Source organism: Ictidomys tridecemlineatus, unplaced genomic scaffold (genome assembly GCF_052094955.1).
Source record: "Ictidomys tridecemlineatus isolate mIctTri1 unplaced genomic scaffold, mIctTri1.hap1 Scaffold_4833, whole genome shotgun sequence".
NCBI classification, from domain to species: domain Eukaryota; kingdom Metazoa; phylum Chordata; class Mammalia; order Rodentia; family Sciuridae; genus Ictidomys; species Ictidomys tridecemlineatus.
In genome coordinates, this window is record NW_027523146.1 from 1 (window position 1) to 58,208 (window position 58,208).

The 58,208-nt window shown below is 36.7% G+C and overlaps 1 protein-coding gene across 5 annotated transcripts; it reads left to right on the forward strand.

The window, feature by feature from the left end:
- The first annotated feature begins 7,629 nt into the window (after positions 1 to 7,629).
- Positions 7,630 to 41,652, forward strand: LOC144364715 (receptor-type tyrosine-protein phosphatase delta-like). Of its 5 annotated transcripts, none has more exons than XM_078036775.1 (7): positions 7,630 to 7,742; positions 12,984 to 13,193; positions 18,398 to 18,558; positions 24,433 to 24,444; positions 28,942 to 29,054; positions 40,964 to 41,005; positions 41,513 to 41,652. In XM_078036775.1, the coding sequence occupies exons 1-7, from the start codon at positions 7,728 to 7,730 to the stop codon at positions 41,635 to 41,637; spliced, it is 678 nt and encodes a 225-aa protein (XP_077892901.1). In that variant the 5' UTR covers positions 7,630 to 7,727; the 3' UTR covers positions 41,638 to 41,652. The 5 variants fall into 5 exon arrangements, with proteins under 5 accessions (XP_077892901.1, XP_077892902.1, XP_077892905.1 ...); XM_078036776.1 differs by having other exon boundaries at positions 18,401 to 18,558; positions 24,430 to 24,444; XM_078036779.1 differs by lacking the exon at positions 40,964 to 41,005 and having other exon boundaries at positions 24,430 to 24,444.
- Positions 41,653 to 58,208: the final 16,556 nt, after the last annotated feature.

Sequence of the window (58,208 nt, forward strand, 5' to 3'; positions counted from 1 at the left end):
TTCTTATAAATGTAATGAACACATAGCTCCTTGCTTCTGTGTTCCTTCACACGGGGTTCTGTTTGCTTGCGTGGAGTAAGGAACAGGGGAAGGCTCTTCCAGAGATAAGCTAAAGTCCTTCTCAAACAATCGGAAGCATGCTACAGGTTCTGGAAGCAAAGATTCTGAGGTGCACCACTCCTTTTAATAGATTAAGGGACAGTAGGACAATCAGAAACTGTAGCAATGACACCACTCCTCAGAAGTTAATGCTAATTACAGAGGGATCCTCTGTGATTTTATAGAGCAGAGTTTTCTTCTGGGTGGTTAGCAGGAAAAAAGTGTGTACACATTTTGTTTACACAAGATACATGCATACACTGATGGTACTAAGAGAAAAAGCTATACCAGAAATTGCCCAATGTAAATTAATTTCATTACAACCATTTTATGCTTATAGAAGATGAAACTTAAGAGTATTTTATGACATTTTAAATTTCTTTGGTTTTACTAATTTGGCTTTCATTTTATCTACTTTTTTATTTTTAAAAAGTATTTATGGAAGTATGGCTTGCAGTGTGACTCTCTAAAATTTATGTATCACTGTTAGCAATTTAATGAGGAATAATTCATCACATTTGTCCAAGTCGTGAAGTCTTAAGTTTATACATTACTTTCCAGTTGATTGAAATTATTAGAAGGCTTCATTTAAGCCTCAGGATAACCCCATAAGGTATGTATACTTTCCATTTACACGTTAATAAAGTGAGGCTGAGTGATGCTAAGTGTCCCGGCCAAGGTCATATAATTGATTTTAATGATTAATACCAATGGTGGTAGAGGTCTACTAACTGCTATTTGAAGGACATTACATTAACAAATGACAATGTCTCAAGAAGAGGTTTTCTCATTTTATAGCTGAGGAGGTTGGTAGATAGATTGATCTGCTTCAGTCCACATATCAGAGCCAAAGAGGAAAGACTTGAATCCAGGTAGTCTCATTCTAGAGCTCACATTCTGAACCATAGATTTATTGGTTGGTTCTCTTCTAGACATTTCTCTGCTAGAATACTTGCTAACAAGGTAAGAAATTCCTAAGTAGTAGGCATAAACAGGCCTTCCCCAGTAAACCTCAGAACCAAAAGTATGCAGATCACAGGAATATGTTAGTAGTTATGAAGCAGTAATTCAGTAGAAGTTAGAGGAGAAGAGGAAGGCTTCCCTTGGTCAGCGTGTCACCCATCAAATGAACAAATGAGGAAAATGAGGCTTCAGACAATTAAGTAACTTGCCCAACAACCCCCAAAGGAAAAGATTCAAAGCCTTAATTTAAACATAGAAACTGAGAGATCATTCAACCAGCTGTGGTTTTTCTATTGTAAATTAATTTGATTTAAACAATATATATTACCCAAATGACCATAGCAAAAATTTAAAAATCAAAGTTATGCAAGGATTGATATTTATCATTAAACTCTTAAGACAGATTTTGACCTCTCAGTTAAATAGCAAGTTCGAGAATGCTAAGACCGATTGCTAATATGAAAAGCCTGGCTGAATTTGAAGTGGGACTCTGCAAAGACCAGAGCTTGCTTCTCATATAATTATATGGAGCTGGGCCCCTTGATGATAACATATTAAATGAAATTAGTAAAACTTTACTTAATATAATTAAAATTCTGAAGGTTAGATTTAACGTTATCTAATTAAATCTAATATACTGGGAAAACACAGCTTACTTTGTAAGTAGTCATGGGCTTTCCAGATATATTGATTTTGAGTTATTTATTTTTTTCTGTTAGTTTAATAGTTAAGGTCTGTGTTTAGAAAGGTATTTTGAGCCTAAACTCCAGACTTGAGAGAGACAAAGTAGAATGTAGAGTTTAACTTTACCCATACGTAAAGCTGATCTAGCTCCAAAAGCTATTTATTTATTTATTTATTTATTTATTTATTTATTTATTTATTATATTTCCAACCAGTTTTTTCAGCTCATGTGATTAGGTTGATATGGATCTGTAGAGCATTTTAACTCCTCATTTCTCCTCTATCTGAATCACTTTATTTTCCTTAATGTCTAGTAAAGCTAGAAAAAAAAAAATGTCATTAGCAGGCTGCTAAATAAAGAAATGTTTGCAGTATGGAGTTATAGTTTATATAAACCATATCTGAGCATGTTGTTGCTGCCTTGGAGAAAAGAGAAAAAGCTAGATGAGATTGAGGGTTGGAAATTCTGTTGGACAAGAAGGGCCCCCACACAATTTTAACTACTAGATTTAAGAGAGACCGAGGTCCCTGAGAATCAACCCACCCCATCCACTTCCATTTTTCAGTGGGAAAAAAAAAATTCAGGAGTAAAATTGTAATAAAACAAAGTTTGAAAAGATTATGTGTTTATCTGTTTTAGTAATGTTTTCCTAAGTATGTAAACATATCTTAAAGTAAAAGAAAATTATAGAAATATAATGGGGTAATTGATTTTATCAGAGTCAGGGAAGGTCGCACTTAGGAAACTATAAGTGAATTGATATTCAAAGGAAGAGGGGAGTTAACTTGGTGGAAGTGAAAGAAGGTTCTAGGCTGATAGGACAGAATGATGAGAGGTTTGATTTCAGAATTGACCAAGATCAATTCAAAATACTGAAAGCCAATCAATATATAGCTGTGTAGAGAGATGCATTCAGGTAAGAGCCTGCAGGGACTTATAATTCCTTATGGTCTTTATCCTTAGAGAAATGAGACTCCATTGAAATGCCTTAAAAAGTAGAAATGGCACAATCAATATGGTATTGTGAAATGAAAATTTTGAGACTAGACTAGAAAAACTAAAGTGAATGGAGAAAGTTAGACTATTGTATAGCCATGAGAAAATGAAATGAGACAAAAAAGATAGCAGTAGACATGGAAACAGGTGAATGCTCTAGAGTTTTGAAGTAAGAGTACTTGATGATAGATTGAGTATGAGAGAGGAAGAGAATAAAAGCATATTTTCAATGGAAACACCTAGGTTATTGACATGTGTGCTATAATAGATATGGTTTAATATTAGAGAAGGATTTATTTTGAAAGGTGTATTGTTCATTTCATTTTAATCACAGTGAAGTTGAGGTACTTTGCACATAGAAATGAAAACATAAATTTGAATTTTGATAAATCTTTGGAATTCACAGGAGAACTCTGAGCTGAAGATATGAATCTGTTAAACATTTGCATATAGCTGATAACCTATGCCATGAATTGGATTGAGTTCTCCTAGGACAAAAACAGCATGAAGAGAAGTCTTTGGCCAGAGCCTGGAGGCACTCCATCATTTAATTGCTGGATAGCACATAATAGATTCTGTTAAGGAAGTAGAATTAATATAGGAAAAGATAATGTGGAAAATAGTTACATAACAAAGAAAGAGGTGAGCATGTTTCATGGAAGATCTTACCAAAATGGTAAGATTCTGCTAAGAGATGATTTAAGAAGAGGATCAAAACTCTCCTTCCCTTTTGTCACACATTGAGGTCCTTGAGTTCCCTGTTGATGGCAGTGCTGAGGCAGGAAGATAGCAAAGTCCACCAAGATGTGAGTGGAAGAGAAGGAAATGGAGAGCCTGGAGAACAAGCAGCTACTTGCAGAATTGTGGCTGTAAGTACTAGGAGGGACAGGTAGATGACTAGAGTAGGGTGTAATTTGGTTTGCTTTTTAAATGGCGGATATCTGTGCATGACTGAAGTCTGATTGATGGCTAGGGTCCAGTGGGGAGGAAGTTGAGACAGATGACAGAGAAAGTGTTATGGGGCCTAGTTAACTGTCTAAGAAAGTCAGAGAATGGGAATCAATTTAAATAGTTGTTGGCTATAATACACTGTACCTAAAGGAAAGATTATAGTAGAATTAGGCTTGTAGTTTGATAGACTGATGAGAGAATTATTGTCAGACTATTTATATTTTCTTAAGTAAAAGCCAAGAACATCATTTTGTGGGGAGATATGAACATCCATGTTTGAGTAGTGGAGAGCACTTGAAAAAGTCATTGTGGAGAATTGAAGGACTTGGTAAAGGGAGAAGCTGACTTTGTGCATTTGCCAGGCACTGTTGAGGGCCTGTTGGGATTTGCTGATCATGGATTTGTGGCTTTATCCTGCCCTGTGCCCTGTTTCTCTAGCTGTATTCAGCTCCCTAAGCTCAAGCACAGAGAGTCAAGAGTCTACCATAAATTGCATGGGAGAGGTACACTTTGGAAAGGAAGAATTGAAAGATGTAAGAGATAGGGTGGTATGTGAGCCAACCCTATGAAGATTGAAATCACTCAGGACAATGGCAGAATTTTGGAGGAAGGTAGACTTTGAACCTCACCTAAACAAACAAACAAACAAAAAACTTCTGTGAAAAGAGATGCTAGAGAAGTTGATATATGGCAAAAACCAGCCTGAGAAGAGAGTCATATAGATGAATTGCATGAACTTCAAAACAGAAGCTGGCTGTTTAATTTTTTAGCAAGAGGGTAGAGGAAAAATACCTTAAGAAGCCACAAGGAGCCAAGAAAACAAACAAACCCCAAATCTTGATTCTTAGATTCCTGGAGAGGGAAGAGGGATAAATTAACAGCTACCACAGGAGAAGGCTTCAAGAGAAGCAGCACCCTTCGGGGAAAGCTAGGGTGCAGGTTAGGCAAAGACATGGATGTTTGCAAAGTCTGAGTTGCAGAGAACACGGTTCAGATTGCGTATTTAGACTGAGGTGATACTTTCTATAATCTGAAATTCCAAATTGCCAACACCCCATTTTTCTCAGTGTGCAAGAGTGGCTTGGAAGCAAGCTCTATTTTGACTGCCCTAGACCTAGACGCATGGTTTAGAGAGCAGTAGACATAGAGGAGGTTATGGATATCTGACCACACTGATAATTAATTGCTATGGGAGAGGCTGTTAAATTCTTATCTCAGCCCCGAGTGAAATGAATAGTTGGGGAGTGTTGCTGAAGAAAGAATGCATCCTTTTTTCCCCCCGTGAACAAGAATGACAACTCAGTGTATGAAAGCAGAAGAAAAATTAATAGAATTCATCAGCTTAACTTTGATTTATACGATTCTGAAAGCAGACAGTGGGCGCTCTCTGATAATGTGCAGCATCATTACTTTAGGAGAAGAGAAGCTCTCCTGACTTTGTGCAGTTGGTAGAAAAAGCAAGAGGTTCCTTGACAAGTGTGTTTATCAAGTACATCTGCAGTGTTATTCTGTACGCTCAGTTGCAGCCTCTGTCATTCTTCTCCATGCTCATTTAACATGATGGACTTGTTTGGCAAATCCTTCAGGTAGTGGGAGGACAGGATGAAGAGGAGGCTTGATCTGGATCATAAAATAAAAGATATTGGCCTCTCTCACACTCTCCAACTCTTCTTCCTCCTCACCCTCCTTGATCATCATGATTATCTGTAGTAAAGAAAACGAACAGTTAGGTGATGTACTTGTGTGCATCTGTTCATGAGTTGCTCACAGCACCATGGAGAAAGGTTTCTGGTATAATTGACTGGTTTGACTTGAATTCTTGATTAGGGGGGAAAAGTTAAAACAAGTTATTTTACCTCCATCTCACGGAATTTCATCCGTCCTAGTGAATGAGACAGCTCAGATGTGTCTCTTCCACTGTGATGTCAGCCTCGCCCATAACAGCTGGCGTCTGTTTGGTGCTGTTGGCTACCCACACTGTGCTCAATGCTTCAGGTTTGTTTATTTTGTTTCCCTGCACTCAACAGCCTAGTATGGTATACTTCCATTTTTCAGAATATACGGTTGAGATTCAGGGATGTTAAACAAGAAACCTAAGACTATCCAGCATATCAGTAGTGGAGCCTAAATTCTGGGCCAGCTATATCTCCAAGTGCCATATTCTTCACAAGAACACTCTAGAGTAGCACTTATCAGCAAGCATTGTGTGAGATCCCTGTGAAATTTTAAATTTTCTAATAGTTGCAAAGAGAGTAAGCAAAAAGAAGTTGGTAAAATTAATTTTAATAACATTTTATGTAACCCCAATTCAGAGTATTATTACTGTTTCAACCTATGATCGCCATTATAAAAATGTCACTGATATTTTTTAAAAAGTATTTTGTAGTTGTCAATGTACCTGTATTTTATTCATTTATATGTGGTGGTGAGAATCAAATCCAGTGCCTCAAACATGCCAGGCAAATGTTCTACCACTGAGCCACGACCACTGCCCCTGTCAATGATATTTTACATTCTCTTTTTTTCTTACTAACACTTCAAAATCCAGTGTGTCTTTTATAACTAGGGTGCATCTCAGTTCTGGGGAGCCACATTTGAATAGCTTGGTGGCCACAGGGGCCTGAGATTACTATACTGGTCAGCCTAGCTCTAGACAGTATTCATGGGAACAGCTCAATAGTGCTAAAGTTTTGCTGAGTTTGTTGAGAATTTGGGATGAGTTAAAAGAGGCTTTCCTGTGGCTGCTACTGTTCTCTTCGATTCCATGCAGCTCAGGGTTGATAGTGCCCTTTCCCTCTTTGCTTTGTCCCCTGTGACAACCTTCTCTTCTCAAAGGTATATGACTGTCTTCTGTTGTATGTGTGTGTTTTCACTTTCCCAATAAATCTACATCAACTTTGTGGAGCTCTCCAGAAATGTGTTATGATGCATGGAGTGAGTGTAAAAAAGAGATCATTGAAAAAGTTTAAATCCCCTTACTCTCTCTTTTTCTGGATCTTTTTGTTTGTGACCTGCTCTTACAGCCTAGAGTTTATGTCTAGACTGTACTTAAGGGACTGTGCTATAGGAAGGCAAAACAAGTGTATGCATTTAATATAATACCTGAAAAGAAGGAAGTGATCAATGTGTTAGTAGGTTTTATCTACTATGTTCCAAATCCATATGTAGTCATGCAAGTCCCTAAACATGAATGCAAGGGAAGGATATATTCTCTAGTAACTTGACTAGTGACCTATATCTATTTTTTAACAGGTGGCTTTTGACAACACTTAAATTTTAGTTGACCATTTTCAGTGTGAGGTCTCAGTTACATTTGTCTTTTCTTATAGATATCATTGTGTTGAGACCTAATTTGAAGCCCTTTACATAGAAATCTTAGAAATTCTGCAGTATTTAGTTTTATAGTTTGATAGGCAAGATTAGAGATTTTGCATTTTACTTTCTTTTCAGATGAGTAAGTTTTATTTTTAATTTTTGTATCCAAACAAAAAGTATTTTTGGTTTGTATAAACAAAATAATAGATATCTGTGGAAACCAAGAGTAATTTTCTTTATATACCACCCCCTTTTAAAAATATCCTGTTACAAGTTGATGTCATAAAAAATATTTGTTTAGCAGCTTGTGGTGGTAGATTTCAATATACTATCCTTGTATGTGTCCAGCACCAGGGTCTTAACAACAAGTGCCTGTTCTGTTTATGATGCCTAATAAAGAGTAGTCAGCCATGGTGATATTGCCATACAAGATCATTGAAGTCACACATAAATGTCTATCCATGTTGTTTTTAAAATTGAACAACAGGTGGTTATTTGTCATTGATGTAAGAAATGGACAAGTCACTCCATATCCATAATTTGCCTTCATTCTCAATCACTGGTCTGTGGAAGATTGAAGGGCACATCTATTTTCTCTTCCCTCTGAACTAATCTTATTTTTGCCCGTCCATTTCTTTGCAGAGGTTACTACATAATAATTGTGCCTTTGAAGAAATCTCGTGGGAAATTTATCAAGCCATGGGAGAGTCCAGATGAAATGGAATTAGATGAGGTAACTATATCTTCGTTGGCTGTGTTTTTCATTACTTATTTAAATATCCTCTCTTCCCTATGGAGGCTTTCAGCATCTAATGAAGGTGCTGGCTTCTGCACATCTGGCTGGTCGGGTGGCTCAATGCTCTGATCATATTATACTCTAGGGATCCCAACAAAGATCCTTGGGCTTTAATTAAAAGACATTAAACTGCAATAAAGCTTACAACCTGTCTAATCATTGTTGGCCTTAATATTTTGCCCCTTGTAAAACATAATGTAGAAGTGGGGAAGGTGAAATAAATTGTCAGCAAAGACTTAATGACCATTGATATGAATTTCAAGGGCCATCATTCGTTTGACAGTTGCGAAGGCCCTTACAAATGCTAAATTGTACTTTAGCAGCAGAGTTCATTTGACCTAATATGTGGTCTTGACCAGTTTCTTACAGAATTCTATTGATTAGTTAATGTTTGCCTTATTCTGTATTCTATAGGTTTTTCAGAATCAAAAGTACATGTAACTGCAGAGGAAAATGAAACAAGTCACAAAATTTTGAGCAAAGAAGGAAATGTAAAACAAAATATGGCAATAATTAAGTAATATGACTTTAATTTCTAAAATCTAAAAATAGGTGCATTTTAATTGAAAATTCTTTTTTAAAAAGAGCATTAAAAAAGTTAATACATAATGTGAAATAGAAGACTTATTTATGACATATTTTATTTGCATGATAAAACTACAGACCTGGGTATTGGGCCACATCCCCAGAGGGCCACTGAAAGTTAATGACTAGGATTCATATTTGAAATATAGGAGAGACTTTGTTATTTTAATGAAATGCTGTTTTGAATAAGTTCATAAGGCAAATACCCAGATGCCCTTTTGGGAAATAGAAGATTTTAATTTATTGGGTTTATTTACAACATAGGCCACATCTTAGAGCACAGCCTGTTATTTCTAGGTATTCTCTCTATGTCAAATTAGTACAAATGCAGCAACGAAAATATTAAATTCCTTACCTGTATTACTGGAAGGTGATTTTTATTTCAAACATGTCTACAGAAAGGAGACTTTGATTTGACAAAAAGGGACTGTTAGCATTCTCTGGCAGATGTGTGTCATCTCTAGAAGTGGGGACTCATCAACATCCACTTTGAGTTAAATTTGATCAAGTTCAGAAGGTGAGATTAGTTCAAGGTTAGACTGATGTTTTTGTGTCATGTAGTGATTAGATGTCATGGGGGTATAAAACAAGGCATCATTTCAATAATACTACGAAGTAATTTAGATAAGTTATCAAGTTAATTTTTTCTATTAATGCTAAATAAATAAAATTATTATCATATGGTAGTGGAGGAAGAGTAATCCTACATCTGAAGATGCAAAATGATCAGTTAGCTTTTTGTAAGGATTTCAAAGCCAGACAGGATATTACTTGCAAATGACTAATAAGATAATCCTGGGAAATAATTTATGATCTTATTAGGGTTTTTTCTGAATTCCAGGATTGTCACCATCACATTTTAGTTGGAATTGCAAAGGCAACTTGTAGATCCTGTGAATCTCTATACATATATATATTAAGTTTTTAAGGTATTGAGATCCAAGGCAAATGATATCAAATACTTTTAAATAATAAGCTTGCCTTAGAAGTGAAGCCATTTGATAATAAGTAATAGAAAGTGAATCTCTTTTACAGCCAGTTTTTAACCTCTAAAATGCACAGCAACATTAATGGATTAAAGTATAGAGCTATGTGACATTGAACTTTCTTGCAATTAAATTCTACAGGTCTGCGCTGCTGGTTCCCTTAACAAAGGGTCATTTTAATCATCCTGTAGGTTGTGGTGCATTAATCTGTATAATAGCTTGATAGAGAACATTTTATTAATTCAAAATTTTTGGGTCAGGATGGGTTGTTTCCCACTTTTCTTACTGATATAATTGAGACCACATTGTAGAATTAATGGTGGAAGAAATAAGATATGCATTGACTGGAAAATGAAAATTATTTCTGATAAAAGAACTAAAGCCCTTGATATATCTCTGGAATTACCTCCAATACATCTTGTAACTATTGTGGAGGGGAACAAATGAAAGTAGGCTATGGCCTCACTTTCTGCTTACTCATCCAGTTTCTGATCCCTGCAGACAGGATTTTCCCACCCTATCATGGATAATAAAAGCATTGTAGTAATTTTATCTATAGCTTGGTACTGCCAAGTTGGACAAAGCAGTATTCCTCTCTTAAATGTATTTGACCAAGTAATTTTTCAGAAAGGCCTATAATTCAAATTGTTGGAACCATATCATCGAATAGAATGGTGGCCTAAGGGGATTTCCACATGTATGCCTCACATTGAGGCCCATAAAAAATTGAAAGAGGCTTTCTAAACAGAGTTACTCTAAAAATTATCTTTTGAGCTCTTTTTATTCTTTGTCTGGAGATGCTCTTCACATGATAAATTCATAGACTGGAACTCCTGTTCTCAAGGTCAGACTGGGCAGAGCAGACATTGATAGTTGAAATGAATTTTGGGCAGAATGACTCCCAAAATGTTAGTTATATTTAATTGAGAGCAGGTCACCTAATATATCATAAGCTTTTCGTTGCACTGTACTTCAAAGGCTTGTCGTAAAATATCACGGACTTTTGTGATTGTAACCAGCATACTGTCTAACTTTGGTGTCATCTGAGCTCACTTGAGCCATTTAGAGTATAACACAGGAAGCTTTCTACAGAGCTTAGAGCAACCTACAGGGCCAGGGTGATGTTCTATTAGGTCCAATGCATTAATGAATGACTGCATTGGACCTAAGGAATACCAAAATACTCAAAAATTTTATTCTGAGGCACTTTCTCTACATCTTCTAAATAAACCCTAGCAAAAGGTTCTTATGGGAATGACAATGATATGGATGAATTATGACAGCTGCCTTCATCTGAAATATGAATAAAATCAAGGTAGGGTTTGATCAGTGAAGTAGAAGAAAGGATGCAGTCACATAAACAACTGATGGTAAATGTTTTTGATTTACCAACTTGAAGATGCTGTTCAGCTCATCTGCAGTGCATTTGTCCTCAAAGCAATGGCTGTCATCATTTGCTGCACAGCGACAATAACCTTTCTAATGACTTTTCAAGTATAATATTATGTTGAATATTTGACAACAGATTTTTTTTAAATTAGCATGTTAAAAGAATCCAGAGAAAGGAAATAACACGTCCATCTGTGTTAATGAAAGCAAGTGCACAAAAACGATGTGTCTAAGTACAGACCAAGTGAAAACAAATAGGTGATCAGAGCTTAAACATAGCATTTGATTTCTTGATTTGGGGCAACCACAAGTAAAAATAAGGCTGGAAAAAAATCTCTTGGGAGTAATTTTATTTCATTCATTGCAATTTTTTTATTATGTCCCAGTTTCCTCATCTATAGGTGGGGATGATTGTAACCTACCTCATAGGGTTATTATACAGAGTAAATGAACTTAATGCATCTTTGGGCTTATAGAACAGTGCCTGGTGTCCAGAAAATTCTTAGTGATAGTTATTATCATGATTAAAAACAAACCTAAATTTCACAACAGAACTTAAAAGATAGTATTAAATTTTTGCCATTGCTTTTTTACTAACCAATTGGTGCATAATTGGTCAATTTCTCTGAATTTATCATCAGATGGTTCACATTTGCTAAACAGATATTGTCCAGTTTACTATGCTTTTCATACAGCTCACATTTCACATAATCTTAATTGCATCAATAAATTCAAATTTAACAGAAAATTTTAGAACATTATAAATTAGATATTATTGACAAATAACATGGGCAAAAATTATCTATATAATGAAAAGACTGTTTTCTCCATTTTGAGGGTATAATTTTGAATCAGCTGAGCCCATTTGCAAGTCTGAGTGTAGAAGAAACTATAGAACATCAGATTCCTACTGGACAAATTCAGTGTTTTTCATAGATAGAGTCTGAGGCCTTTATCAGCACCAAATCCTGACCTTGATTATGACAACATCTCTTTATACTAAATAGTTGTCACTATTTTGGTTTTTACTATATCCTATTCATTTATAAAATGAAGAGATATAAATACTTTTCTTGCAAATTTTCCATAAATACTTTAATTTTGTCTATCAAGATAAGGACAGGGTTTACCCTCAGGTGCATAATCTTTTTCCAGTTTGTCCTCAGATATATTGTGTTTTCTGCACAGATAATGAAAAAAAAATTCTCTCTAATATACCTTTAAAAAATTGTTGCTTGTCTCAAAAAGCATTCCAGACTGAAACAGACCTATTTCCTGTTAAACCTGGTGAAATACTATGTAGTGGAAGAAGCTAATGATAGCTTTGATATCATTTTAAAATCAGTTGTCATATCATTAATGTGATTTTTCTCCTAATAAAGGGGGCAATGTGAAACAACACGTTATCTAAAAATAAATTCTTTCTTTTAGAAACTCATGAGGGATCTTAATGTATATATATGTGTTTGCTTTCTTCAACATAATATTGAAATTGATTTCTATTCACCCTGTCTATGTTACCCAACAAACTCCCAGAAAACTGGATTCTATAAAAAAATGAGTTCCATGACAAAATGTGATGAATTGCACCCAAATTAATCAGGGAGACAAATTAAGTCATGAACAGTTAAGTGAATAACAATGCCCCTTTTAATATACATAAATTCAGAATTTATTTATATTACAAACATATATATTATAAATTTAAAAGTTAATAAATATTTCTTCTGTTGCTTTGAGGGAATTTACATCATATAAATGATCTCATAATTGAAAATTAAACTCTCCAAAAATGTGGTAATAGTTAGACTTTTAGATGACTTTATCTGAGGTTACTCCTTGTTTAATAAATCTCCTACAAAACAAGGCTTTTATGAATCAAGCTGCCATTTCTCCTTAGACAAGTTATGATGCAGTATTGCCCTTTGAGAGAATTTCATTAGTGTAGGAAATGATATGAGCTACCAGTAAAGATCTAATTGCCCTGTGTTTATAGCCTGGCCCTTGCAAGAGGAGTCCAATATCTTATTTAACAGGAAGACAAGCATTTGAAGTATGGAGAGAACTGAGATTTAGTGATGCTGGCATCGCTACATGAAATGTGGATAAATTGAATTTGGGTTGTTCCCAGTACTGAATTAATTTCTCCCATTTAACTATCAGTATGTGGGTTATTGTTGTTTACAGTTCTTTTTCTGTTTCTCATTTCTTCTTTAAGCTGCTTAAGGAGATATCTAGGAAACGCAGAAGCATCCGTTACGGGAGAGAAGTTGAATTAAAGCCATATATTGCCGCTCACTTTGATGTCCTTCCCACTGAGTTCACCCTGGGGGATGACAAACATTATGGCGGATTTACAAACAAGCAGCTCCAAAGTGGTCAAGAATATGTCTTCTTCGTGTTAGCAGTGATGGAGCATGCAGAGTCTGTAAGTTCATTATCATGACATCTATTTGCTGGGGTACTTTTACACAGTTGGGCCAATATATACTAGGTGGTTATTTGGGGCCATGTAGGGACATCCATCCTAATTATTTCTCTTGAGCTGTCATTAACCCAAGTGTAAGAACAGCCTGCCTGCCCTTCTAGTACACTGCATGGGATTGCAGTTGAAATAAGTTGTCTCTGATGACAGGGAGTTTAGGTGAGCTTCATTTATGTGAAGTACGAGAATGCCAGGACATGGATTTCCAGACCTGTCAACGTAACACCTATGTCCTAGTGTTGCGTCCATCGCTTACAATCTTCCTCCCTCAACTACGTAGAGTGGTATTTAAAAAAAAAAAAAATTACTTTTCTCATCTGACATAATACCTGGCAGATATTAGCCTCTGTGATTTCAGTAAGAACTAATAAATTCTAAGTCCACATAATATATTTCCAAATATTTGAAAACATTGACTTTGGAAATGGTTGCATTTATTCTCCTATAAAACTGCCAGTGAGGCCACGGTTCCTCTGGCCAGCTTCCCCGGAAGATCTGTCTAGGAAGAGGCAAGCACAACCAGTTTCTTTAATTATAGCACTTTACAAGTGGCTTTGTCAGTGAAAAGCCAAGGAAGTTTGAAAATAATTCAATAAAAGGGAGAATTCCTAAGGTACTCTAAATAATGAGTTGTCTTCTTTTATGTAATTCATCTTGCTCTTATGTCATTTTATGCTTCAGTGGCTTTGAACATTAAAAAAAAAAATGGAGAGAAACTGTAGATGGGAAGGGGGCTGGGTTTTGAAGTGGCAGTTCACATTAACATTTAACATACATATTGCAGACTGGATCTTTCTAATCAGGGCCCGAGTCTGACAGGCGTGGCAACTGCATTGAGCCAGTCAATTTCTGCATGTAAGAAGCCCTCAGTGTATCAAAGGTTTCTCCACATCAGGTGTTAGCGCGTACAGTGGGGCCTCTCTTCAAACCACTGAAGGAATTCCCCCGTGGAAAGTCAAAACACAAAGGCAGCCTGGTTTACCTTTGTACGCAAAATGTCATTTCAAAAACGATGTGACGGCCTTCCTGGAATTTTAATGTACAGATACGCTTTCTCTTTCCAGTTGAAGTTTTTAAGGCAGAACATCAAGGGAAATGGGAGGTTGGAAATCATCTTTCTCTTTAAAAAGAGAAAAAATAAGACTTAGGTACTTGAGAGGAATTTTCTTTAAATAGCTCTATGAACGTTTCAGAAAGCACTTTCAGAACATGTAGGTAGATCAGAGAACCCAACAAAGAAGGGAAAGCTCATCTGATCATACAAACAAAACGGACTGCACGCTCTCTCACTCTGGCTCTTGATGTCTCCCCAACCCTTTCCCCCTGTTTAAGTGGGTCACCAAATGCTGATGTGTCCACTCCTTTCCTTACTGTGTCATCTCAGTTTTATTAATTGTAGGATGAAGATCTTTTCCCCAAAATTTATCTTATTCCTTTTCTCCACCATATTTCTTTTTTATTTGTTCAAATGAGTTATACATGACAGAATGCATTTTGACACATTGTACTCAAATGGAGCATAACTTCTCATTCCTCTAGCTATATGTACGTGGTGCTGATTCACACCAGTAGTATAATTATACATGTAATAGGGTAATAATGTCTGTCTCGTTCTATTGTCCTTTCCATCTCTATCACCCTGGCACCCCCAACTTACTTCCCCCTATACATTCCAAAGTTCCTTTATTCTTCCCTACCACCCCCCACTATGGATCACCATCCACTTATCAGAGAAAACATTCATCATTTGGTTTTGGGGGATTGGCTAATTTCATTTAGTATGATATTCTCTGGTTGCATCCATTTACCTGCAAATGCCATAGTTTCATTCTTTTTTATGGATGAGTAATATTCCACTGCGAATATACACCACGTTTTCTTTATCCATTCATCAGCTGAAGGGCATCTAAGTTGGTTCTTGATATTGCTCTCCACGAAAACAGTGTTTTCCCTATGGTTCCTACGTGCTCAGGCCAGCATTTACTTTATAGATGAGAATTGTATCCAAGTAGTATCATGTGTGCAGTGAAGTCATCATTTTTTAAGCTTCAGATTTCTGAGACTGTTGGTAAGTAATGTGCATAACCACTCCAAGAGTGGGTTGGCAATTTGCAGAGACAAAATGTCTCTTCCTAGTAAGGACAGGTGCTTTTCCCCAATCCTTTGCCTCATATTCAAAAAAATACCAGAGAACTATTTTTGAGTAGTATAAAGTTAAAACTATTATTGCCACCCACTGAACACATCTTATTTTTCATGAGACTAGTATCATTTTATGCCTTTACTTTCTTTTTGTTATAACATGACTGTGTTTCCTGACTGGGGTTGGAAATCTATGTGCTTTGGGAAGACCTTTGCTTAGAATTCCATCTTGATTGACCTAGATTATCATCTCAAAGGCTCTGGGAAAGAATTTTAAGTCAACATGTTTTGCTTCTACAGACACTTTGAGTGTGACCTACAAATGGAGTAGGCAACTGCATAAGCAAACACACTTATATAAAGAATCATGTTTCTTGAATATTATAGTCTCTCTGCCAAGTCCTTTGTGTAAATCCTTATACCACATATCTTTATTCCACCTACCCTCCTTCCCTCACATTTATTTGAGCTCTTTCTGAGCAGGTTGTAAATATATACTGACTTTTCATCATCTTTTGATGCATTAAAAAAAATCTGGAAATTGAGGCAATCTCTTTCCTGAGTAAGTGAAGAAAATGGAGTAAAATCAAGATTTCAATGTGGCATGTGTTGTCTGAACATGTCTGATGACCTCATTATACTAAATTGCAGAATATATACCTGAAATGGGGTTTTTAAAAGATGAAGGTTAAAAATTAAATATATTTACTGATCATAAAGGAGCATATACACTCATATCTTTGATAATCACAGCCATTTGAATTGGAGCTTTTTATTTAGCAAAGATTTGTTGAGATCCCACCAACTGCAGAGCTCTGTGCTAGCCATTTTAAGCATCATACATGTATAGGGTAATAATGATTTATATACACAAATAGTATATAAATATAGTATATAAATCTCTCTTTCAGGAATTTTTGTTTTCATTAAAAGAAGTGAAGGGTGTATCCAAATTTTAAAAAGAGTCTGGTGATCAACTTGTTATTTTTACATGTAATTTTTGGAATGACAGATTTCTTCCAATTAAGGGGGCAGTATTCAAGTGGCACCTTAGTTGGATTTTAGGAGTTAAATGTTGTGGAACTTGTGGAGAGTTAAAGAACAAGAATAGAGCATTTGGGGAGTAGTAGCTCAATCTGATGGAATATGTTAGATGTGCTGCGACAATTTAAAACAAAGGCCTTTGAGGGCCATGCTAAGGTATGTAGGTTTTATCTAGTAGTAACCAGTTGCTTTATCTATTTGTCTTGAAGGTTTTATGTAGTTTAGGGCAGTAATGAGTATTAGAAAAAAAGGGAGACATTTTTGGTGTGGTTAGGAGAACATGAATGAGGTCCTAAAGAAAGATGGTGTGAATGAGGCTGCAAAAAGGACAGATGGACCTGAGGGTCACTGATAGGTAATGTCAGTAGTCTCTATTCATAGATACTGACAGTATAAGAGAAATTGGGGAATTGGGAGAAAGTTCTGTCTGGGAGGAAGTGAAATCAGGCAGGCAATTCCTCATTTGAGCATGCATGTGGAGACAACTGGAAATGAGGGTCTGAGACTTACTATGAGTTCCTGAGTTTAGTAACTCTAGTAAAGAAGTAATCTGAACAGAGGAGGCTGGTAGTGAACACTGAGGGATGATCTGAACATCCTAGGGTGGTGGAGAACAGAGCCCAAGAATGCATGCCCATAGAACAGGGGCAGTTAACTCAATCGGACTTGAGCAGTTGGAAAGATTAGGGAATTAAAACAGTCAGAGCAGGAGTTTTTAAAAAGTCCTGGTCAATTGTAGCAAATCTGAAAAGGCGTAAGAATGGAATGAAGAGAATTAGATTTGGAAATAAGTAATAGCACCAATAGTCATGTTTAGGTGAGAAGAGATAAGAAGCAGGGCAGCCAGTGGGGTTGGGTTGGAAAGACTGGGAAGGAAAAGGAAAGGGACAATATGAAGAGACAGACTCAAGAGAATGCTTGTCTAAAATCAGGCGAAAATGAGACAGAACATAATGGAATGTTGTAGAAAGTTCACAAACTTTCAGTTCATTCCTTCACCAAGTAAATATTTTTTAAATTATATTTATTATCAATTGTGTGCTAAAAACAAGCATACCAGGAAGTAGTCACTTAAAATCAATTAGGAACTAATAAACCCTTTTCAAGTTATAAAAATTCCCTATTTAAGAAAGCTGTCATCAGCTCTGTACATCTTGCACCAATGATTTGGGTACTGGATTTCTTTCCTGAAATTGTGGACTTGATTTGTCCATCATTTGGCCTAACAACATATAGCACTAGAAGCACTGATATAATTAAATACTTGACAAAGTACTGACTTATTTTTCTGTATATGTACCTTTTAACTGTGGCCTTTTTGGTTGATAGAGAATGAGTATTTCATATTGAATATACTTGAGACTGGCAGAGTTGACAATTTCAGATGTTTTTGGATTTGGGGATATTTATACTAACTTCACTGTATTATCCAAATATCTAAAGTACCTGATCCAAAAATGTGAAATTGCTCAGAAACTTTTGCATTTGAGAATTTTGAATTAGGGATACTTACCCTGTCACTCCTTGAGGCTAGAACTCACTCTCTCGGTTTTCACATAGCTTCTCACACATTGGCACAATGTAAAAGTTCACTGGACTTGTTGGGACTGGTTAATCATTGGTATTTATGGTTCATTAAATTATTTAATATTCTGTATGTAGATCCCACTGAGAAGTACCAATGAAGTAATTTATACCACAAAGTGATTTTGTTGTAAGATTTCACTCTGCAAGGAAACTGATCACACAAGACTGTCAGTTTCTCCGTCATCTTTCTTCTCCCTTCTCTTTCCTCCTTCATTTGATTGATTTCATCCTGTATTTGACTTCAATTGCTTTATCCATTTGTCATAAAATTCACTATGTCCTAAATTTGGAGTTGGGGGGGAAATCCTTCTAATGCAAAATACAGTCCAGAAAGACCCTATTTGATAACTAAAACAGACTCTGTTTTTCCTCAGAAGATGTATGCAACCAGCCCCTACTCTGACCCTGTTGTGTCGATGGATCTGGATCCACAGCCCATCACAGATGAAGAAGAAGGCTTGATCTGGGTCGTAGGTCCTGTCCTTGCAGTAGTCTTTATCATCTGCATTGTCATTGCTATTCTTCTTTATAAAAGGTAGGTTTGCTCAATATTTCTGTTGCAACTTTGAGGGCTGCCTAATTTTGAGGACTTGATCATTGTTCTGTGGTCACCATGTGGTTGATTTTAGTAGGAACATTTTAATGTAACCCTATGATTGCTGGGGAAACGTTTCCATCAGAGGTAGAACAAAACATAAAGACTGAACTGTTTTGAATGGTGTTCAATTTGTGGTCCGTACCTTTGCTGTCCTCCAGGAATGTATCCCAGCCTGAATTTTCTGCACTGCCTTATTTAGAATGAGCAACTTTTCTGATATTTTAGATATTAGTACATTCACTGCAGACCATTCCATGCAAGTTTTCATTTGTTTGTTTTAGGTGGTTAATTATTCAATGTTGACATATTTTTCAAACACTATTACAATTTTGCACATTTGTATCCATTTCATAAGTGTAATTTGCTAGGTGCTGAAAGATTTTTTCTGTAGCTGTTTTTTCAAGATTTGGCAAAAGTAGCTAACAATGAAGGATTAAAAAAAAGAGAGAGGATACATTCTCTCTTACTTTTATTCTATTATTCCACTTATTTTTTAAGTTATCATTTGTGACTGAGAACTGGGCGTGAGAAGGTATCATTTTCCTACTTTAACAAGTACAACCTCAGTCCTTACTCTCCCGAATATCAACCTGACTACAGTAAGGGTACAGATAATTCATATATTCCCAATCTTTTCTTATCTTCCACTCTTTTTCAATTTTATTTTTGCCTATATTTTAGATAAGCCAGATCCCTGCCCTCCCCTCCCAGTTTACTTCCCAGACTCTTGTATAAAGCACATTGTAATTCCTTCCCTAAACCTTCTCTTACTCAAAATTACAATATTATGAATACATAATCCTAATTACAGTAAGATATAGTCAATGTTTAAATATATCAAAGTAGATTCTACCATCATGCATAACTAAAAAGAACAAACAACAATTTTAAAAAATAAGCAATTCAATGTAATATGTTTTCTAAAACATTTAGAATGACTGAATTCTGAATTATCTCCCTTTATGTCAATTTTTTCTTTCAATCCAAATTTTATTTCCATATGATTTTAACCTTTCTTCCCATTTTCCTTTGTGGCATACCATGTCTTGGAATGCCTCGGCGAAGGTGATCCCCTCCTTATACTCTGAACGACTTCTCTCTCCCTAATATTCTCAAAATGAGAGTGTTCTCATTTTGATACTTGCTCTGATTATTGCCTCTAATTCTTTTTCCTACCCACATAGCTACCATTTTGGTGTTTATGTGACTTATGTCTATCTTTATACTCTTGTTCTTATGTTCCTATAATGGGCTGATTTTTTTTTTTTAATAACCTCTCATTTTGACTCCTTAGAAACTTGTCAGGATACTTCTCTTTTGGAAAAAATTCTCTATGAGGCTGTGTTTCAGTTTTTTTTTTATTTGTTTTGTTTTTTGTTCTAACACAGAGGTTTGGAAAAATGACAAATGAGAAAGTTTATCACCATAACCCATAAAATTGCCCATCTTACTTTAGAGCTAGAAAGAAGGGCAGGGGTGGGGGGAATCCATCACTATTTTTTTTCTCCCTGATCACTCCCATCATTCAATTATCCATATCCTGAAATTGCTGAGAAAGCTAGTGGTTGAAGGCAAAAATGTCCTTTCAGCTGCTGGCTTGAATCTTTCCATCCCAGCCCATGTCTTGTTAGTGTGTATCTCACGGAGCCTGTCATATTTTATCACCTCACTCCTGTATAAGATAAGGGCAGGAAGCAAGAGCTACCAACATGCCTCAGAATAATCATGAAACATGTCCAAGTCCAAGAAGCTGGTGCCCTTTCCTGTTTATGTGCTACAGGAATTACTAGAAGAGAGAAAAAAAAATCTTAAAAAAGCAAAAGTAAAATTCTACTTCATTTCTCATTCTTTTCTGGTAAATATTTGTTCAAATGGTCACATCATACCATGGGTGATCAGAAAGCAAGTGCCTGTTAATAATTGCATTTCTAGACTATATCAGATAATGTTTTTTGATTATTCAAAATGAACAGAATGCATGCCCATTTTTCAACTTGTGTTTCATTATGACATACTTAAGTCATACCATTAACAGATATCTGTGTGGCATTTGTGAATCAGTTGTTTAAATGGAAAGAAATAGAAGTTTTACACCCTGATAATTTTTAAGATTTATAATTAAGTTTTCCTTTGTTCATCTGCATGTGTTTGGAAAAAACTACTAATTTATAATTTTTCCTAATCCTGCAAAAAGAGGCATCATATTTAAAGGCTTTAAGACTCTGTTAAGAGTTGCATTTTAGTGTGTGCATATGTAAGCATCGTCTAATGCAATTGTTGGAAAATGCACACATCCTCGAATGTTAAGTATATTTAGCCAACCATCTGAAGGCCCATGAAGCATTTCTGAAATAGAAATGCTTGCTTCAGCAGTAAAGAACATTCCTGACTTGAAATTCAAGTAGACCCAACAATGTCCTTCTTGATTATCATGAGGCAGTTCAAGAGGAAATCTTCTGTACCCAGTGAATAGTTCTTTTATAGCATGTGTTTCAAACAGAGTTAATTATATAATAAATACTTCATTTCCTCTTTTTAGGTGCCTTTTAGTTTATACACAGGTCATTGATAATGGCTCAGAATCGAAAGTATCTTTATTGTTATTACTATAATTTTTGATAAATTATTATTCTCCTCTATGTAACTGATGCTTTATGAAAAGAATGAGCATAAAATAGTGTTGATTCACATTGTCTTAGTAATCCCCATTATTAAATGCACCTATTTACAAGATAATTGCATTAGTAATAGGCCTGTGGCTAGGAATAGTTTACTTGATATTTCCTATAAAGAAGTATATTTTACACAGTCGTCTGAGAAGGATTTGAGACTTACTAATTATATTAATATGGAAGTAGCTCATTCTTTACCTTTCATTCTGTTAATTTGATTTTGTTTTTATTCTAGTAATTTGTTCATAGATAACAACAAAACCGTCAGTGAAACTTTGTAAGGGCACTAAAATACCTTCTGAAGGATCAGAAAATTAAAATGTTTATCAGGTTTTTAATGCTACAAATTTTTTTGTATTGGTTTTTTTTTTCTTTTTAATTTTGTGCTTCATATTCAATATGGACAGTGACTTAAAATGTATGTTTCAGAGGTAAGATGGTAGGAAGGTTTAGAAAAACACTGAACAAGAGAGACTTGTGTTCAAATCTCAGTTCTGGCCACACAGGGTAGAAAGTCATGCTGGCACTCTGGGCCTAGATTTTCCCATTTATACACCTGGAAGGTTGTCTAGATAATTAAGGGCTTTTTCAATAATAGTATATTATAATCTGGGAAAATTTTAAAAAACAGGTAATAGGACTAGGACTATATTATTTTTGCCATGTGCTGGCATGTATATGTTAAGCATGAATCTAGCCTGCCTTTATCCATCCACATTCAGAAATTATAATTCACAAAGCAATTGGAAGTTTTTAGGTATTCATCCGCCCTGTGCAGCTGTTACATGTATAAGGCTTTTCAGTCTTTAGTTCTAGAACTCTATAAGAATTATTTATATATAAAATAAATATTTAAGAATGAAATACTAACCTGACTCTATGAAAAAGCTTCTAGGGATAGATGAGAAGTGTGTATTATACTGTGGAAAAAAAGAAAGTGTGAGTTAGGAGGTTGGAGAAATCTGAAGCATGTGTGCGGCATGAACAGTCTAGCCTGAACACACAGGGCAAAGGGAGTAGATACTTTCCACCCCCATCTCAAGGTACTTTCATGAAAGCCCTGAAGTAGATGTGACTGAAATAGAGACTTTTCCAGCTTTCCCCAGCTCCAGCCTCGGCTTTGATTCTTTAATCTTCTCTTTTTGTGTCAACTCTACATATATTTCCAAGTTGTCATCAATATCTTGAGATGCTGTTAAATATGCTGCTGCACCAGCCCACACTGGACATTGCCAATGGATCCTGCCTTCTGGTGTTCACGCAGCCCCCTGCCAAGGCTTCTAAGGCCTCCCCCATCACATCCAGCCACTCCTCTTGGCCCAGCTAACTCATCCATTAGAAGTGAGCTAAGAAGCTTCCTGACAGGTCAAAGTCCTTCGAGATGCCTCTCTCCTCCCCTCTCCTCTCTACCAGTTCAAGCTTTCTTAGGGTCGATCCCCTTTTCTATGCCCTTAGAGTACTTTTCTCCTACCTGTAAGAAAAACTACTGCATTTCTGTGATTACCCACTCTCTGATTTGGTATGACTGAACTATGGGTCAAGGACTCTTATTCCTTGTTGTGCCCCTAGTGCCTGGTGGAATGCATGACACAGATCTACATGGAGTAGTTGAATTTATACAGGTCGATGAGTATGCAATAAACTGGTTCCCTCCACTTGTTTATTCCATCACCTTTATCTTGGTTGGCAAGAGCTCTAATAAAACCATTGGCCATAATTTAAATTTAGCCTTCCAACTTAGATATTTTCACTAAATATGTACTCACATATGTGCTGAAACTGACACTTCATAGAAGAGGAAATGACTTGTACACTAACTATACATCTACTTATGTGACTACCCAAGCAGCATTTTAATACATAAAACTGGTATTTCACTAAGTGGTTCTCTTCTATCCAAAGGAGTAGATTTTCCTATTCCTGATTTTCTGATAGTCCTGGATAAAAAAGGAGCAAGTTAGAAGCATATATATATATGATTATTTTTAAGTTAGCACACTGATAAATCACTTTAAAATTAAGAATAGAAAGAATTAACCAGTAGGTTTTAAATTATCTCCATCTTTCAGTGTTTATGTGTGTGTTTGTACAACTTAAATGTGGATTTTCTTTTTCTTTTTTCTTTTTCTTTTTTTTAAAGAGATGGACTGGATTATATTATAGTGCCAGATACTTCAGCAATATGGGTATTTATTTCATTGGCATTAAGGACTTAGTACCTTTTTCTTTGCAGTGGGAACTCACTAAGTACTTTGCAATTTGCCTCAAAATGCAGATTGTTTGGATTCTTTTCAGGGAAAGGTCATAGTCTCCACCAAAACAATAGTGTTATTTAAGCAGTAAATGTATTATCACACGTGAGAGTATCAGTAGATGTGTTTGCAGATAGCTGCGTTCTTTGTTGAGGAAAATATCTGTCTTTTCAATGGCTGGTAATAAAATGCTTCTCTGGATTGGCCCAGCTGTATTGATGGGTCATGCTCTGTAGATTTATAATGATGAGTATTTTCCCAAACTGAAAATGTATTTAATCCTTTATTGGAAAAAAGATTTATGATTACCTTACTTGTCAAGAGATGTCTGAAGAAATCATTCCTGCCACTTTATTACCTTGTGGTCTAGTATTCAATTGTGAAAATTTTTGTGCAGTTCAATGCAATTTGCAGATATTCCATATCATTAAAGCAATAGTGTACCTCTTAACTGAAGACTCTTTATTTCAAATGAATGAATTTCTTTTATGAAATGCTGTTGTATTTTCATTAAGTACATTAGTAGTTTTCTCATGGCATGTTTTGTAAAAATGAAATTATATCTCCATCATCAAACACCTCTTGGGATATAATTAACTGTGGCAGTATTTTTGTAGGTGATGGAGAAAAGTGATCATACATTATTAGCGCGCACACACATACACACATTTTTATTCAGCAGTGCAACCTCATGTCCTCCATTTACTTCATGATTAGAGGCCTTTAAGTATTTTGATACACTATCATTTCCTAATATGTGTCAGTTATGTATCCTTGCTTGTGAGCACTAGTTTTTAAATCTTGGTTGTCATGGTTACTCTTGTTACCATTGGCCAACTAACATTTAGCTTTTCTTTTTCTTTTTTTGCCGCATTAAAATGGAGCAGTAAGCCTGACAGGTGAGGAATAGAGAACAAACCCCTTCAATGCTCAGTAAGAAAAAATAAAATTCTCCAAATAGACTTTGGAGGTGTTGAAGAGGTAAGGGTGGGGGCTGCCTATGGAGGATAACTCCATAGTGGAAAATGGACACAGCCTACATGTAAATGATAATTTTGATATTAAAATGATTGAGGAAAATAACTATTTTGTCTCTGGGGGATAAAATCATTTGTTAAAGCCAACTTGAGAAGGTAGTAAAGCCAGTTTTTGAGTTTTCTGTGTAGTCGAGGTTAAATGAGCATGTTTGTGTTAATGTGTCTGCAGAGTGGAAATCTGAGGTGTCCCATGACCCTTTTTGTTTTGTTATGTTTGTTTCTTACTAAAGATCAATTCTCAAATTTGATCAGAGATCATCATTCGATACAGGGATACTAACATTTTTCACACCCTGCAAATATTAAGGACAGTGCCTTAGTGAAAGCTGTTTCCTAATTCACAATTATTACCTGTGTCTTTCTGCCTTGATTAATAACAATAATAACAATATCTAAAATACACAGTGCTATTATTAAACGATGAGTCCAAGCTACCTTCCCACTTTCTCATTCATATGTATACATTTAGACATATGCATATGTAAATATATCTATACCAGTATAAATTCCTGATTAAAATAAACTAAGGAAAGGATTTCAGAGAATCCCTATTTCCTCCCATCGTTGTGCTCCAATGGCTCTTAGCAAGTGTTTCCTGGATCACAGGAGTGGCCTCAGTGTCTCCTAGAAGCTTGATAGAAATACAAGTTCTTAGGCCCAACCTGGGACTTGTGTCAGAACCTCCAAGTACTGGAGCAGCAGAATATTTCTCTTTCTTTCTTTCTCTCTCTCTCTCTCTCTCTCTCTCTCTCTCTCTCTCTCTCTCTCTCTCTCTCTCACACACACACACACACACACACACACACACACGCGCGCGCACACACACACACACACACGATTCTCATGTACACTCAAGTTTGAGAACCATGATTGTGTTATCTTCACTGGAATCACTTTATACTGGCCAGAAAGCTATGCATTCAATGATAGGGATCCTAAGACTTCTGCTAGGTGTCTTCTCTTGTGGACATCTCTACTTTCCATTAATCCAGCAGAAAAACACAAGCAACATTGTTCTTCCCTCACCCCCTGCCCCCAGGCCAAACACAAAACTCGGAAACAGCCTCATATTCTAATTTCCATTGTGACACTGCATACGTTTTACAACTCAATCGCTGCCTTCTCATTCTGTTAAGATGAGAGAGTTGGGCCAAAATTTATACAGCACATTGCAATCCTTTATTGTGTAAGTGAAGAAATTGAGAAAACACCTAGCAATGGCCTTACCAAATTTGAGATCACAGTCTTCCTGGTATCAGAACTGTGACATGTTTGAAGTAGTTTCTTTGAATATCAATAGTAGAGATTTCAAATAAGTATTATCTCTTTCAAAAGTCTATTCCCAGATGGCTGAATGTCTTTATTTTCAGGCCAGAAATAGGATATTCCATACACCTTCCCTTTGTTCTTGCATCCTCCCTAGATGAGAGACAGATGAAAGTGAAAATGAAACATCCCTTAGACCATAGAGCGGTGTTTGTGCTTCATACTACCCACTTCCCAAACAACCTCTTTTTATCATATTAGCATTAAATTTTCTGACAGATCTCAAATATCATGTAATCTTTCATTTCCTTTTTGCCATGTAATCCCTGCACATGGACAGATACTTCTCACTGTGAGCATTAAACTTACACTAGGGTTTTATACTCTTAATAGAAACTATAACAAGACAAAATTGAGAATCCATGTCTAGTCACTATTCTTTGCATTTTTCTAATAGAAAAAGAAAATGAGACCTGTGTAAGCTTATTAAGAAAATGTTACCCTGTATATTCATGTTGGGCTTGATTTAGATTATCATATGTCTTTTAATATTTTGACAGTAAATTCAGTGTTTAAAAGCTCTTTACATTATTACCAATGATGACCAACACTTCATCTTCCAAGTCTTAGAAATGCCTTCTGTGTTAGAAGAAAAATTCTAGCATAAAAACATATGAAACTACTCTGCTGAGAGTATCGGAAGCTAGAATCATCCATGTTGTGATCTTCAAAACAAAACTTAGCAAAAATAAATAAAAGGCAAGACAACTGGTTTCATAGCTGGTCTTAGAGTTCATTTCATATGAACAAATAGAGCAAGGGAAAAGTTAGTTATTAAATGTCTGATCACCCCTCCCCGCTCATTGCAAGTCTGAATTGTAAGTAATTTTATTCCCATACCCTGGGTTTTCTGAGACTCATATCTTGACAACAAGACATGATTTCCAACTTTCCTGGTACAAGAAAAATTGGCTAAATTGCTTTAGAGAGTTTTCTTTTCTGTACCTCTGGCTCAGTGTCGCTCAGCCTGGCCTCTGGGAAAAAGAAGATAAGGAGGTTGTTTCACAACACCTGTAAGGGTGAAGCAGTTTCCTAGCCCAGATATTTCTAATTCTGGTTCCTCGTAATCTTGCAGGGACGACAGAAGAGCCGTTCTAGAAAGGGAGAAAAATCCATGTTTTAGTCATTGGGTCTGGTACATCAGTTAAGAAGCAGATTTGTGCCAACTTCCATGAAAAGGCCAAAGCCTGAGATGGGACACTGGTATTAATTGAAGTGAGAAGACCAACCATAGCCTTTGTGAGAGATTGATTGGCTAGCTGAACTCCGTGACATTTCATTAACCCATTTCGATTTTGCATCTTTGGTGGTAAAATGAATCTCTCAGTGTTGTGAGGCAAATACCCATAGCGTGAATGCAGTGACATTTTCTATTCTGAAACTGGTCATCATATGCTCCTTTCCCATTGTTTTTCGAGCGCGCCCCCCCACCCCCCGCATCTTTCTTCCTTCTCATCTTTCTCACCAATCTTCCATATCTTCTTTTCCTTTTCGTTTTCTATTCCATGTATCTGGAGCTGCCAGTACCTTGGCATATTTCAAAATCACTACTCACCTCTGATTGGTAGTCTGGCTTGGCAGTACATTCTATCCTAAGGCTATACCTGACACTTTTAGGTAGAAAAAAAAGAAATCCTGAGACAGGTTAATCCAAGATGCTTAGAAAGCAAGGTGGCTAATAGGACTTGCCCAAGGAAATTCATTCTAGTGAGGATGTTTTGCCGAAGGCATTGCACTTGAGCAAACCAAATGCACATCCCCTTTGCATCCATCTTCCCTTCATCCCCTGGTTAGTTTTGTTTTATAAGCAGAGAGGGAAAGAAAGGCTATTTAATAGGCACCCTCTGGCTAACCATAGAATGTGCTGGTTGGCCTTAAATGAGAGCCCTTTGCCACAGCAACACTAATGAGCTGTACCACAATCACATATGGAAGAGAAAGCACCTATCTACTTGGAAGCACTTCTTTCCCAGAATGAGGATGCTTTTGCTCTGAGCCAGGAGTGAGATGCTATGATGCTGGATAGAATGATAATCTAGCTCAGAGACTATATTTGAGGGAAAAAAAAGCACAGTCTGAAAAAGGCTTCCTTTTGATGATGGGATTTTTAATCTAATTCAGTCTACAAGGAGATAGTTATTTGAATTTGGAAAAATGGATAAAGAAAGTTTGTGAACAAATGTCTTACCTTGAAGTTTAACATTTTATTATGACATTTTAAATAAGTATGTTTAGTACAACCAATAGATAGCTTGTAAAATAAAGACAGGGTGAACTTTGTGAAAAATGATATTTGTAACAAATTAATGTTACATTAATGTTACCTTGAATATTCATCAGGAGAGGTGGAGTGCCCATGAGATGAAATTACTTTTCCTCTGATCATTCTGTGATTGCTTTTCATTAACAAGATAATGTAATGTCACTGGAAACAGCCAACTGTCCTCTTTCCTTCCAGTTTGAAAGAGAAAGGGCATGTTGGTCTGTTTGGTTTCAATTCTCCTTCTAGGTATTAAGATACAGTAATATCTTAGAAATGCATTTACTACATTTACCCGCCTTATGGGAAAATTCAATGTATCTCCACTCTGTAGTCACTAGATATATATTCTTAAGAAGAGGAAAGATTTAACTGTTCAGCTTAAGGCCAGGTAGTTTCTCTATTGTAACAATGTTTGTTTTGGCTACTAGGGGCACCCTACCCATTTCTCACAAAATATAAATGGTAGGTAAGAGAGGATGGCTGAACAAGACGAAGCGCTCTATTACTAACACACCATTAAAGCCAAAAGGCAGAGGCACTGAATCGTTTAATCCTAGAGCAGAAGGAGAACTTTAAGATCATCCACTTAAACATTTTAGACCCGAAGCATCACTGTAGGCCAACAGAAAATAAAAGCACCTTGGCCAAGGCTATAATACTAGCTGGTTAGAAAGTTTTGAAACTGGAAACTTGAGAGTGGAAGGTGGTGTGACTCTCTACTTTTAAAAAGAATGTTTTTCAATTCTTAAATTTTAATTTTCTCCTTATAGGAAGAGGGCAGAGTCTGAATCTAGAAAGAGCAGCATACCGAACAGTAAGGAGGTCCCTTCACACCATCCAACAGACCCAGTAGAACTGAGACGCCTTAACTTTCAAACACCAGGTAAGAGCATGACCCTGCTTGTCCCAAACACAGCCTTTGTGGGAAGTTTTATAGCCCAGGTGATATCGTTTTGAGAGATGAATATATCATTTTTTTAAAGCTTCTTTCTTCCTGCTCTTTTAATATTGTTGAGGTTCACCCCATCCTATGTGTGAAAGGAAATTATGATTTTTGTACAGTTCTAAAGTGGATTGGGGGAGAGCGAAGAATTGTAGTTTTCATTAAATCTTCGAAAAGCTATCATCTTTGTAAAAATGTCTAGCACTTGTAATGGATTTAATACAGTTTATTATTTTTATTGACGCCACTCTGGAAAGATGTAGCTTCTCATCTTACAAAGTGTATGCATGAATAAACAGATGAATGTTTACACCATTCATCCCATGGGGAAAGCATAGATTTGTTCTATATGTTCCTATTTTTGTTTATGCTATTCTAAAAGAGGGAGGAAGGAAGAGAAAGGAACAAAAGATAGGAAGGAGAAGAGGAAAAATTCCAGGCACAATTGCAAATGTTTTTAAAATATTTTCTATGCTCAATCTCACTGATAAATTCAGGTTTGGTTTGGTTTGGTTTGGTTTGGTTTTTTACTGCAGATATATATGCAGTAAATATACATGATACATGAAACAGTTTTTTCTTAATGAACAATAAGTGCTTCAACAGAGGAAAAATACTGAGGGGCATTTTGTTGATTATTGTTAATGCAAGCCAAGATCTATTTTGTTTTCTTTCAACCAAAATTTGTTCATACCAAATGAGTGGCAAATAAATGACAGAGCTAAGAGTACAAAGTTGAGTGGCACTGTCTTAATACCTTATACTGATGAACAAAATAGAGTTGCTCTAAGAAGTCTTTTGGATTAACATTTGGTTATAGCTTATACCCCAAATTGTAGGCGAGCTTCCTTTGTGTCAAGTGAATGTTCTAACTCCCAGCCTGTTACAACATAGGTCTATTAGAGTAGACATTCTCCATGAACTGCCTTGAATTGAAAATGCATAGTTTATTGTGGTTAGCATATTTTTTTTCTCTTTTACACATAAAGGTATCACAGTAACCAATAACTTTTCAATGGAAAGAGATGTTTACCATTTTCAAAGTGGTTATACAATGATCACAGATTTTTAAAAAATAGTCTAACTCAAATGAGGTCAGACTTCTCAATTTGTTTTTTTAGAAAGCAAGAATATACCTTCATAAGTAAAAGTGAAAGAATTGTACACATAGCTAAACATCTCCTATATGCCTTTTTCAAAGGCTAATCAATGAAGACCATGAGCATGCACATGATGGCTGAACAAACTTGAGTCCCCTGGATGCTTCGTTGACTTGTCCTCTCGGTGCCCCTTGAAGGAAAATTGATATGCAATAAGTTGCAATGAATCTTGGTTAGCTGTATTTTAAGATGGTATACTGACTATTTCAGGCTACAGGAGATTTCTTAATAATGAACCTAAAAATTCATCTCCATGTTGGCTAACTGTGAATGAATAGAAGAAACCCTGAAAGCCATTATATGCCACATGATTCCTGCATAACTTGCCTCATCACCAATCATACATTTTAGAAATAGAGAAAAAGAGCAGGCTTTTCTTTAGTAGTAACTTACTGATTTTTTTAATAGCTTTTTTTTTCTAATTTTATTTCATTTATTTACATGTGGTGCTGAGGATCGAACCCAGGTCCTTGTAGGTGCGAGGCGTGCACTCTACCGCTGAGCCATAACCTCAGCCCCAGTAGCTTACTGTTTTGTACTGCTTTTTTGTAAACTGTGATCTGTGCTGGAACTAACTGTGGTCTTCCAGCAGAGGCTGAGATACAGTCGAGAGTTGAGGATGAAGGTAAATGTATTCCCGAAAGAAGAGAGTCGAGGGAAGTGCTCTCCCTTTCTCTTAGGGAACTCACAGAGAAAGCTTCCAGGCTCAATTGCAAAGCACAAATGAACTGTGTAGAAAGGATCCCTAAGAGAGCACAGGAGACCAAGAATGCCTTCTCTCAAGAGACCTCACTTTCACGGACAGTTTTTCAAATGTGGCAAATCCAAATATCTCATTAAGATTGTTTTCCTCATGTGTCAGGAATGTTAATTCCATTTATAGAGAGCATATGTTAAGTTCAAACAAGTCACTGGGAAGGAGAGAGAATGTGACAATTGAAATGGCACCACCTTGTATCACTAAGGCCTTTACAAAGTGAAAATGGTAATAGGTGTCAATAAAAGATTACGTTTATCACTAAATGGATATGGAACAAAGAGGACAAAATGAATAAAGAAGGAAGGGGATTCAGTAGAGGAAGAGAATAGAAAAGGAGAAATTGTCCTAAGATCTTAGCACAAGTGCCCACTCAGGGAACATTGTATTGTGCCCTGTGGCTCTGGTGAGCCATCCACTTAAGCTTGATTTGTTGAAATAGTCTCTTTTCTCCCAAGCTTTATGATGTGGCCTCCTGTCATGAAAAGTTTACCAGTTTATAGAGGAAATAGACTCAGCTTGCTAATGTGAATTCACAGAGATGTGACCATTTACTTCAGCCACTATGGATGCCAGCCAGTGGCTATGAATTACCTTAATTTCTTGCCAATAGGAAGAGAGCAGAAGATGGGATCTTTAACCAAGCAACCTTATTGTGCTGTTTTATTTCTCCCTTTTATTCACAAAGAATTAAGGGTTTTTCTGTGTAGTGAGATAAAGTGATCCTTTATGAGATATTATATAGCAGGTGCTAATAGTCTACTTAATTTTTGGATTTTAAACATTTTATATTTTACTGTGTGAAATATGCTATTATATATTTCATACCTATGAACGTCAAATTGCTTATCCCCAAACCTTATAACATTTAAGAAAATTTATTAATGATATGCATAAGTGGGGAATTAATTATCCTCACTTTCATTTCAAAAAAATTACTTTGAATGAAATAAGAAACCTGTGATTTGATTTATATACCTGGTGCCTAGCGCAGAACTTGCCCATGAAAGGAAATTGATTTCCACTTCTGATGGGTCTGTTATGAATGATAAAATACTAAAAAAAAATCATTTGAAATTCATTCAGCCTCTCTGAAGGTAAAGGAAGCATGTGGCTTAGTTCACTGATTATATAAATTTTGTTTTCCTAAAAAATGAAAATCTTGAAGATCCATTTACATTTTCAGTTATTTGTTCTTGTTGGAAATTCTAGTTTTGAGGAGTCTTTTCCTCCCATTTTTGTCCAATGTTCCAAGTTCCCTATGATAATATTCTGTTAATTTAGCAGTACCCCAGATACTTTGGTCAGGAACAACTCAGAATTTTGTTACTATTACTCAGCTAAGACCCAAAGGAAAGAAAAGTCTGATGTTTTCAGTATAACCATCTTTGTGAGGTTGGGGGATATGGAGAGAAAAATTGCTTTATCATACTTATAAATATTGGGTAAGAACCAAGTTCCTCCAATAGTGAAACTTTGCATTCCAGCATCTGAGCAGGTCAGGGAGGCTCAGGCTTTTCCAATTGAAAGCAGTTGTCTCTGCTGGTAACAGTTGTCCAAGAATGTATACATCTGCCATAAGGTACAGACAAGTAGTATGCAGCCAGGTTGTGTTTGAGAGAACCTAAGCTGCCTAATGTCTTAAGATAATAATGGTTCACATCAATAAGTCTTCAAGTACAGGTGTCCAGGGTCAGGCAGAACTAGTGTGGAATTTTCCATTGCAGGGGCACCTCTGGTATCACCAAGAACTTTACAAAGTTTAAAGGGAGACATAAGTACATAGGCAGGTATCATGCCGTCAAGGTTACACTCACCACCTGGGGTAGCAGAATAAATAACAACATTACTAAAGGAAAGAGGACATGGAGTTGAGGAATTTTCTAGAATTATTAACTGCTGATCAAGTTTTACAAATCTTTAAGAGTAGTGGAGGAAGGGAAGAAAATACTTGCTTATTAAAGAAGCTTTCAAATGAAACCTTTACTAAACCTCACATGTCTTTGTGGATAGCAGAAACTTGGTATGCATTTCCGGAGGGTTGACAGATGGGTTGGATAGTAGGCAAAAGTGAACTCTGTTTATTAGCCTTGGCTGGAAGGAAAGATTTTTTCTTTAATAATAATAATAGCCAGGAAAGTAGCACATACCTGTAATCCTAGCTACCTTAGAGACTAGGGTAGGAGGGTTTTGAGTTTAATGCCAGTCTCAGGAATTTAAGAAAACCCTGTCTCCAAAGTTTTCCTAGTTATTTTAATCCACCATCCCAATATGTCTTGGTTTTAATGTCAAAAGAGCACATGTTTGAGAGATTTTAGAAAATAGAAAATAAGCTTGTAGATAATTGTATACAGTTTGCAGTTAAATAAGTATTCATTTTATTATTCTTTAAATTTTTCATGTTTGAATTTTTTCTAATTTGAAGTTAAGAAAGGGGGAGGGAAGGACACTTTTAGGAAAGAATACTCTTTATCCCATCACTTTCAAACTTTTTATTTTTCTTAACATATATAAAATAAAAAGGAAAAGATTTTTTACCCCTACTTCACTTTCGTACTCCAGAAATATCTGCTGTATGTAGTTCCATGCGTATTCTTTCAGACTCTTATTTGTGTATTTAATATTTTAACCTTATAAAATGTAGAATAGGGGGATGGATAGACAGATGAATATATACGCAATTTGCTTTTTTAACTTTATTTTAATTTTTAGTTGTAGTTGGACACAATACTTTTATTTATTTTTATGTGATGCTGAGGATCAAACCCAGTGCCTCACACATGTTGGGTGAGTGCTCTACCATTAAGCAACAATCCCAGCCCATTAACTTTTAACTTATATCAAAATAGACCTTTTCACTAGCAGGGAACTATGGCACACACCTGTCCCAGTGAGTTGGGAGGCTAAGCCAGGAGGATCACAAGTTGAAGGCCAGCCTCAGCAATTTGATGAGACCTCATCTTAAAATACAAAATAAAAAGGGCTGCAGATGTAGCTCAGTGATAAAGCTCCCCTGCATTCATTCCCTAGTACTATAAAAACCAAACCAAAACAGAAAAACTTTCCCCAAGGTACTGTATTAGATTTGATCTCCTTTTTAGCACCTGATGGTATTCTGTTCTGTAGATTTCAAGGTGCATTGATTCATCCCCTACTAATGGATGCTACTTTCTATACTTGACCATTGCAGATATGAGCAGTACCAAGCCCAGATCTTTTCATACCATCATTGCTCTTTCTACATGCTGGGACACTTGGAAATGTGAGTCAGAGGGTCCTAGAGCAGGCACATTCATCATTTCTATAGAGACTGTCAATTGCAGTCTTTTTTAAATATTATAAAAATCCTTCACTGATAGTTTAACCTCTCTGGTCCACAGCCTCTAGAATAGGACAAAATGACCAAGATACATATAATGTTGTCAAAAGAGGGTGATATATAAGCAAACCACAGACATCTCAGATACCTATGCATATTTCTACTTCTTCCCAACAAAGCAAATTTGGAAGTTCAGTGTTTTAGATAAATAAGCTTCTTTTTTACTACAAAGGTGTAAGGGGGGATGTAACTGACAGAATCAGGTGGTGCACCAGCCACTACCTTCCACTGTGTCTGCCTGGGTGTGACCTTATAGGATCTGCTGCCCCTGCTCAACCCCCCTCTCCCCAAAAATATCTCCAAGCAAAAACAAAACAATGGTTTTATGCTTACATCTTTTCCAAAAAGAGATTTAAGGATTGATATCAGATGTCACAACATAAAGTCCTCGTTTTCATTGGGTGGGTGACCTTAATATGTTTTGCCCTAAAGCATACATAGATGGTAGGTGATTGATGGGCTGTGAAAAACAAAAACAAACTCGTAAAAAGTTAACGGATCAGAAACAGTGGTGTCAGCAGCAGAAGTATCTGCACTGCAACCAAATGGGCTTTGAAAGCTCTAGAAGCATCGCTGCTGATCAACTGATACTAGTAATTGGATCCATGCTAGCCGATCTGGGCTTTGTTCTCCATATTTTTTACCATAAGAGATGTAGGTAGGTAGGCAGGCAACCTAGATGGAGATCGCTGTATGTGTTTTTTATGTTTTGTATTTTTGAAAACCCTGATTCATTGAATTGAAATGGAAAATTTCACTGTATAGGAATATGCTCTGTTCAAATTTCAAATTTTGAGAAATTCTACATTAAAAGTGAATCTTAATTATGCCACTCAATACTTAACCTGACAAAACAGTCTTAGATAATAATACTTCACTCAATGATGGTCTTCATCATGAATTATCAAATTATCATTATTGTTTTACCAAGGAACAATTGTGCCTTACAAACAAATGTTCTTTAACTTATCATTAGTTTATAAACATAGCAGACTTTATTGAGTAGTACATAAATTATGTTAAAATATGACAAGTCTTTAGTAAACTGTTTCTCTCTCTCTGTTAGGTCTGTTAAATACACTTTTGACAAGACTGTGGCCATTGATTTGATGGACACAGTAGCTTCTCCTTGGTCTATGACCATAAACTATTCAACTTTTATTACAGTATGTTGAAAAGTATAATCAGAGTATTCTCAAGATATTACAAATAAGCATATATCATGACAGAAAACATCATCTAATAGATATACCACCCTTATTAGTAACCTCAAAAGCTGTACTTAACAAAATTATTATAAGGTATAAAGTACCATTTGGCATTTAATGCAAGGATTAAAATGAATGAAAATAAAGCAAGTGTGGGATGAAAATCCCTTCCAAAGTACTTGGGGCTAGAAGTATGTTCAGGATTTGGGATTTTCTTGGATTGTGAAATATTTGCATATAGATACTGAGATATCTTGGGAATGGAACTCAAGTCCAAGTGTAAAATAATTTGTTTTATATACATCTTCTGACCATCACTGAGTGAAGTATTATTCTCTAAGACTAAATGAAATTTTATGCAATTTAGTGTGCCTACAATTTTACTGCTATCGTTATGTGAAGTCAGGTATGGAATTTTCCACACAGTGATATCATGTCAGGGCTCAAAAAGTTCAGATATTAGAGCATTTTAGATTTTTGGATTTTTTAATTAGGGATGCTCACCTGTTTGATAAACATTTCTCTATGGGTAATGTAATCATCAGAAGCATATTCTAAATGACAGAACATTTTTGTTGACAATGTAAAATACCATAGACCAATGTTTCTTCTTTAAATCAGCTGCCAAATAGTACTATAGGTTTTGATATATGGAATTTATATTTTTAATTCATATTTTTATGGAAACTTAATATTTTGGCAAGAAATACCTGGAAAATACGTAAATAGGTGTGTGTACTCTTTACCTGTCCCCCTCTGTGGAAATAGATGTATACTGTGAATGAAGTTATTATACTAACAGGTTTTCTTACACTGAGGATGATTTATGATCTCTGTGTTGCTGATAGCTCAGTCTTACAGGCCCAGTTTTATGCATGTCACCACTCTTGCAGGAGTGTTAAATGATGGGAGATAGCATGGCATGAGGAGAGGTGCCCTAAGTGAGAATGACATGGTCTAGGGTCAGAGCCTCTCTGTTACCATACTTTGTTGATAATGATGGCCTTGATCAAGTCCTTTAACTTCTTTCATCTTCATTTAAACTGGTAAAATTAATAGTGGTTTGAGTTGGGGGAGAGAAGGATAGATGAACCCACAGAGAATGAACCATCAAAAAGTACCCATATTATATCTCCAACATAAATCTCGGTACCACACCCATTGCCTTGTGGATACTAGCATGCAGTCTGTCCCTACTAGCAGTCTTTGATTTTAATTTTTACACTTACAAAAAGGAAGATTCTGTTATTTTAAACAGAGGTCACAATCTGGTTGGCAGAATATAGCCTGAGAAGGTCCTATCTTTGATGTGCACTAGATTTCAAGAAAATTTTGAGTCAATGTTGAAAACTGAGGAGATGTTATAAAATAATCTGGATTTTCCGTTATCATTGAAACCTGAGAAGTCTGACCTTGTCAGACTGCATTTCCACTTGGCAGAGCAAGTGCTAAGGCTGGATAGCTCCCCTTCTCAGAAATTCCTGCATTTCCACCAGCCCTAAGATGGTTCTGAAATTGAGATTGAGCATTAGTCACCATTTTATCTCATCTGTGTTGTTATTTTTCATTTTCTTCTGAACCTGTATTGAAAGTATGGGAACTAAAGACAGCCTCCAAAATCTGCTTATTGTGTGGAAATGGGAATGCATGCTTTTTTTTTCTTTTTTAAATATTTTTCTTTAGTTGTAGATGGACACAATGACTTTATTCATTTATGTTTGTGTGGTGCTGAGGATCAAACCCAGTGCCTCACATGTGCTAGGCTATCGCTCTACCACTGAGCCACAGCCAAGCCTATGAGTGCTTTTCTTTATGAAAATATTTACTGCATAGTACCTAATCATCTTTGATTATTTACCTTGCCAGCCTTGGCCCCCTCAGTCATGGGAGACAACAACTGAATTAGATGATTCTAATTACCATTCAAATAGCACAATAGAAAGATATCCAAACAGCATTTGAACATTCTTGTTTATTATCTGGGATACATACTGGTCATTTAACTTTTGTGGACTTCAGAATTCTCTTGTATGAAATGAAAACTCTGGGCTAAGTAACCTCTAAGATACCTCTCAGCTTAAAAGGCCATGATTTTCAAGTTGTACTTCTTAGAAGGAAGTCACCATGACATTATTAGCACAAACATGTACCCATTAAAAGTGGGCATCATGTTTTTTCCTCCAACTGAAGGCAGATTTTAGTGACTGCGTCTGTCATTTTTCATGATGACACTCTATGTTTTAGGTATCATAGCTTCAGTATGAAAACTGCTCAGATTCAACATGTGCCTTTAAAATTCATTTGTGTCGCACGTTTGTAGCTTTGAATTGATGAGGCCATGACACTAGCAAGTCCCCATCAGTCCTTAGCAGTGCTTCATGTTCTTTGCTGCTAATTATAGCTAAAGGACTAATGCTTGCTAATGGGGAGTCAGAGGAGATTCAAAGATAGCACCAGGAGAAAGCTCATCTCATTCTCATAAATCCTGACAGGCTGTTGGGTTAGGAAAAAAACAGTAATAAATGGAGTTATAGGCCTTCCCCTGCCCCCCATCATGAGTTCCCACAGAACAGAGAGCCAAGGCTGGTAAACTTTAAAAATATATCACTGTCTGGCATCCACACCTAGAGATTGTGAATTAATTGGTCTGGTGTGCAGCCTGCAAGAAGAAATTTTAAGGCACTTCAGAATCAAATATGAAAATACTATTCTAATAAAAACCTTTGGTTTCTAAACTGAGCGATGGCCAGGTGGCCAGACAAAAGACTGAAAATGTACTACAGTGGGATCAACTTGGTATTCTTAATTTTGTTAGCGTCTATTTTTTTCATTCAGCACATAATGCACTTCATTATATCACAAATTGTATTCAACATAAGGCAATGAAGAAATTTCTGGGAAGTGATATATCTTTATATAGGAGTAAATCCTTGGTGATTATTTTCTGATATAAACTAAAGAGTTTCAGGTTAGAGTTGTTTTATGTCAGGTTTATTCTTTGGTATAATTTTTTGACATTTAGTCTTTTAGATACTTAATATATCATCGAAATTATCCTTGGCTAGCTAAAGAAAATGTCATTAAGTTTATATAATTTAGAACATAGACAGTTCAACTGAGTACTAGTTTCCTGTTTTATAAAAATCAGTGCTTCTACCCCTTAAAGAAAAGCTGCAATAACTTTTAGGACCCTTATATATGAACAAAGTCAAACAGACTGGTCTCTCCTGTGTTCAGCAATCCTATGTATATGTGGCAGAAATGAGAACTGTGAAATACAGAGTTACCCCAGAATTTATCTAGTTCTACACTTTGATTTTACAGATAAAGAAATTGACCTGCTTGAAAATAAGTAATTTGTCTCTGTTAGTACAGGTCCAAACCAGAAGTAAAACTCATGTCCAGTATTCTGGGCTAGGATTTCTTTTGTGCCATTGGATTTCCACAAATTTGCCCTTTTTCTGTGAAGCATCCATTCCGCCATTTTTATTTGCCCTAGAAATTTGGTGCAAAATGGTACTACTCACAAGTCTCAGAGAATGATTTTTTTAATGCTGTAGTATCTATGCATGCAGTGTATATTTTGATTGAGAGAAAGAACAGATTTGCTTGGATTTCTCTGTAATTAGTTTCCAAAGTAATACTCCCAGACCATGTGCCAGTGCATGCCCAAAGTAAATGTGTTGATCGCATCTTTGGTTGTTTATTATGGTCTTCTACTGCTGTTATACTAATACTTTTCCCATCTCCAACTGGCTTTACTTTTTGCAGCTTTGAGCAGTAATTCAGTCCCCTACGCCTCCCTGATTGGCTCTGTGTCCTCCCTCTCTAGCCAAACCACCACTCAGTCCATATATGATAATAACTCTCTCCCACGATTCGCTCGAAAAGGTCTAAACATCTTTGTCTCTATTATTTTCTCTGTTAAAGCACTGTAATGATGTCCACATCAGTCCATTTTCATTTCCAGATAAGCCTAAAGTCTCTTGTGTCTTTGCATTTTCCATTCTTTTCACTGGGGAGTGCCTCATCTGGATAAGATCACTTTAATTATCAGATCACTGTCACCCACCCACTCCCTCCCTAGAATGCAAATTAGTTCAATTCTACCCTCTCTACAGAAAAGTTTCAGAAAGGGCTCCAAAATGTTGGTCCAAATGCATAATTATATCACCAACAAAGAGTTTCTATTTCTAACCAATTCGTTTTTATTGGATCTCCACTCAAGATTTTGGCTGACTGGCAACAGACCTTCACAGCCGTGAACTCTTAACCACCTCAACTCACAGCACTGTGCTAAATGGTAGTCTTGAAGAAGCAAAGTAGCTTTTTACTTAATTAACCAGAACCATTGATAATTCAGCATTGGAGGTGAGGAACTTACTGGGTGACTTTCAATAAGGCATAATTTCTAAAGTGCCCATAAACCAGTCCCCTGTCATGTGGACTTAAAGGTCATCTTTCCACAGCCCAACACCCTCCAGAGGGTCCCAGTGACAGCAGAATGTGGACAGCTTCCAGTTTGAGCTTCTCCCTCAGGACTTTTCTCCTTCTGAGGCTTCCCTGGGGACATGCTAGTTCAGGTTTCTCTAGCCAGCTGCCATTGTGACTCTAAGCAATGAGTCAGCCAAGCTCTCTCATGATATTCTTGCAAAATTAATCAGAATGAAACAAAATGCAAATCCTATGAAAAGTTAAAAGACATCATAAAAACACAGGAATCACCATAATTAACAGCGGATTATTTTTAACAAGATCTGTGGAATTAATATGTCTTCAGCTGGCAGACTGAACTAAGATGTGTGTCCCTCCACCCCACCCCCTGCTTTCTTTCCTTTCCCACCCTGTTTGGATCCTAGTCCTTTCATCGTGTGCTCACTTTCCTGAATTCATTTGCCATTAGTGGACAAAGATGTTTACACCTGAAGTAGATTGTAGGTTTTTCTGGGGGTTGAATACTGGGACCTGGGTAAAATACCATAAAGTTGTTAGTGTGGCCATTTATAAACATTTTTAAGAGAAGGCTGCAACCCCAATCACTACAATCTGCTCCTAGTGGAAACATTTTTGAAGTTCAGTTTGGTGTCTGCTGTGTCGACAGTGATTATTGTCAGTGAGCTGTGGTGCATGTCATTTTTTGTGTCCATGTTTGCATGTGAATGTCAGTCACCTACAGGTTTGTACAATACTAAAACGATCCTAATCTAGTCACAATGTACAGTGAATCCTGCCAAAACTTGCAGCATTTTTATTAGTCCTTTTTGAAAGCATATCAGGCTATCCATTTCATTATTTTTTTTTCCAACAAATTCGTTCTTTTATTTACACCATCATTTCCTTTGCAGGTTCAGATGATTCCGGTTACCCTGGTAACCTTCATTCTTCAAGTTAGTTTTCCTTGATTATGCATAAGTCACTTTTTGTTTCCTATCAAGCTACTACTCTTTCCCTTTTAGGCCTTTCTCAGTGTCTGTTTTCTTAGCTCACTTTACACCATTTAATTCCACCCAATTTCCATTTCACACAGTGCAGGAGAAGGAGTTTGAAATGACATAACAGTCATTACTCAAAGCAGAAGCTGACATCAAGCCTGACTCGGTTTTTCTCCGCTAGCTAACCTCATTGACTCATAGCACAATAACGCTTTCTTTCACACTAGGAGTGCTAGTTTGGGGATTATGCTTGGTGACTTTTCTATTTGGCTACAAAATCCATCCTTCAAGAGCATGTCCTGCTTTGAGTAACCAAACTATCTGCCTGCTTCCTCACCTAAAACATCTTTACTACTCACATATTTTCAGGCCATTTCTAACTACAGTGTTCTCTATATTTTGGAAGAGTTGACATAATTTTCATCTGTTTTCAAAGGCATTTTTTCTTTCCTTTTTTAATAGGTATGGCTAGCCATCCTCCAATACCTATCTTGGAACTTGCAGATCACATTGAAAGGTTGAAAGCAAATGACAACTTGAAGTTTTCCCAGGAATATGAGGTAAATCACTGTATATTTACTTTGTAGCACTTCCAAGAGTTGCCTTTCTCTTCTTTTTGTCCATTTTCTTGAAAATGAATATCGGGTCTTTTTTCATTAAATATGACTCACAATCCAATATAAAAATGTTGAATAAATAGCCAACTTAAAAATATTCACACTAACAATGTAGTAGTTGTACCTTTTCAAGATGTTATTTTATGTTTGTTCAGTGATATTAATACTTAGTGATATTGATTTACCATTTGGGGTTGTAAAGTTCATAAAATATTCTGAATTGATAAGCTTCCCAGTATACAAATTTATGCCAAGTACATTGATGTATGCTGAGAGTCTTCACCGAAAAAGAGGTTACAAGGAATAAGTAGATTTTTCAGTGTTGTTTGTGAATGAGTTTATTCCTCTGTCTAAAATAATACTAGCACTAATATCAAGATATCGATGCATTCCCAGAAAGTTGCCTATTTATGAAGGAACAGTGAACTGAATATGGTCTTAAAATACTATTGTCTTTAAAAACTGTGAAGTTTTGATGATGATAAATGAAAAGCCTTTGTGTGTATGTGTATTTGGATATCTTAAGTGTTATGAAACTGGGCATTTCTGTTATTCCACAGCAACAGGGATCTATAGTGAAAACAATTGATGAATTATTGATAATTGAACTGTCCTTATTCTGGTAGCTCCATCTGAATCTCATGGTTGTGACAAACAACAAATAGCTGTTTGGTCCCTAAGCTGCTAAGATTCCTAATGGTTTTTACTGACTTACTTGCTAAGAATCTTAAAATACTACCCTCCCTCTTACTTCCCTTGTTCTCTCTCAGATCCACCTTAAACGGGGGCATTTGGGCTACATGATCCCTCAATCCCTACAAGCTGTAATATTCCACCCTATCACAGGCCTTTCGTGGGGTCCAACCTCAAGTAGATGGAGAGGCACCAAGTATATGAAGTTCCACGTGAATATGGAATAGCAGGGCCTGTGGCAATCTGAGTTATCTGCATGGCCTTCCCAAAATCTTTAGATTTCCTGGTTTTATTTGAATTTTTGTGCAGGGTAAGCACTGTCCAGGTTTACTAGCATCCACCTCCATCCTTAGGCCTTTTTTCAGTTTACATAATCCAATAATGTTTGTCAACTATTTGATGGGACATAAAAGAAATCTCTTATTCTCTTCCCCACTTCTCTTCCTTCTTGTTCATCTTTTCCTTTATTCTACTTCAGCCATTCAGAAGACCATTTTCAATTTGGGGAAATTCACATTGGATTGTAGGTTGTCTTATTTTCTTACATGTCCAGGCTTTTATTTCTTCACTGCCCTTCCTCTACATTATAATGTCTTTTTAAATTATGCAGTAGCCTTTAAAACCGTTTGTGTGGTTTCTAGTTTGAGGTGTGAGGATACAAATTGAGTTTTAGCAGAGAAAACAAGGTTAATAATGAATGCCACCTGGGGCAGCCTAAAAAACTCAGTTAGTGTCAGTGTTCAATAACCAGACGTCTTTCACTGTTCCAACCAGCTCTTTCTTATAAGGATGAATATTTTGCCACGTGACGTATTTCTTCATGGCCCTGCTTTCATCTTGTTTGTGATTGAGTAATATAAGGAGTCAGAAAAAATGTAAAACCATGATAGTTTAACCAGTTAAGAAACCATTAATTCACTCTCACCAGTGAAACTTTAAACCATTGACAATAATATTTGCATCCCTTAAGCAATCTCAGTTGTATCCATTGAATGCAAATAACTGGCCTCTTTTAAATGTGGAATTTCCCAAGAAATGCTGCTTGTAAAGCCACTCTAATGATCCTCATTTAGCTGTTAGATTGGAAGTGCTCCTTGAAAGTAATTGAAGTGCATGCTGGCGGTGCTCCCATTAGCAACTCCCCCAGTACCCAGGCCACTGCCATGATAGCCTGCACTGAGTCTTTACGTTCATCATGACCAAGATGTGTGATTAAAGCTCCCTGGGCATGAATTGACTCTACTGTGCTTTAACAGCCATGAAGGAGATATTTAAGTGTTGTACTCATCTGTGATAATAGGATTAAGACCTCTATATAATATTTCAGAGCAACACTTAAGGGAACTTTTTCTTATTAACTTCCATGTACATTTGAATACATTTTCATTGGCTTTCAGCAAAGAAAATGGAAGAAAGAAAACTCATTACTTTCAAACACCTTATTATTTTGGCATAATCACTATGAATTAATGTTTACAGAGACCTCTAAAGATGCAGAAAGCTAGATTTCTCACTCTGATTCTAAGATTTAAGCAGGGGTTAAGACAAGAAAGCTCTTTGCACTGATCCTGAGGTCAGAATACGAAAAAACAGGTTAAATTGTAGCACAGCGTCATTGAATCATGGGAGAGACCTAATTTACTGCAAAGGCAGTTGGACCCCCCACCACTGGCTTCAATGACAACCACAAGAAGGAACGTGAGAAATTAGTATGATCCCGTCTCTGAAGCTCTTTTTTAAAAAAAAAAAATACTTATTTTTTAATTGTAGTTGGACACAATATCTTTATTTTACTTATTTATTTTTATGTGATGCTAAGGATCGAACCCAGGACTATGCAAGTGCTAGGCAAGCACTCTACCGCTGAGCCGCAACCCCAGCCCTCTGAAGGTTTTTATAAACATTTTAGGCTACTAGGATTTAAGTAGTGACAATTTGAGGAAGACATCTAGAATTCAGAGAACAAAGCATCCTTCCCTCAGCTCCCACAGATATTGGTGTGGTTGTCAAGTCAAAGCATTAGGTTGGTGAATCTTCAGGCTAAAGCAGAATAATATGTGCACTTCTTGGTAAACAAAACCTTAAGCTAGACCTTCAGCACAATTCTACTTAAAAGTAGATTCTCTGGACACTGTGGTGCACACCTGAAATCCCAGGGGCATAGGAGGATCATGAGTTTAAGATCAGCCTCAGCAAAAGCAAGGTGCTAAGCAACTCAGTAAGAACCTGTCTCCAAATAAATGCAATAGGGCTGGGGATGTGGCTCAGTGGTTGAGTGCCCTGAGTTCAATCCCTGATAAGTGACCCCCTGCAAAAAAAAAAAAAAAAAAAGATTCCTGGTCTCTACCCCAGAAATGACAGTTCAGTAGGTCAACCAAGTTACCTAGGAATCTTTTTAAAAGAGCACTTTGACTAACTTTGATACAGGTGCTCTGAAGACTTTAACTGAGAAATGTCATTGCTTTAGGGTAATGTATTACAGAACTTGTTCCCGCATCCCTCATTTCATTATGTACTGTGATGGCAAATAGGCTACCATATTTGAGCTTCAATTGATAAGCATCATACCAGTTATAGTTGTTCACACACAAATATATATATATATATATATATATATATATATATATATATATATACAGAGAGAGAGAGAGAGAGAGAGAGAGAGAGAGAGAGAGAGAGAGAGAGAGAGAGATTGGATTGATTATAAGTAACTGTAGCCATAGAACTTGCTTAAGAGAAAATAGAAGAGCTGATTTATCAGAGAGCCAAAGGCTAACAGCACAGGGATGCTTCAAAGACCATCATCTGAAACAGAAAGACTGGCATTTTCCTGACTGTGATCCTGGAAGACCTTGTGCTTCTCTGGATTTGCTTCATTCATTCCAATTTGAAAGCTAACTTCTCTTCCTTCCAGACACACACAGAAAACATGGTCTTTGGTCATATTTTCATTTATATATACTTTCCCTAAAGAAGGAGACTAAATTTTTGCCAGTTAAATTACAAATGCCAGAGAACAGACTCCAAACTCTATTTGATTCCATTTCTTGTGGAGACATGAGAACAAGCCATAGCTGCTAATAGTCTACATGTACAGATCTGGATCTTCCTTAGATTGGAGAGGGGGGAGTTTCTATAGAAGGACTTCTATGCTAAGAAAATGAAATTATCCACTACATGACTGACTACAGAATAATATTGTGCTAAGTGCTGAGAGAAATAGAGAAGATATAAGAAACTGTACTCATAGAACATTTAGTTTGAGATAAATATACCCATACAAAAACAATGAGCACCCCAAGGAAATAATCCAAGAGCTAGTGGAATGTTACTAGGATTCAGACAACACCAGTGTGAACTAACGAACTGGGAAAGATGTTAAAGAGAAGGTGGTACCCTTAAGCATCTAGGAACAGGAGTGGAAAGAATGTTGTCAAGGCAAGATTCAAAGGCACATAGGAGAAGGATACTTGGTACTGGATGCTTGGTACTGTCATACTCAAGGTGTGGACTCCAGACCATCTACATTGGAATCATCTGGGAACTTGTTAGAAATGCAGGATTTTAGGCAATATTGAAAACATACTGAATCAGAATCTGCATTTTTAAGAAGATTCCCTGGTGGTATCTTTGCATGTAAAGTACATGTGGAGGAGTAGTACTAAGTAGACTTGTTATGGAGGAACAAATTGTTTATAATGGAGAGTTGGGAAAAATTAGGCAGGTAAGGAGGACCAAGAATTGTAATGAGCTAACACTGCTAGGCCCACGAGTGTCGAAAGTGAGTCTAAAGTGGTTTAATGTGGAAAGGTCATGGATGTAACCCAGATTGTGTCTCATAGACTTGAAGACTTTGTATGCCTGTAACCTTGCACAATTATACAAACCTAAGAGTTTCTCACCTGTCAAATGTGTTGTAACAATTAGGCCATATGTTACACTTATAACATGGTTATAAGCACACTTATAACATGGTTTCTTAAGAACTTAATCTATCATTAGTGTATATAATGGAAAAATAGAAGCTGAGGAAAGTAAGAGCAGTCAGGATTATAAAACATTTCCTGGTTGAGGAATGCATTTGTTCAAACAACCAAACATACAAACAGCACTGAAAGAAGTACACGTTCTCTGACTTTCACATCTTGGTACTGCTGTTCTTTGTAGTGGGAGAAATAAACCATATGGAAGCAAACATCTCTAAATCACATCCCATTTCTTCCCAGAACTAGATTCCATATGCTGTTCACTAGATGAATTTGCTCCAACCGCATTGGTCAAGACTCCTAACACATAGATATACCAGTTGTCACTGCCAATAAACGCTATAGTTAGAGAAGATATTAAACTATTTGTTTCTCAAGATGCACTGTCCCATAGAAATAATGTCCTAAGTCATACATTCTATTTCAGGTGTGTTCTAGCTTTTATGTATTTTGCGGTCGGGTTGAGCTAATAGCTCTCTGTTAATAACGGAATAACAAAATGTCTTCCAAGTAATAACTTGCAGCTTCTAAGTAGGAATTAATAGCTCACTTCTAAGGTACCATTCATATCATATTCCACCTGCCATGCCTCTTAGACATTGTTATCAGATGTCTGGTTTCAAATTTGTGCATGCTAGCTATCTTGGTAGTATCATCTTAAAATTGTATACTAAAATTAGTCTGAGCAAACATTACTTGTGATTGGTAAGGGGCATGAATCTGTAAGTTCACAGAAGTCCTACCTGAAGAACACCTTCAACGTATTTTGTTCCTATCACAAAGCTCAGATCCAATTTCTTTGCTGCCATCTGTGGAGGTGGACTATCTTTGATCTCAGCACTGATGTGTCTTCCACTGTTTATCATCTAAATGTGCTAAAATTTCTTCCTGTACTCACAGCAATGTTCTCACATCTCCCGTTTGTGCCAATGATAATTAGGCTCTTATATGGAACATCCCAGATATCGGAGCCCTGTTCTTCTGTTTTTATAATAGCATGTATATTGTACCTCTGCTGAATGAGCTGAAATCTTCATAGCACTTTAGTGAGACAGGTAAAGGAAACAGATATATTATTTCCTTGATGAATAATGGAACACATCGAGACAGTGCTGACATTGCTTAGGTCATATATTTAGATGTGTCTTAGAGGGGAGGAACAGGAGACCAGGAAAGGAATGACTTGGCCAAGGTCACACACCTGCTCTGTGACAGATCCAAGTTACAAATTCATGTTATATTTTCCATCTTCGCTGTACCTTAACTTACGTCCTCTAAGATCTACATCTTTTCCTGTTTATTTCTGATTATGTTCTGATTGCAGAGCCCAGGAACTGTAGTCTCCAATCAAATCAAAATATTTTTACTGATAATTTCTGTGAAGTGTCATATTCACCAATTTATGTTGCATGACCATTCTTGGGAAAATTCAGTGCTTTTCCTGTGATATGATAAGGATGTGATAGGTTTTTATTTTTTTCCCCCTCTGTAAGCAGTTGATCCATTCCCTGTGGTAAACATTGTGTTTCTCCATAGAAGAGACAAAAATTGTGTGTCATCCAAGCAGTGACCACAAAAGAAAACATTTCTATTTTCCCTAGGAAAATGCTTTTGGTATATTTGACTATGTGTTCCAGAGTACATTAGCAGGCACAAAGCCATCATTAGTGAACATTTTGTAAACCTCTGATAATTGTAAACCTTCGTAATACAAAACCACTTGCCATATCTGCTTTCAATTAGTTTGTAATTTATGTGTAAACTCATGAGGGTGGACTCCACATTAAACATTATACAGACACCAGTAAGAAGCCAGGTGAGAAAGAGGGAGAGAGAAACATACGCACGGTTTTGTTTGGTTATCTTTTTTTTTCTTTAATTCAACTCTAAATGCATGAATTTTTCTATATAGAGCCTCCCCTATTTTTATGAAAAAGCAAAGTAGGAAATGATAGATTTATTTTCATCTTTGATCCAAAATCAAAGAGTGGAATAGACCAGGGAAAAGCCTCCATTTTTATGTTTTTGGAGACATGAACCATACATAGAGAGTGTGATTTTTGTTTTTAATTTAAACAAGTTATGGTGCTTTATATCAGTGAATAAAAAGTGAATGATTTTATGAAGCAAAAAGCACAAACAACTTTTTTCATACCTGACCTGAATAAACCAAGTTGAGGTTGTTGAATGGCGAAATTTACTACTCTAAGTCAGAATGATCTGGTACCCCAGGATTGGAGGTGAGGGTGGGGATGTTATTACCCACTTTGATAAGAAAAGGGTAGTTCTTCTACTTCTCATTGGATGCTGACCCCTCTGCTTGCCAGTTGGGGTTTTCCACTCACTGAGTCAACAATGAATAGTATACAAGAGAGTGACCAACAGCATAGACTTTGGAGTCAGATTGCCTAAATGTGGATACTGGCCCAAGCTGTGTGACCTTAAACAAATCACTGAACCTCTCTGTATTTGAGTTTTTTCATCTCTACAAAAGAAGAGATCATAGCACTTCATAAAGTTATTTAAAAAAAGTCATTAGAATGGTTATCTCGTGTCTCATGCAAGTGCTCAGTAGTCTTAGTAGCTTACTTATCCCATCAAATGTAGATAGCAGCATTTTAAAGATGCCCCATGGTGACATGTTACCAGTAAAAAAGAAAGGCATTGCCAATATAATTGTAATATGTCATGAATTTTAAGATATACATCAGTTTTATAGATGTTACAATGTAGGAAGAAGGGAAGATCTTAAATGGATGAAACCCTCCACTCTTTCTATCATTGGCCAAACCCCTAAGGCTTTGCTGAAGATAGTATAAATGCCAGTATAAGGAAAGAGAAAAAGAAAATCTGCTGGTTTAAAGCAACACAGTGAGCTTTTCCTCTTTGCCCCTTCCTGCGTTCTAGTCGAGGGCTGGACAGGCTTCTCTAGGGTCAGGTGTGACGGTTTCTCAGCGTGTTGTTGGCCACGTGGTAACAAGCTCACCACTGGGCCCACAGCAGATGATTAACCAAAGTGTGTGTCTGGATCAATTTCTAACTAAATTTACAGTTCACCGAAACTCTTTGTTGCGATCAGAATTGCTAGTACCAACCACAGGAGCAAAGAGAACAAAGGGAGTCTTTCTGTTTAAAAAAAAAAAAAAGAAAAAGAAAAATAGCTGCTTCTCCCGGTCGACATCCCCACCTGATGTATCAGCAGCAAATCCGCATTTTCAGGCACCTTTCTCAGAAAAATAGACTGTTATTATCTTTCAAGAGTACAGAAGTGAATACATTTTAATGTAGACCCTCAGATTTAACTCGGAAGTACCTACTGATTAAACTCCCAGTGCGGCTTCTTAGTGAAGGTGGGCCAGCCAGTTGGCAATCTGAGAAGATGCTTTCTTTTCTCTGTAGTTAAGGACCCAACCTCACCAAGTAAGATATAAAGGTACAGAGAGTTCCTTCCCAGCTGGCTGCCATTCTGCATCTTGTAAACAAATCTAGTCAGACACAAAGACACAGCAGCACATCTTAAAAGAAAACATTGCCTCTAGAATCAGGGTGTGTGTCTAAGTGTTTATAGTCTATATTCTTTCTGAACTTCTGTAGTTAATAGAATTCAAAGTGCAACCCATTTCTCAAGTTTCAAAGCTTAGTTCTATTTGGACTTTTAAAATGTTTGCTCTCTCACCCACTTTTTTTTTTTTTTAAGAACCTCAGACATTTTTTTTCCTGCCAACTTTAAACTTGATATCTTTCATGCTTGAGCCTTTCATTTTTTTTTTTTCTTGTGAGAGTCCTACTCATCTTGGGGGGGGGGAAGCTCTCTTAACTCTAGCTTTCTGACAGTCCTTGTTCTCATACGCATTCACCATGACGGACTGGCTCTTGACCACCACTGGACATTGACCAGAATGTCTTCCCCCTGCTCCCATGTGGAGACCAGGACTCTCAGGATGCAGCTAAACCTGAAGTGTCTTTAGTTCCAAAGCAAGCTTTCAACTTTAAAAGAGAACAGGAAAACTAAAAAAGGACACTGCTTTTTTGAGTTGGATTTTAAATGATGTTGGGATTTTAGGGTACACTTCGAGGGACATCATAGCAGATGCTGGAGAGGGCTGTGAAGTCAAGAGAAACAGGGTGCATGTTTTGACTCAACCATTAGGAGCTTTGTTCTTAACCCCAAATCACCGGCTCCACTTAGCATCTACTCATGAGGTTGTAACAAAGGTAAATATATGTTGGATGCCTGGCCCCTTGTTCTCTGTACTCAGTACAGAAGTGGCCCCTGATATTGTAGACTTCAGTACTCATGAGCTACCTTTTAGTCACTTAATAACATTAACTGTCTTTCACAAGTTATTTTACCTTCTATAATATCCCCTTCTCATTGTTCCAGAGTGGAGCTCTGTAGAAGCAATTAGGAAAAGAATGGAGTGTGATTATAATGTCTGCAGAGTTCTTTTCATATGTGGTATATTATATTTCTGGAAATTAAACCCACATTATAAAGTCCAGAAAAAGATCTAGAAAATAACTTGTCATACTATTACATAGAAACCATCCTGGTGTCTCTGCTATGAATTTTCATGCCCCTAGACAACTTGCTTTCCCCTGTTTGTTTATAAGAACAGTTTGAATGCCTTTATCTGTATACTGGGGAATAAAAAAATGATCAAGAGATGGGCTCTATCGGGAATGATTGAGTTCCTAGTAAAAAGGGGGAAAAAACGAAGCAATAATTATAAGTGGATGTCAGGAGGGGAGCAGTATTGAGGAGGGTCTTCAATGGGAACTTGGCTTGAAAAGTCAAAAAAAACTACTAGGGATACCAGACCCCAGGCTGAGGGAGGTGTGTGCACAGAGCCAGGGAGAAGGGAAGCAGCATGACTTGTGCAGGGGACCACAGCCTGTTTCGTACCTGTCACCACAACCTCACAGTTCATGCCGCTGAGCAGCGAGGTGGGAAAGGTGATTATACCCTTGGAAGGTCATGACAACATGTTAAGGAGTGTGCAGTGGGTGATCATGAAAGGATTCTCAAGTCACAGAAATCACCTCCTGTTTCTACTCCTAAAGCTGCAAGTACCTGAAGGACTAAATGAATGCATCTATGTTACTATTTATTCTGAGACAACTTTGGGGGAGAATTCTAACAATGCTGCCATGAGGGCTCAGAGTGAGGCTGCAGAGAGCCTATTGCTACTCCAGATCACAAGTATGTCACTCCTTTTTCATGCATTTATTTTTAAATTTTTTAAAAGTGGTAATGACAGTGTTATTTGTCATAGTTTCTCAACTGTGGCGAAACAGTTTGTCACTCCTTTTGAGAAATAATTGTTGGGCTCACCACCATGTTTGGGGAGTAGAGAGAGGATAAAAGACAAGGATATGAGCATTAAGACATTACATGAATTTGCAGATTTGGCTATGCCGTGGGAAACATTAGTCTTTTAATCATCACAGATGCAGCAATTGGAGTATTTGGCTTTAACTGAAAAGTTCGTGCGTGCAGCATAATCAGAACTTAATTATTTCTCACTTGCTGAGTAAGTTTCCTTAATAGCAGGCATTCATCAGTCCTCCCCACTCCAGCCAGAGCTTCACGGAGACCCTTCATTTACTTTATTCTTCCTGGCTCCCTCTTCCTTTCTTCCCCCACCCCTTTTCCTTTATTTATCCTCTCCTTCCCCCTCCCTCCCTTTCCCTGCCAGTTGTGTGTGTGTGTATGTCTGTGTGTATGTATATATGTGTGGCGGGAGATGGGGAAGGGGTTTACTAGGGATTGAACAGAGGTGCTCTAGCACTGAGCTACATCCTCAACCCTTTTAATTTTTTATTTCAAGACAGGGTCTCGGTAAGTTACTGAGGCTGGCCTTGAACTGGTAATCCTTCTGCCTCAGCCTTTCTAGTCCCTGGGATTAACGGTGGACGGTCACGCCTGATTTTTCTTGCCACTTTTAAGAATTTTTCATAACTGCCTTTTTATTATTAAACTATGTAACATTTTTATATCATGAGAATAATACTTAGATTTCTCCAGGGTACCATAGTACCTAGCGCTTTGCAAGGATAACAATGATAGCAAACACTCATATAACGCTTACCATGTGCCAGTGGCTCTTTGAGACACCTTACATATATTAACTCATCAGCCCTTTCAGGTATGTTCTATTAGTATCCCTGTAGTACTGGATAAGGTTCTGAACCACAGAAAAGCAACTTGCTCAAAGTCACACAGAAAGTACTGCAGGGTTGGGATGTGAACCCACATGGTTTTGCAGGGGGTCATGCTGTGACTGCTATACACAGTTGCCTCTGATGGTTGATCTCCTTATACCACAGTTTTCACTGTGGAAAATTTTATGCCATTCAATTTATTTAAGGTAGTCACATACTGTTCACATGGTCCCAAATTAGACATAGTAGCCAAATTTCTAATTGATATAGTTATATTTTATTTGTTTACTTTCAATGTCAGAGACATTTTTTGAACAATAACACAAAAGAACTTGTTTAGCATTCATTAGAACATTTCTACCCAGCCTCCCTGTTCATGTTCATATTTATTTCTTATTAAAAATTAGCAAGTATGAAGAAGACAAAGGGTTACAATGAATACCTGAAAAGTAATAGCTAACACTCTGTCCCAACCTTGTCAAAAAGTACATTTGATTTTTTTAGTTTAAACAACAGTTCACCAGCTGTATTCTATAACGACCCATAAGAATACTGAACACCTTTGACTTTGGACCTTGACCATTCACTGGGAAGATAAAGAGAAGAAAGAAAAGAAAAGTAGGTATTTGAAGGGACTGGAAGGTATAAAGACCCAGTCTTAACTCTCAGAGGATGGTTAGTATTGACTTGATTCCTTTCTTGGCATTTTAAACTGTAGATCAGAGTCTACCTACTTGTCTAATCCTGAAGATTAAGAAAAAGTGAAGACATTTTGGCAAGGTGTCCTCTTCTCTCCAGATGACAAGTCAGATTTCAGTGTCATTTAGATAAGAGCCTTGATGAAAGGAAAACTTCTTCACTACAATAAATTAAGCTCCATAAACCTATTTAAATGATACAAAACAACACCCTTAAGATTTTAAAAATGTCCTTTCATCTATGCAAAATATCCTCTTATGTTTCTGCATCTTAATTTTACATAAAATCTGCTTAAGTGACTTGAAAAAATAGGAACTCTAACTTTTCAATCAAGGAAGTTTGCCACATTTCAAGATGGCAGGAGCATGCAAACTCCTTGCCCACTTACATTCCTTTCCATTAGCCTAAGGGTTTGTCATTGTTGTTGTTTGGCTTGCTTTAGCTCCAGCTTTTCTTTCTCCTAAAGGCTAGGGTATTATGGTGAGTGTCCTGTTCGTGAGCTGATCAGGAGGCCAAAGCTCAAGTAGCAGAGAGGTGATTCCACTAGGGGATCTTTGTAGAGTCAGTCTCCCTACCCCTCATCTTTTTACCCTGAAATCTATTTATCTGTTATAAAATACAATTCAAAGTTGATGTTATGAAGATCATATTCCCTGCCAGATTCCTCCGTGATTTTCCACTGCGTCGATGCCTCTTTGCACCCCACAGACCTAGGACCCATCTCCTCTGTTGGTTTGTCACTACAGAGTGCAGACATGGCAGAGTAGGAGAACCTATAATTAGTATAGTTAATGAACAGTGAAATGTGGACTCCCTTTGTATTAAGAGCAGCGAGGATGCTACATTAGGAAAGGTGGGAGAATTTAGTCCCCATTTTCTCCCCTAATAATTAATCGACCTCCTGTCATCGCTTGAGACACGAGGAGAACGAAAATCCTCACCCTGAGTGTTGGATATGGTAGATGTTGCTGTGCAATTGGGCATTGATTTCCTTTTTTGTTTCTTTTCTATTCCTTCTGTATTGATCTTTGTTGTCACAGCTCAAGAATTCTCCTGTTGTCTTAAAAAAAAAAATCCTTCATCAAATTCCAGAGATTTGAATCCAGGGTCACAAAGTTTCCACAGTGGAGTTAGAGGATTTGGGGATCTTTGCCTCTCGTCCACCTCTGTCATTTTTATGAAAATATATGTTAAGGTGTTTAAGTGACATGGCTGAAGTCACTCAGCGAGTTTCACATCTAACATTATTATGTGACAAATCATGTTTTCTAAGTAGATTCTCCAGATGAGTAAGGGAAAATGTTTTCTGAGGGGAAAAGAAAGGCCAACTATAGTATTCCATCTAAAGTCACCCACCTTGGAAACCATGCAGGTGATTTCTGCCTGTGTAAGAACCCAGATTATAAGCAGTTCTAGAAATGTGAGTAATGATCAAGAATTGTGATAAAGTAGTAATGTTTATTAACAGAAAGAAAGAAAGCACTTTTAGAGCAAAAACAAGTTTATGTGATATACTTATGTATTTTTACTTATTGTTTCATTGTGGAAATATGTCATTCACATATGAAACTTACAGTTTTAAAGTGAAGAATTCCATGGCTACACTTTATATTTGTTTCTTAAGTGGGTATATTATAAAGAAACTAGGAAACCAGTAGGCTTCCCCCACACACACTTTTGATGAATACATTTGTTTCATAAGAGGAAGGAACTGAGGAGTTGTGTGAATATGGAAGTAGTAGAGTCTGAGGCAAGCTCCAATTGGAGGCTTGAGTACCAGGCTGAGATTAAGGGGATGCAGGGTTCTGTCACTGTGTATGGGGCAGATTTGACATGCTCTTTGCTATGTTGAGTGTCTGACAGTACAAAGCCTTCATCTTCTTACTCAGAGCCATGGCTTCACTAAAATCGAAGCTTCTTTAGGACAGGCAGTGAATCTTATTGATCAGGGTATCCCTGTGACCAGTGTGGAAAATGGTTCTAGGATGAATGTATGCAAGAGTTTAGGGGAAAAATGATATGGGAGAATGGTTTGCTCTTGGTATCTCCCTCTGCCTAAGTACAGTCCCATGACAGCAAGATGCATGTCATTCATCAAGTCATGAGTAAAGATGCTTCATTAGCTGGTAATTCTACTGCTGTGCTGCCGCAGGGCTTCTGCAGACAGGAGCAGCAGCCTCCAGAGTGGTGCTACCTTCTGTAGCAGGAGGATGCACCTTTGGCTGTGCTCCATGGACCTCCCTTGGGCAAAACAGAGTCAGGACAGTGCAGGAGACTGAGCCCCCTGAGGGCAATTCTGTACACAGAGAGGGAAACCCTTAACCTGCCTAAGTTGATGCAAGAGAAGAAAGTTGATTATAGAACTCACTTTTCTTACTGCCCCAGAGTCTGTAAGGAAAAACCATCTTGAAGATTTATGGCTGAAGGCCAACTCTGGAAGGGAAAAAAAAATATCACTTTTCCTGAAATCGAAAATTCCACCAGCAAATTTCATAGAATAACAGTTTTTTTCCCTCCCTGCAGTTTTATCATAAAAATATTTGCATGAAAAGAACATCTTTGTTTCCTTAAGAGTTCATCTGCTCTTGGTACTCATTTGCTCTTGAAGAGGGATATAATCTTTTTGTTTTTCATCTGTAATCATTCCCACAGCAACCAATTGCAGTGCCACAAACCAAGGATTATAATTTTCATCAGAGAATAAACAAATGAGCTCTGTGAAACAAAGCTGCTCATTTCTCCCAAACATCCTTGAGAACAAGGTAGACCAATTGGAAAAATATTAGCTACCTTTAAAACAATTTTTAAGAACATTTAATATTTGCTTGTGGGAAGTCTTTGTTGTTTCCCAGCTTTACATTCAAGTCACTCATGCAACAGACATTTGCTGAGTTTTTAGAGAATACTAGATACTTTGCTCAACCCTGGGAGTACTAAGGTCAGTTAAAAACTTAACTTAAAAGTTTAATCCAGAGCCACAATAACTACATTGTGTTAGAATTCAGTATAATCTAGCATGAGTTTTACTTTAATGTAATGTTTGGATTTTTATTTTTATTTTTTTATATCTACAATGTGACAGGTGATGGGATTTTTTTTCCTTGACATTCAATAAACTCCAGGACTTAGAAATCCCATAGAATGCAGTTAGAGTACTAGCAACTGTCTAAAATCTGTTCTTCGAAGTCTGTGCTTCCTGATTTCTTGGACAGAAAAATAAATCCTTCAAACTCTGAGGTTTTTGGACCTGTCTTAGAGAAAATTCATTTTTCTCCTTCTCATATTCTGTTAACTTGAATGTATATGAGATTAAGGAACAGCATTTGTTCTTCATTATATCTCCCCAGCAGAACTTCTTAGTTTCTGTAAGCTATGGGAACAGTTAACAAGCATAGTATTGTATGTTATAGTTTCAACTAAAATTTTCCAAGCTAGATAAAATATATTCCTCCATATTAAGAAATGTGGATTCTGAAGTATCAAATAGACCTTCTACTGTTTTTCCCTTATTGGAAATCATTGGCTAAGGGACTCTTGCATTTTAATATCCATATTGGAAAAAAAAAAGACTTTTCACAGAGCATTTATTTTGCTATTTGATTTTGAGTTTCTTTGTATTTTGTTTGCTGTCCTATTAAATTATTAGAGCTCATCCTCAAATTGGAGTAAATAAGACTTATTATGTATAATAAAAGCAAATTCTATCTATATTTTCTTATACATTCTAGGTGTTTTAAGTGAAGTCACATGTATTTGTATTTTTTGGTATATAATTATGTTTAATTTTATTGGATAGCATGATTAATAAATAATTTTGATCTTGAGTCACTTTTACAGTAATATTACCCATAAATAGACATATATAAATCTCCTAGAAAGTTTATACCTATATAAACGTTTTCAACATTGGATCGGAAAAGAGAGATTTTTTAATCTTCTAATATACTCTAGGCCTTCTTCAATTTATACAAATTTAATGGACTGTAGCCTGGCTGATGAGCTATTTTCAGTAGTCTTCATGATCAATATAAAATGCTATAAAGTTGATTAATTTATTGCTATCAGCCTCTATGGGGAAGGTAATCTGAAAGGGATCTGTCTCTTATTCTCGGGTTCAGAACTTTTTGTCTACATTTTAAGGTTCAGGATGTGAAAATGTAAGTACAAAAAAAATGAGTATCCCAATTTCTAAAGACTGGCATGGAAATTGAGGCAAAACTCTGAAATTATTAAAATTATATAAATATGTCTTACATATATTTTATATGCATCTGTACTGGGCTAGCCAGTTTTTAGGCTACAAAGATATATGATAGGCTGTTTTTCTGTTCAAGAATTTGTAATAGAGTTGGGGAAATAAAAAAAATTTGTCAAATGAAAAGAAAAGTCATGAATTTAAATGTCCTTAAAATAAGAAAAATCAGGCTAAATCAGGCTCATTGCCAAGGGGACGGTCCATGCTGTAATGTCTGGTGGCGGGCACATGGGCAGATGTTTGGGAAACATCTCTAGGCAGGAGTGGCTGGGGAGAGTGGGATTTGAACTGCACCTTGAAAGAAAGGAAGGATTTAGAAAAAAACAGGATAAGTGCTCTCTGGCAAGAAATATCCCAGTGTGGAGAACTGAGAATTGAGAACCTCTGACATGAGAAAAATAGAGCCAGGCGCTGGAATTTAGGATTGTTTATTAGGACTTATTATAACTACTTCAGGATGAATATCAGGGTAGTATGCATCCAGAGGAATGCAACATGGGAATCCCTTGGAAATGGATTTGAAGTCGGCATCGGAAACAATATGAAACAAGTATGACTCATACATGGAAACCATGCTATAATAGGCATTTAAACAAGAATCACCCCAAAGAATTCAATTAGCCATTTCAAAGAGAATTCCAGCGAGTCTTTGAGGTTTCATTGGTCACATAACCTTTGCATTTAGCTTGCAGTTGTCTCTGCTTTTGTCTTCATACCCAGATATATGACAGTTAGGAGCTTTT

Excerpts from the sequence above, each read along its gene's own strand:
- LOC144364715 (XM_078036775.1), top strand. Across the intron at positions 13,194-18,397 it reads TGATGGAGCATGCAGAGTCT|AAGATGTATGCAACCAGCCC; the intron begins GTAAGTTCATTA and ends GTTTTTCCTCAG. Across the intron at positions 41,006-41,512 it reads TGGTAACCTTCATTCTTCAA|GTATGGCTAGCCATCCTCCA; the intron begins GTTAGTTTTCCT and ends CTTTTTTAATAG.